This window comes from Marmota marmota, unplaced genomic scaffold (genome assembly GCF_001458135.2).
Source record: "Marmota marmota marmota unplaced genomic scaffold, marMar, whole genome shotgun sequence".
NCBI classification, from domain to species: Eukaryota; Metazoa; Chordata; class Mammalia; order Rodentia; family Sciuridae; genus Marmota; species Marmota marmota.
This window is the reverse complement of record NW_026000082.1, coordinates 16968493-17040581: the sequence shown is the minus strand read 5'-3', so window position 1 is coordinate 17040581 and position 72089 is coordinate 16968493. Positions and strand designations below refer to the sequence as shown.

Here is a 72089-nt window from a genome sequence, read left to right as displayed (position 1 = left end):
TTATTGAGGAACAGGCTTTACCGGGAGCACGTGTATGATTTATCACAATTGTAGTGAGCTAGTTTTGTGACTCTTGAGGTAGATAAACTCTTGGTTAGATGTAAACGTTCCTTGAAGGCATGCCATAGCATCTTTTATGAGAACAAAGTGACAAAAAAGATGCAGAGAGGGTTGTACCTAGAGCAATCCAGGCTGGGGACACCAAGGAGAGAAAGCCCCTTTAGTTGCTGGTGTCCCATATAAGCAACTGGTAGCTGGAACATGCCCGGAGATGATCAGCCAGGTGTGCTACACTCCAGATTTGATCCTGGGTAATTCACATCTGTTGCAGTGGAATATGGAAGGCGGGTAGATGTTTAGGACCTCACCTTAAAAGTGGGATTTTCTGGAAGCCCCTGAGACCCAGATGTTCAGCAAAGATCAGCATCTGCCCAGCAACAGGGGGTTGTGGATCAATCTCAACTACCCACAGACAGAGTCCCCAAAGAGAGGCAAGACTAAACCCTAACTGCTGGAACTTCCAATTTAGAACTCTGCACCAGTCCTGCTATGGGAGGACATTATTTATCAGCATTACCCGGTCCCTCCCATACTATACTGTGAAATGGAAAGCTGAGAGTCACTACAACCAGGTGTGGCTCCTGACCACAATAACTGGCACATCTACGAAGAACAAAGAAGTAGGACTTAAGAACCCCTAGACTTTGACTCACAGTTTACAGATCTCATAAGTAAATGTTTAAAAAAGCACAATAGCATAAGCAATGAACATCCATTCTTGCCAAAAGTTTTGACCACATCAGTGGAAACAAGCCTTTTATTTTTCATTAAGAATTTTTTTTCTATTCCCCCTTTACTTTTTTTCCAATTTTATTTTATTTTATTTATTTATACATGTATTAAAACATCATGATATCCCATGAATAGGTGAAATTTTATGTGTCAACTCCCCCCCATTTTTTTTTTAATTCTAATGCTTTATGTGAATACTCTGTACTCAAGAAGGTGGAGATTGACTTCATACTCTTAACTACAGGCTGCTTGTAACAATTTTTCTGCAAAGTATAGTATGAACAGAGGAAGGAAGAGTAAATTTGCAGTGTAGAAACCTGAAAAACACCATCACAGCCAGCTGATCAAAATTTACATCAACAGTGATATCACAGTGACACTGTAAACCCTTGATAGGATATAATGAGAATGGCACATAACCTTGGTGATTGTTCTAAACACAAACAAACAAACAAGACCCTATTACCCTGGACTAATCATGAGAAAAGAGTTAGTAAAATTTCAACTGAGGGACATACTACAAACTGCCTGACTCGTGCACATGAAGCCTTCCGAAACCTAGGAGAGTCTGATTAATTAAGAGGAGTCAAAATGACAGGAACATTAGATGTACTGTGGATTCTTAAATAAAATCTTGGAACAGAAAAAAAATACATCTTCTGTAAATGTACAGGTATTATAAATGTTTATGAAAAAAATAAATGATCAAGCTTCAACCTATAAAAGAGGAATAAACTACCAACACGTACCATACCATGAATGAACACAAACATTTTGCAAAGTAAAGGAGCCAGATGTAAAAGACTACATATTATCTGATTCCACTTATATAAATTTGTAGAAAAGGAAACCTGTAAGGAGAGAAAGTAAGATAGTTGGTATCAAGGTTGAACATGGTGATGACTTCAAATAGGTGCAAGAGAATTTGGGGATGGGTATAAAATGTTTTAAACTGTATGATTATTTTTATTGCATAAATCTATAGATGTGCTAAATAATTGAAATGTGCCTTTTTAATGGGTATGGAACTTATACCTGAACAGAGATGTAACACACACCACAAAATCAGTGAAGCATAAACATGACAAGAACAACATAACCAGCAAGGGGACAAATGGGAGATTAACTTTCTGAAAAATGTTGTAAAGGCAAAACATCACTTATTTATTACTTTTGCAAAACAAATCAGAACTAAATATAACCATGAAGAGACATGAAACCAACCCATATTGAAAGACATTCTACAACATGAGCAACCTATGCTTCTAAAAACTATGTGAAGAAAGACAAAGGAAAGCTGAGGGACTAACTTACAGATAAAAACAAGATTTAAAAACACCGCCAACAAAATGCAGTGTGTATTCTTAAAGTAAATCTTGAATAAGAGAAATAAATTTGAAACATTTAAAAGACATTATTGGGGCAACTGACAAAACTGAAATGTGAAATAGACACCATAGTATTGGATCAAAGTTTGAAATTCTAAATTTGATAACTGTCTCATGATCAAATACAAGAGAATGTCCTTTTCTTTTAAGAAGTTGGTACTAAAGTATGTAGGGTAAGGAAATACTATGTCTGCAATTTGTCATCAAATGTCATTTAATACTAGCTTTATTGCACATGACAGCAATTGCATTTTTTCAAATTGAAGATTTGTAGCCACTTTATGGGGAGTATGTCTATCAGGGCCATTTTCCCAACAGCTCAGATAATCATTAGCATGTTTTTATCAGCAAAGTATTTTTTACATTGAGGCATGTACATTATTAGACATAATTCTATTGCACACATAATAAATTTCAATATTGTATAAATGTATCTTTTATTTGTACTGAGAAACTATACATTTACTATATACTGGAAACAATAGTATATTTTTATTTTGTTCATTTTGATGAACATTTTTGTTATTATGAAGTATCCTTCTTTATGACTAGTACTGATTGAGAAAACCTACTTTATCTGATATTAATATAGCTACAACAATTTTCTTATGATTATTATAGCAAGCAGAATATTACCCATAGACAAAGATGTTTGTATCTTGGTTCTAAAATCTCTGTTACATTTTATTGTAAAAGGAACTTCGCAGATGGATATATAGAGAGAGAAAGAGTCAAAGAGCATACAGATGCTGTTTGACTTGCAATGGAAAGATATCCTAATAAATCCATCAGTTATTGAAAACATCATAAGTTAAAATATATTTAATATGCTTAAACTACCAAACATGATGGTTTAGCAACACAGCACACTGTGGAGGATCAATTGCTTACTCATGATTACATGGCTGACCTGGGAGTTCCTGCTACTGTTTAGCATCACAAGAGAACATTGACCCATGTGTCACTAGCTCAGGAAAAGGTTAAAATTCAAAATTCAATGCTATAGTCTCTAGCAGATTAAAAGTAAATACGAAAGACATTTATGATGGATATAACAATTGTTTTAGTTTCTTGCTGATGTTGTAACAAAGTACCACAAACTGGGTGGAAAAATAAATGACATGATTTGTTATTTTAGAGTCCTAGATGCCAGAAGTCTGAGGAGGGTCTTTCGGGGCTAAAATCAGGTGGGTCTGTATTTTTTTTCCAGAGGCTCTAGGGGAGACTATACATTGGCATTTCCAAATTCCAGAGGCACTGCTCATGGCTGTATCAATCTTGGCTTCTGTTCTCACTTTTTCTCTGACTTTGACCCTCTTATCACTCTCTTTTTAAGAATCTTTTTTTCCTTTTTCTTTCTTTTTTTTTTTTTCCGGTACTGGGGATTGAGCCCAGAGGTGCATAACAACTGAGCTGCAAACCCAGCTATCCCTTTTTTTCATATTTTATTTAGAGACAGTGCCGCAGTCTATGCTATGGCTCTCAGCAGACAGATTCTTACTAAATTCCTTAGGGCCTGGATAAGACACTGAGCCTAGCTTTGAGCTTGCTATCCTCTTGCCTCGGCCTTCCAAGTCCCTCGAATTAGAGGCATGTGCCACCATGCCCAGCTTTGAGAATCTAGCTGTAATCTCATCTAGATAACCCAGGAAAAGATCCTTGTATCCAATTTCGCAATAAAAAGTAACATTAACAGATTTCAGAGATTAGTATGTAGACATCTCTGCCATGAGCAACATTCTGCCTATCACAGTACTCAAAAAAAATATGTGTCTACATTAATATCAAAATAGACTTTATCACTATATACCACTAGTCATAAAGAAGGATATTTCATGATAATAAAAGGCAATTTCATCAAAAGACATAAAACTCTTGTCTAGCATGGTGGTGCATGCCTCTAATCCCAGCAACTTGGGAGACTGAGGCAGAAGGATCACAAGTTTGAGGCCAGCCTCAGTAACTTAGCAAGGCCCTAAGCAACTTAGTGAGACCCTGTTTCAAAACAAAAATAGAAAGGGCTGGGGACATAGATCAGTGGTAAAGTGCCCCTGGGTTTAATCCCAAGTACTGAAAAAAAAAAAAGACATACCTCTCCTAAGTGCCTAAATGTGTATCAGTGAAATAATAGAACATCAAGTCACATACGAAAAGACTGACAGGGTTCCAAGCAGAAATTGAAGAATTTATTTCCTTAGTTATTATTAGAACAAATAGGTAGATCATGTAAAATACAGAAGATATTACCTACACCAAGGGTTAGCAAACTTTGGAATGTTCTGATAGTAAATATTTCAGGCTTGCAGGCCAGTCACTGTCACAATCACCCAACTCTGGTTCCGTCATGTGAAAACAGGTAGAGATAATACTTAAAAAAAAATTAATGGGCCTGGTGGTCCATGAAAACTTCATTCACATAAAGCAGCTGACCAGCAGGCCCTGGTTTGCTCAGCTCTGAACTTCATTATTAATTAAACTAACCTAATTTTAGAATTCATGTTGTATATTCAACAAGGTAACAATATTCTGGGTCATAGAATGAGTTGATAAATTTCACAGAAGTGAAATCATGCAGAACATGTTGTTGGATCCCAGCAGAATTAAATGCAAAATCAATAAGAAAAACTTGCAGAGAATCCCAGAATGTGTGAAAGTTATGTAAAATATGTTAAAAGTAGCTCATAGATTAAAATTAAAATCTCCAGGGTAATTAGAAAAGATTCGAACTGAATAATAATACAAATGCATCATAAAATATTTGTGAAATGAAACCAAAATAGAGCTAGTGCAGAAATTTATAACTCTAAAGACTTATATTTTAAAATAAAGTGGTGAAGAATATCAAATTATCTAAATCCACAACTTGAAAAGTTAGCGAAGAAGAAAAATTAAAATGAAACATGACAGAAGGATGGAAGCTTAATGTGGGAATTGATGAAATGGAACAAAACATACTGTTAAGGAAAAAAAAAGCCAAAAATCTGTTCTTTAGAAAAATAAGATATATAAACCCAGAAAGAAAAAAAAAATCCCACAACTTACCAGGATTCAGAAAGAAGTATTGGGACTTAGGATGTAGCTCAGTGGTAGAACACTTGCCTAGTATGTGTGAGACCCTAGTATGTGTGAGACCCTCCAGCCCAGCCAAAGGAAAAGAGGAGATATCACTATAGTTCATAAATATTGACAGGATATAATGAGAAATTTAATGCCAAACAATTGACAAATAAATAGTGAAACAAATTCTTTAAAACAAAAATTATGAAAGAAGCAATAATATCTGAAGTATCCTATACTTGTTTTTTTTAAAATTGAATTCAAAACAAAACTTTTGAACAAATAAAATTCTAGCCTTGATGTTTTTAATTTGTGAATTTTATCAGATATTTAAGACAGAAATAGTACCAATCCTTTCAGAAAATGATGGAAAGGTAACATTCTCCAATATAGTCCATGATGACATTTTTAACCCTGACACCAACAAGCTGACACTGACACTACATAAACATAAAAGACCTGCAGGACTAGAGAAATGTCTGAAGAGAGGCGCATAGCTCTCACCTGGCGCTACAAAAAGAAGATGCAGAACAAGAAATAGCTGCACTTTGAGGTGAGTGCCACTGGAACTCCTCAAGGCAGAGATGGGATCCCGGTAAGAGGTGACAACCTGGGATAGTGTAGGCCTGATTCCCCAGAGGAGGGAACTTACCCTTGCAGGGGAAAAGATGAACCAGAGAATCCCAGTGGGATCCACTGCTATAAAGGTCAACAAGCCTAGTGACAGTCTTGTAGCCCAGTTAGGGGAGCGACCTGGAGATTTCCCAGTAGTTATGTTTCAAAGAGGTAAATTGCCTTCTCTCCTTTCCAATGCCCAGAGCCCAGCTGCTACAGGGGGTGACATGGGGAGCAGAGCTATGCTGCCAGCCTGTCATAAGTCCTGCGTGACACTGGGCCTGAGAGCAACATGTTAATGCTGCGCGCTCCCCAGAGCCACCATCTGCCACCATTAGTCCACAGCTGACCCAAGTCACCACTGGACCTGACGGTGACCATTGCATGTGCACACACACACACACACACACACACCACTCTCACTAGTGAGGAAATACTCCATTCTATGACCTCCGAGCCATCACTCCCATTATTAGAACGGCCACCCAGTTGGTGTGCCATCCCTATGGTTGTGTGCACCACACTGACCTCAGCTTCTAGACAAGCCCTCGCCAACATGGCCTCTGCAAGACAGAAGGGCTCTTTGACCCTGCCACAGCACATACTGTGCCCAAAATCTTTAATTAGTTTTGAAGAAGTTATAGGAGCAACTACACTGCAGAACCCAACTGGAACCAAAGATAATGTAACCTAACAAACAGACACCCCAAGACACATCTTGAGGAGAAATCCATGCCCCACAAAAGGGACCTCATAAAATTGGTGGAGACAACTGACACCCCAGATGCATAAATCTCAATGTAGGGACACAAGAAGTATGAAGGAAGGAAACAAAGTACCTTGATGCCTCTAAAGGAGCACATTAACTCTCTAGCAAAGGATACCGATGAAATGCCTGATAAAATATTCAAGAGAACGATCACAGAGAAACTGGGATTCAAAAGAACACAGAAAGATAATTCAGTAAGATTAGGGAGATTATTTGTGCTATGAACTAGAAATGCAGTGAAAAGATTGAGATATTAAAAAAGAATCCAAGAGAAATTTTCAAAAAGAACAAATAAATCAATAAGTTAAAAAAATACAGTTGAAAACCTTAACAACATGCAAGATCAAGCAGGGGAAATAATTTGAACTTGAAGACAGGTCTTTTTGTCTTTTGAAATATAATAACCACAGCATATTATAATCAAACTGTAAAACATGCAAAAATAGCAAGAAAAAATCACCAACTCACATTTAATGAAAATCCCATTAAACTAACAATATTTTTCTCATCAGAGGTCTTACAGGTCAGTAGTAAATGGAGTGATATACTACAAGATCCGAAAGAAAAACACCACCAACCAAGAACAATTTACCCAGCAAAGCATCCTTCAGAAATGAAGAAGTAATGAATATTTTCCAAGATAAACAAAAACTGAACAAATTCATCACTACCAGACTGGCTTTACAAAAGCTGTTTAGTAAGTCTTATATTCAGAAACAGAGAAAGACTAGTACCATCATGAAACAAGTAAATACAAAACTCACCAGAATGGAAGATCCACAAAAGAGAAATAGAAAGAAATCTAACTTCATGAAAACATTAAAAGACCAAACAATAAATATGAACAAGAGGGAGGGAAAAGATAATCAAAGCAAACAGGAGAAGATTGACACAATAACCAGAGCAAATCATAGCTCACCAATAACATTTACTGAAAGTGAATTAATTTACCCAACTAAATGATACAGATTGACTAAAAAAGAGCAACTTGGCACACAGCTGCAATCTCAGCTATTCAGGAACCTGAGGCAGAAGGATCACAAGTTCAAGGCCAGCCTCAGTGATTTAGTGAGACCCAAACTCAAAAAAAAAAAAAAAGAAAAAGAAAAAGAAAAGCTTGAGATGTAGCTCAGTGGTAAGAAACCCTGGGTTCAATACTCAGTTCCACAAAAACAAAGCAAGCAAACAAAAATAAATGAACAAGAAAGACCCAATAGTATGCTGCCTAAAAGGGACTCACTTCATGAGTAAAGGCACACACTGAAAGGATGGGAAAAGAGATTCCCTGTGCCTAATCCCAAGGCATTTGATAAGATTCAGCATCCTTCATGATAAAAAACGCTGAACAAATTAGGCACCACAACGTAACAAAGGTAACATATAATAAATCCAAAGCCAACTTCATACTGAGTGGCAGTGAGCTGAAAACATTTCCTGTAAGCTCTGGAACAAGACAGGATGTCCATTCTCACTGCCCTTATTCAATAGGGTAATGGAAGTTTTAGCCAGAGCAATTAAGCAAGAGGAAAAATAAAAGTCAGGCAAATAAGATGGGAAGAAATCAAATTATTCTTGTTTGCAGATGATAGTATTCTATATAGAAAAAAACCCCAGAATCCAACAAAAGACCATCAAGACTAATGAATGAATGTGGTAAAGTTGTAGTGTCCAAAATAAATATACAAAAATTCACTACCATTTTTATATTCCTATAATGAACTTGCTGAGAAAGAAATCATAAAAGTGATCCCATTCACAATACCTACCAAAAAACAAACTAGGAGTAAATTTAATCAAGGAAGCCCTCTGTGATGAAAATTACAAACAATTGATGAATAAAATTGAAAAAGACACAAAAACAATAGAAATGCCCAGAATTGAAAGAATTAATTTTATTAAGATGTCTGTATTTATGCTTTAGGAGCCTTTTAAGGAAGTAGAGGCCTAATCCAACATGATGAAGATTTGGACCTACTTTTTCTTCTATTAGGTACAGAGTCTCTGGTCTAATTCCTAGGTCCTTGGTCCACTTTGAGTTGAGTTTTGTGCATGGTGTGAGGGAGTGGTTTAATTTCATTTTGCTACATATGGATTTTCGGTTTTCCCAGCACCATTTGTTGAAGAGGCTATCTTTTCTCCAATATATGTCATGGCACCTTTGTCTAGTATGAGATAACTGTATTTAAGTGGGTTTGTCTCTGTGTCCTCTATTCTGTACCTTGGTCTACAAGTCCATTTTGGTGCCAATACCATGTTGTTTTTGTTACTATTGCTCTGTAGTATAGTTTAAAGTCTGGTATTGTGATGCCATCTACTTTACTCTTCTTGCTAAGGGTTGCTTTGGCTATTCTGTATCTCTTATTTTTCCAGATGAAATTCATGATTGCTTTTTCTATTTCTATGAGGAATGTCTTTGGGATTTTGACTGGAATTGCATTAAATCTGTATAGTGCTTTTGGTAGTATGGTCATTTTGACAATATTAATTCTGCCTATCCAAGAACAAGGGAGAGCTTTCCATCTTCTAGGATCTTCTTTAATTTCTTTCTTTAGTGTTCTGTAATTTTCATTACATTGCTGGTGGGACTGCAACTTTGAATAACTAATCTGGAAAGCAGTATGGAGATTCCTTAGAAAACTGGGAATGGAACCACCATTTGACCCAGCCATCTCACTCCTTGGTTTATACCCAAAAGACTTAAAAAAAACAGTATACTACAGTGACACAGCCATATCAATGTTTATAGCAACACAATTCACAATAGCTAAATTATGGAACCAACCTAGATGTCCTTCAATAGATGAATGGATAAAGAAACTGTGGTATATATAAAAAATGGAATATTACTCAGCATTAAAAGAGAATAAAATCATGGAATTTGCAGGTAAATGGATGGAATTGGAGAATATCATACTAAGTGAAGTAAGCCAATCCCCCAAAACCAAAGGCCAAATGTTTTCTCTGATAAGTGGATGCTGATAAATAATGGAGGTAGGAGGGGGAGCATTGGAGGAATGGAGGGACTTTGGATAGGGGAAAGGGGAGGAAGAGGAAGGGAGGGAGAATGGGGACAGGAAAGATGGTGGAATGAGATGGACATCATTACCCTAGGTACATATATGAAGTCACAAATGGTGTGACTCAATACTTTGTGTACAACCAGGGAAATGAAAAATTGTGCTCCATTTGTGTACTATGAACTGAAATGCATTCTGCTGTTATATATAACAAATTAGAACAAATAAATTAATTAATTTTTAAAAAGATGTTCATACTATTCAAAATGACAGATTCCCATCTGTTAGAGTCTGTAAGCAAGTCAAAATAACACCTGGCATTTTGCCAGGGGAATGTTAGAGTTCATAAACAAGTCTGGATGGTGCCTGGCAAAATGCCAGAGGGAGTGGTTTGAGAAGTAACAAAAGCGAGCCATTAAGTGTGGAGATTCCTTATTGGTTGACTGCTGTATCTAGTTTATGCTAATTAGATAAGCTGTGTGGAATGTATAAATACTGCTCCTGTCCTGCAATAAACGGCTCCCTCTCCTGCTGTATCAACGTGCACAAGTTGTTCGTCACCCCCCGGTTATTTTGCTGCAGCTGGACTGCGGCACCCATCAAAGTAACCAGGCCAGTCTTCACAGAAGTAGGAAAAAAAATCTTATGGAAGTACAAAAGACTCCAAATAGCCAAAACAATTTCATGCAAAAAGTTCAAAGCTGTAGGTATCATATTATCTAGCTTCAAAATATAATACAAAGCCATAGTTACCAAAAGATCATGATGATAGCATTAAAACAAACACATAGATAATGAAACAAAATAAAGATCCAAAAGGAACCTACACATCTTCAGCCAGCTGACAAAAATGCCAAAATACATAAATTAAAGGAAAGGTAGCCTCTTCAACAGATGTTGCAGTGAAATCCACAAATCCATAAACAGAAGAGATTAGGTTCCTATCTCTCATCCTGTTCAAAAATCAATTCAAAATACATCAATGACCTGAAGAGAAGAGCTGAAACCATGAAACTGCTAGAAGAAAACATGGAAAACACCTCAAGACACTGGGAGGCAACGATATTCTTAGAAATGACCCCAAAAGTACAAGGAACAAAATAAAAACTAGGCAAATGGGATTATGTTATCCAGTTAAGATGCTTCTGAGTAGCAAAGGAACCAATCAAAAGAGTGAAGAGACAACAGGTGAAACAGGAGAAAATATTTTAAAACTATTTAATCTGACAGGGGATTAATATGCAGAATATATAAGGAACCCAAAAAGTTGAACAAGAAATTATAAACAATCCAACTAAAAGATGAGCAAATAATGCAATTAAATGTTTCTCAAAAGAAGAAATGAAAGTGGCCAAGAAATGTATTGTTTATTATTATTATTATTATTATTATTATTATTATTATTATTATTTTGGTATCAAGGATTGAACTCAGGAGCTAAGTGGCTGAGGCTGGCTTTGAACTCACAATTCTCCTGCCCCAGCCTTGAAAACTGCTGAGATTACAGGCATGTACCACCAACACAGGACAAGAAATGTTTTTAAAACTGTTGAATATCATTAGTCATCTGGCAAATCGAAACCACCATGAAATATAATATCACCTTAGAATGGTATCATTAAAAAATAAATAAAACAAATTAAGGATGTGGATAAAAAGGAACTCATACAATTTTGGTGGGAATGTAAATTAGTAAAACCACTATGGACAAAAACATGGAGGTTACTCAAGAATCTTAAAATAGATCTGCCATATGACCCAGGTATCCCGCTATTTGACATATTCAAAGGAAATCAAATCAGTATAGCAAAGAGATGACTGCACTCCCATGCTTATTGAAGCAGTATCCACATCTACAGCAGCCAATATATACAATCAAATTAGATGCCCATCAATGGATGAATGGAAAAAAAAAGTGTGAGAGATATATATCACAGTGGAATATTATTCAGGCATAAAAAGAATGAAATCTTGTCATTTTCATTAAAATGGATATAAGTGGATTATGTTATATTGTTAAGGAAAGAAAAAGACAAGCCAGGTGTGGTAGCACATGCCTGTAATCCCAGCAGGTCAGGAGGCTGAGACAGGAAGACTGGGAGTTCAAAGCTAGCCTCAGCAAAAACAAGGCACTAAGCAACTCAGTGAGACCCTGTCTCTAAATAAAATACAAAATAAGGCTGGGGATGTGGCTCAGTGGTCCAGGGCCCCTGAGTTCAATCCCCAGTACCCACCTCCAAAAAAGACAAATACCACATGTTTTCTCACTCATGTGAAAGTTTAGAAATAGTCAACGTGAATGTGGATTAAGGATTACTGGAAGTCGGGAATGATGGGGAGGGTTATAGAGGAGATAAGAGGCACCAAAACACGGTTAGATAGGAAGAATAAGTTCTGGTGTCAACAGCACAATTGGTGACTACAGTTCACATTTCACGATAACCTATTATCTATTATATATTACATGAAGAAATATGAGAAAGGAGAGTTAAAAATCAATCACCAAGAAATTTGATAAGGGGCTGGAAGTATGGCTCAGTTGGTAGAGTGCTTGCCTCGCATGCACAAGGTCCTGGGTTCAATCCCCAGCACCAAAAAAAAAAAAAAGACAAAGAAATTTGATAAGATGGATACACTAATTATCCTTATTCAATCAGTACCTGCTCTATTTGTGTCGACATATCACACTGCACCCCACAAATATATACAGTTGATACAAGGCATAAAAGGAAATGTAGAACATGATCTCCCATGAGCACAATCACAATAACTGTTCACAAACTATTAGCAAATCTTATTCAATAAATTTTTTAAAGGGTGATGAAAACATCAAGAGTATATATGGTTTAGTAAAGAAGTGAGAGATTTGTTTAACATTGGAAAAATAATGTATGTTAGAAAAATAAAGGAGAAAAAAATCACAAGATCATTTCAAAAAAACACAGAAAAATATTTGACAAAATTAAAAATGAATTACTAATGGAGCTGGGGTTGTGGTTCAGTGGTAGAGCACTTACCTAGCATGTGTGAGGCACTGGATTTGAGTCTCAGCACTGCATATAAATATAAATAAATAAATAAATATGCATTGACAACTAAAAAAATTTTAAAAATGAATTACAGGGCTGGGGATGTGGTTCAAGTGGTAGCGCTCTCGTCTAGCATGCGTGAGGCACTGGGTTCAATTCTCAGCACCACGTTAAAGAAAAAAAAAGATGTTGTGTCCACCTTAAAAAAAAATAAATATTTAAAAAAAATGAATTGCTAAGAAAAACTCTCAGTAAACCAGAAATAGGAATGAACCTGTTTAATCTGATAAAGGGCAACTCTGATGAATCTATAGATAATATTCTGCTCAGTGATGAAATATTATGCTCTTCTCCTAAAGCTGAGAACAAATCAAGGATGTCACTTCTCACCATTTCTATTCACCTTTGTACTAAAGGATCTAAGGCAACACTAGAAGATAGGAAAAGCAAATAAAAGGAATACAGATTGGAAAGAAAAACTCTGTCATTATTCATGCAGAACATAACTGTATCCACAGGGGGGGAAAAAAGCTTACAGAGTTTATTTTAAAACTACAAGAACTAAAAGAATTTAGCAAAGTCACAGGATAAAAGAGTTAACGCAAGACTTCTTCCATTCCTGGTTCCATTTACATTCCTTTCTATAAAATAGAAAGCAAAGGGCAATGATCATCAAGAGCAGCACAGGCAGAACCACCCCTGGAGTCACTGTGACAGACTCAGTTAGACAGGTGCTAAGAGCCAAGAACCAGAAGACAAGAAAACCAGAAAGTACTCAGTGTGTTTGGGGCATGGAGAAGGGACAGGTGGAAAGCATTACCAGAAAGACAGGAGGTTCTGACCAATGGACTCTACCGCTACACACACTCTGGGGCTAAATCTGGGCATCTGGATCACAGACAGGGAATGGAGCTGGTGCTGATGGAATTACACAAATCTGCATCTGGAGGAGTGTCTCTTAAAACTGAAGAAAGGGGTGGCCGTGGTGTTCTTTCCGGAAGTGACTGAGACTGGAATTTGGGGTTCTCTTGGGAATATTTATTTGTCTCTACACTGACTATTGCCAAAGCCAACTCCTGAGTCATGAGTGAGAAAGATGCACAGGGAAAAGAGCAAAAAATGCTGTCTGAGGAGAATCTTGGTTTTATTCTTGAATTGTTTCAGGAACAACAGTAAAACACCCCAGGCAGGAGTGTGAACTGGTAAGGCTTAGAGCACTCCAGAAACGCCAGGCCTTCAAAGGGGCCTGGAAAGATAAAGTGGTTGAAGATTCAGTAATGCGGCCAAGAGACAGTGTAAGAAAAGATATCTTCCAGATCTTAACTCAAATAACCATTCATGAAGCATTCATACAGTGTCATTAGGTGGCCAGGCACATTCACGCACAGTACTGCCCCACAGAAATGTGAAGTGCCTCACACAGATAAGAGCAAAGTCAATGGGAAAAAAATAAATAAATAAAAATGTTTCTTTAGAAAGGTCAATAAAAGTATTAAATCTGTACTTGGACTGATGAAGAAATGGGGAGTTGGAAAAGCACAAATAAAACCATGAAATGAAAATATCCGTACATCCCTCTGTTCTGTCCAATTGCTCCAGTGCTACTGCAGTGTGACTTAATGAGCCTCTTATGTTCTAGGCCTCAATAGAGATATTTCTAAATGAGAAACACCGTCAAAGCTGCTATCTCTGCTTTTATCTTGGCCCAGTGGGGTGGGAGTTACTTTTCTGAACATCCATATAACACGTGGACTTTATTTAGCAAATCATTCTTTTCTGTAGTGGAATAATATTCCATTGTATGCTTCTACCACATTTGATTTATCACCTTTAATTTTGAAGTATTTTTTCCTCTGGAAATGTAATTCTGGTTGAAAGCTTCTTTTTAAAAATTTTTTAAATAATTTTTTTAAAAATAATGACAGCGGAATGCATTGCAATTCTTATTATATGTATACAGCACAATTTTTTGTATCTCTGGTTGTATATAAAGTATGTTGACACCAGTTCGTGTCTTTATACATGGACTTTGGATGATGATATCTATCACATTCCACCATCCTTGCTAATCCCCAGCCCCCTCCCTTTTTCTCCCTCCCCTCTTTTGCTGTTTAGAAAATGATGTTCTGACTTAGTTTTCAGGGAGAAATCTACATCTATTCTGATCTTTTTCATCTGTATGTAATGTATATTCTTAATCTTTCACTGTGTGGTCCCAGAAAGACTGTAGGATACAAAAATCAATCACTGAATTCTATCTTTGCTATTTCCTGTGAATATGCCTTTATTTAAAAGTTAAAAATTCTTAATGGAAAACTTACTTCTTCTCATAAACCACAAATAACTATAGTCTTGCTCGGGCTTGATAAATAAATGCTCATCATTCATAGAATGACATCAAGAATTGCAACTCTATCCTTTGATATGTATCGATGGGACATAAGCCAAGAATCCACAAAAAAACACCTGAGATATGGAATAATTTAACATTAATTTATACTGTAACACACACACAGGCATAGCCCCACCTCCCAATGAAAATTATTTTTTTAAAGAGAGAGAGAGAGAGAGAGAGAGAGAGAGAGAGAATTTTTTAATATTTATTTTTCAGTTTTCAGTGGACACAACATCTTTATTTTATTATGTGGTGCTGAGGATCGAACCCAGGGCCCCGCGCATGCCAGGTGAGCTCATTACCACTTGAGCCACATCCCCAGCCCATGAAAATTAATCTTAACATTGTGATATATTTTCATCCAGTATTGTGTGTATGCTAAAAATGGATGATTGTAAACCTATAGTCTAGTCTGTATGAGATTACCTGCAGGCCATGCTAAACACAAGTTATAATTCAGTTTCTTCTCCTTTGGAACTAGGTGGAGATCAAGTATTTGCATTTCTAAAAAGGTCCCAGGTTGTTCCCAGGTAGTTTTGACACTACTGACATGGGAACCATGCTTGAAGAATGACTAATAAACACCATAATTTCGTCCTTGTTTGTTAGTACTTCATAATATATTATAAAGTTTTTCCACTACTAGTGTGGAAAAACTTTATAATATACAATGTAATTTTAATAGGTTTATATATTTTCAATGTATCTGGGTTCCATAATTTATTTATTTTACTTCATCCCTTTGAAAATGATAGATGAGACAACAAGTATTCATTGATGAGTTATAATTACACATAATGGGTTCATTGTGATATATTCATACATGTATAATCTGGTCTGTTTAATTTCCTATTCCTTCCCCCTCCACCTCCTCTCCCTCCCCATGACTGGCTTCTTCTACTTTACTTGTCTCCCTTCTATTTTTATGCAATCCCTGTTTTTCCTTTCCTGGTCATTCTGAGACTGGTTGATTTCCACTTCACATGAATTTCCATAATTCATTTTGAAATTTCCGTATCTTGTTTCAGCTCAAAAGGAGCTCTGCCAACTCCCCATTCTCTTTCAGTCAAAATTCTTAATTAATTGATAAAATAAAACTAAGTAGTAAGAAGGAGAACAAAATATTACCTTTGTAAAGAAAAAGCAAAACTGGAAGGTGCACCTAACATCTATGGACAAGTGAGCTTCTGAAGAGTAAATACAGGAATCGGGCAGGAGGAGCCATTCCCTCACCTCAGATCCTACGTAACCAGATCCCCGCCATGAGAACTGGCCAAGGGCATTGAGGGCACATGCTGTTTGCAGGCTGCCCCACTCCCAAGAAAGGGATCTGTGGCTCTGTCCATCAGGACAGGAAGGAAGCAGACTTTCAGGACAGTTCTGTTCCCACCATCATGACGCTGCTTAGCCCCATAGTGCTAAGCACTTAAGTCACTTCTAGTGCTCCTTTGGTATAAACGAGTTATAACAGATATCCAAATACATCATGGTGTGGCTGTACCTCTGATTCTTTGGCTAGAAATACTTCCCACAGGTGGCAATTGTGGGCTAATACCTTAAGGCTGTTCATGCATATTGTCCAGCTGTCCTCAGAAAGGACAGACATTTAACAAAATCAAAGCTAAGCCAATGGGACAAGAGCAGTGTTCAGGGCTGGACCAGCTTTATTTCACCGTAAGCTCAACTGCAGTCCAACGCAGCAGGAGCTGTCGACACTCACAGAGGCAAAAACTGAGGCTTAACCAGGTTAAGGCACTTGCTTGAAGCCACGTGGCTGATGACTAGTTCAGACATTCAAACTGAGGTTTCTCTGGCCTCCTTTGTCATGCTCTGGATCCCAGATGTTTGAAAAAGAGATTTACAGGGATTACATCATGGTTTAAGTCAGATGAAATCAACAGGTAAAGAAGGCAAAGATGTGTCACCCCAAAATGTCATCCCAAATTACGCTCCTCTGGCATGGGATGATTTGGAGCTGAGGCGCATGATTATTTTGAGTGGAGAAACAGCAGATGCGACACCTCCACTTTTACTACCTAGGACTAGGCCAGAAAATTTCCCATGAAAAAAGTATCCTCCCTGTACCGTGAGGAGAGCACCCTCATCACAGAGGCTGGGAAGTGATGCCAAAATGAACCCCTGAGAACTGGTTCTCTCCACCCCCCATAGATTACTTACTAACTGCCCCACAATTTACTGCCCCTGGCCCAAACCCCTTGGTCTTAGCTCTTTGTGAATGCATGATTTCTTTTCTAAAAGGCAAAAAAAAAAAAAAGCTTTCTGCTCTAGTCACTTCTTTGGGTCTTTGTTCTCTTTCTAAAACCCCCCATATGCATGTAAAGACTAATAAGATATAAACGCTGTTCTCCTGTTCACCAATCTTATGGCAGTCATTAGGCCCAGCGGGAGGCCTTAAAAGATCAGAGAGTTTGAAGGAGAATCCTGCTTCTCAAGCTGGAGTCTGGGTTCCTTCATGGCTCTCTGCCTGGAAGTGTTGTCTATTTATCATTTATTTATTAAGATTAAATGCTTGGAACCCAGAGTGGGGCTGGCAAGAAGGAACATAGCCATCGGCAAACAGGTGGCACTCAGGGACAGCCTGGGAAAATCCCTTCCTCCCCGGGTTGTTACCCACCCAAACCTTCCCTCTTCTCCCCACCCACTTAGTGGAGTTTCCCCAGTCCCAAGGACTTCCCAGTTAAGATTTCATCTCACCCACCACAGAAGCTAAGAGGAAAGGACTGTGAAAATGGATACAATGCATTTTCCTAAAAATGAACTCTCATGGACAGTGAGAAAGTCTTGCACTCCTAGAAAGAAAATCCAGTTATTCTTTCAAGGTTGGTGATTTATGACTTGCCTGCCACTGTGCCAGGGATAACACAGGGATCAAGATCAGGCCCGACCCTGCTCTATGGAGTTATTGGAAGAACACAAATCTCTGAGAGCCCGAAGCTAATGGTGGGTGCAGGAGAGAGCTCACTGAACAAAGGCAACAGCATGTGTGAGGGTCCTGTGGTAGGAAAGAGCATGGTGTAGTGTCAGGGAAATACCACCGTGGGTGGGGCCCAGAGAACAAAGAGGAGGGAGATTTGAGGTGAAATGAGGCTGTCAGGGTAGACCCCAAGGGGACTAGAAAACTGCTTTCAGGAGTTTTAGGTTTTCCTTGTACAAGGAAACCTCTGAAAGGTTTTGATCAGAGTGTAGGATCTGGGAGTGACAGGCACAGACAGACTTTTGAGAAGGCCTTTGGTTTTTTTCCAGGAGAAGGATTGGAGACAGGCAGGGCTCAGGGAAGCTGCATCTGGTGAGCAAGCTCCCCAGGGAGGGCAGGGGCAAGGGACACTCGCTCACTCGCAGGCAGCTGGCTGCCTTGCCTTGTCCACTATTGTCCCTGCCCAGTGCTGCCTTGGGGGAGCCCTCACTCTGTCTTCTTTTTATTCCACCAGGGCTGAAGCCTGCTTGAGAAACCCTGGCTTTCTATTGGGGGTCTGCACATGGAGGGAAAAATACACACCACGGCCCTCCTTCCCCAGTTTTAAACTTTTTAACTTAAAAAGTCTAAACCAATGTTTCAAAGAAAAGTTCTCTTTTTTCCAGCAGAAAAGCCAGATGCTCGGTGGGTTTTTCACAGCCAGGCCTCCACCCTTCACACTGTGACTCAAGTCCCTAGGGTGTTGGCCATCTCCACTTAAGGGACAAGTGTAAAAGTCATCCCAGGCCTTGAGGTGAGAGGACGGTAAGACCCCTGAGGGCAGGACTTGATTCTCTGCAGAACCTCCACAGCCAGAGCTGAAAAAAGAAACATACGCTGAGGCTGATGCTTCCAATCAGACATTCCTCCCCTCTTATACATATGGTTTTGCTGAGAGTAAATGCCAAATTTTATAGCATTGTAATTAGATGTGATTTTTCAAACATTTATTTTTTACTGGTACTTGGACACAATACCTTTATTTCATTTACTTTTTTTTTTAATGTGGTGCTGTAGATTGATCCCAGAGCCTCACATGCGCTAGGCAAGCGCTCTACCGCTGAGCCACAACCCCAGCCCTAGATAGGATTTTGATAGAGTCAAATCAATTATAGCAGATAACCTCTTGGGTTTTGATTCTCTGAGGTACAAAATAGTTATCTTTGCCATTAGCCAGAGTTTTTAATCCATCTGTTAAGAACATCTAGCCAAAAATAGAATTAAGTGGTCACATCTCTGGAGACCTGATTCTGGGTTGTCATGGTAACATAAACTAGTACAAGTTCATAAACAAACAACTCCCCATGCTTCCCCAAGAGATTTTAGATAATATATTTTTGAAACACTGATTTGAAAAACTTCATCTACAGGATCTGCAACATAAATACTGATTGATCAATAAATTGTCTTAGTCTGTTGATCAGTTTAAACCTGAAATACGTTTCTCTGACTGCTAGAGATGGTGAGCATTTTTTCATGTACTTGTTGATTGATTGTATGTCCTCCTCTGAGAAGTGTCTGTTCAGGTCCTTGGCCCATTTGTTGATTGGGTTGTTTGTTATCTTATTGTTTAATTTTTTGAGTTCTTTGTATACTCTGGATATTAGGGCTCTCTCTGAAGTGTGAGGAGTAAAGATTTGTTCCCAGGGTGTAGGCTCCCTATTTACCTCTCTTATTGTTTCTCTTGCTGAGAAAAAACTTTTTAGTTTAAGTAAGTCCCATTTGTTGATTCTAGTTATTAACTTTTGTGCTATGGGTGTCCTATTAAGGAATTTGGAACCCGACCCCACAATATGTAGATCGGAGCCAACTTTTTCTTCTATTAGACGCAGAGTCTCTGATTTGATATCAAGCTCCTTGATCCATTTTGAGTTAATTTTTGTGCATGGCGAGAGAAAGGGATTCAGTTTCATTTTGTTGCATATGGATTTCCAGTTTTCCCAGCACCATTTGTTGAAGATGCTATGCTTCCTCCATTGCATGCTTTTAGCCCCTTTATCAAATATAAGATAGTTGTAACTTTGTGGACCATCTCACTCCAGTAAGATTGGCAGCCATTATGAAGTCAAACAACAACAAGTGCTGGCGAGGATGTGGGGAAAAGGGTACTCTTGTACATTGCTGGTGGGACTGCAAATTGGTGCGGCCAATTTAGAAAGCAGTATGGAGATTCCTGGGAAAGCTGGGAATGGAACCACCATTTGACCCAGCTATTGCCCTTCTCGGACTATTCCCTGAAGACCTTAAAAGAGCATACTACAGGGATACTGCCACATCGATGTTCATAGCAGCACAATTCACAATAGCTAGACTGTGGAACCAACCCAGATGCCCTTCAATAGATGAATGGATAAAAAAAATGTGGCATGTATACAAAATGGAGTATTACGCAGCACTAAAAAATGACAAAATCATGGAATTTGCAGGGAAATGGATGGCACTAGAGCAGATTATGCTAAGTGAAGCTAGCCAATCCCTAAAAAACAAATGCCAAATGTCTTTTTTGATATAATGAGAGCAACTAAGAACAGAGCAGGGAGGAAGAGCAGGAGGAAAAGATTAACATTAAACAGAGACATGAGGTGGGAGGGAAAGGTAGAGGAAAGGGAAATTGCTTGGAAATGGAAGGAGACCCTCATTATTATACAAAATTACATATAAGAGGTTGTGAGGGGAATGGGAAAAAAAACAAGGAGAGAAATGAATTACAGTAGATGGGGTAGAGAGAGAAGATGGGAGGGGAGGGGAGGGGGGATAGTAGAGGATAGGAAAGGTAGCAGAATACAACAGTTACTAATATGGCATTATGTAAAAATGTGGATGTGTAACCGATGTGATTCTGCAATCTGTATTTGGGATAAAAATGGGAGTTCATAACCCACTTGAATCTAATGTATGAAATATGATATGTCAAGAGCTTTGTAATGTTTTGAACAACCAATAATAAAACAAAATAAACCTGAAATACAGGCAAAGCTGGAGTCTAACAAACGTGACTTGATGACTTGATCGTAACCCACTGTCTCCTGCCTCTCCCCACTTCTCTCTCCAGGCATTCAAAGCTCAGCCTTTACCAAACTGTGAGTCCCCTTTGACATCTAAGGGTACAGGTGTGTGTGTGTTTGTGTGTGTGTGCACTTCATTTATTTACCTACTTTGAAGGAGCCCCCTCATGCCTGCCCTTCCCCTGAGGCCTGCAGCCCTCCAGCCCCGGTGGGAGCACAGAAGTCTCTCTCCCAGATCAGAGATGGAGAGGATCCTCCTCCATGGTCCAGGCCCAGTCTATTTTTTGTCCAAGTAGATTTCCTCTCCTCAAGAACCAGTCCCCTCTTCTTGGACCTAGCCAAACATGTTATAAAGGTGAGTGATGTTATTCTTGAAATTCTGATTAATTGCAATCTTCACGTGTTGAACAGGTACCCAGCACTTCCTGCACATTGGCTTTGTACTATTCCTCTGCTCAAACCCTGTCTTCTCATATTTTTAAACAAAACCTTACTTGTTCTTCCTGTCCAGCTCAAATCTAACCTTCTTTAGCAAGCTTTCTATTAAGTTCCACTTGATGTGATGTATTCCTCTGAGAAGTCTTGCATCAGTATCTATGGAATGAATGGCCCACCTGCATGAGCATCTGAATTTCCCACACAAATGGCAAGCCATTTGATCCTGCCACGCCTTGATTTCTTCATCTGAAAATTTTCATAGAAACGCCATGAGGATTAGATCACATTAGAAAGTGCTTTGCACCTGGTGTGTGTTCACAAATAAAGAAAGCTATCAGTATTATTTATATCTCTTACTAAAACTAGCTAGGCTCACTTGTCATGTTGTTTATGGATTCTTCTTGCTTCTTCCTTCATTTCCTACCACTCCTCTATTGTGAGAAACTTGGGAGACAAACTGACAATCCATCAACAGAAGCCCAACCTCAAAAAGGGGCTGGGATGAAAAGTGCTAATTTAAAAAATTGGAAGTTTTCTAGAGTTCTAGAATCCAGAAGTTACTTACTGTATGTGGTTATCTATATTTAAAAATAAAATTGAACTAAGTTAAAAACCCAAGTTCCTCAATCATACTAACCACACTTCAAGTGCACACTAGCCACGTGTGGTTAATGGCTAATATTTTGGACAGCACAGGTTTAGAACATTTTCATCTCTGCCGAAAGTCTTATTGCATTAGAGTGGTCTAAATGCAAGATATGATGACATACCATCCAGTGGTGCGCCAGACTTCCAGCTGCCCCCAAACAAAGTGTGGTGCAGGAGGAAGCTGCACCAGAAGTCAGAAGACCAGGGTCAGGACTTCCTGTCACTCACTGCCATCTGACCTGGGACAAGGAACTCAACTCTGAGCCCCAGTTTCCAATCCTGAAACATGGGGAGGAAAAGAGAAACAACTTTTTTCTGATTACCAAGTTTGCGATATTGGTGGTGCCACAATACCACACCAGATTTAAATAGTAGTCTATGTCTTTTTTTTTAAGGTCTTGAACTCAGCCCAAATTCTCTACCCTCATCTCCTGCCCCAGAGGGAATACAGGAGTTGGAAGGAAGTTAAAACTTTACCATGCTCACCTTGACTGTCCCTTGGGATCAGAGAGCTGCCTGTGCTTGCAACTGTAGCACCTGCTCTAAGAGGTTCAAGGATGGGCCACCTCCCCAGACAGACAGTGAGATCCCTGAGAGATGTTAAGTCCTGTTTCTCTCTGAGTTCCCACCATACACACAGTGGGTACCCACTGAATGCTGGTTGAGGGGATTGTGAGGAAGGAGCCCAACCTCCCCCCATCCCCATGAAACTCAGATACAGGATGATGAAGGAAGAGCAGTAACCTTGTAGCAAGGAGCCTTGGTGGTTCTCAGTCCTGCCACAATGTCACCCACTGAGGACCTGGAGAAATTTCTGGCCGGATCTCCTGTTTCTTTGGCTGCACAGTGAAGGTCCTGGCCCTTCTCCTAAGAACCGCACAGATCTCGTGAGTGACATCAGTGAAGGAATGATGTGCTGTTTAGACTATAAACAGTGGCATGGTTGTGGCTCCTGGGATCCCATAGTATCTAATCCTCTCCATTCATGAGGTTTTTTTAAAAAAAATTCAGATTATTGACAAAATACCCAAAATCTTGAAATGAAATAGGACCACACAATTGAGTTCTGAGCAGCAGCTATTAGTGGGAGTGTTATTTGTAGTTTCTAGGAAGTATACACTGGAGTATGGGTAGAAGTGATGGCTGGAGTTGAGCAACCATGTTAAACAGGGAGCTGGGTGAGAGTGCAGCAGCAAGGTAAAAGGAGACCAGTGCCTTAAATATTTGCGAATCAGGAGCTGAGCTTGTGGCTCAGTGGTAGAGCTTGCCTGGCATGTGTGAGGCACTGGGTTTCATTCTCAGCACCACATATAAATAAATAAAATAAAGGACTATCAACAACTAAAAACATTTTACAAAAAAAACTTATGAATCCCCCTACAAGTTCTATTCCATCCATCTCCAGACTTTGACCTGAAAATATTCTTGCTTAATCTACTTTTTAAATTTTATTTATTTATATTGACTCTTTTAATATCATTAGAACACATTTCAACATAATCTCAAAAGCATGGAATATAATTTGCTTTAATTCAGCCCCCAGCACTTCCCCCTCCCCGCTATCCTTTTCCTGTTCCCCTCCCTCTACTTTACTGATATTTTTGCAATTTATTTGTAGTTTTTCTTTTTTTTAATTAGTGTCTTGTGGACATACTTGATGCTGGGATTCAGGGTGCTGTATTCATGTGTGTGCATACAAAAGTTCAGCTAGATTCATTCAACTGGTCTTATCCCTTTACCCAGCTTCCTCCCCCTCTACTACTGATCTTTCCTCTATTTTGATGAAATTCCCCACTACCTTTTTTTTTTCTTTTCTCTCTCTCTTTCTCCCCACTCCACTTGCCCTTGTTTTGGATCAGCCTCCACATATCACAGAAAACATTTGACCTTTGACTTTCTGAATCTGACTTATTTCACTGAGCATGATAGTCCGCAGTTGCACCCATTTACCACCAAATATCATAATTTCGTTCTTCTTTATGGCTGAGAATTACTCCTTTGTGTATAGATACCATATATTCTTTATTCATTCATCTGTTGAAGGGCATTTAGGCTGGTTCCATAGCTTATTCTGAACTGAGCTGCTATTAACATTGATGTGGCTGTGTCACTGTAGTAAGCTGTTGAAGTTACTTATAAAGTGGGCAAGTATTACAGCCAACCTGAATCCCAGCTGATATATGTGGTTTTGCTAATGACAGTTTACTTGGTTTATAGCTTTATACTTATGAAAAGCTTTCAAGGCAATGGTGGGAATCCATGTGATATTCACTCTTTTATATAATAAGAAATAATGAGCAGCACGTCACTGAATGCCAGGCCTGTGCCAGGTACTAGGGACAGAAAGGAATCTGATAAAGCCCCTGCCTTCCAGGAGTCCCCCACTAGCAAGGGAAAGAGACAAGCAGTTACAACACAATAGCACAAAGGAAAGGGGTTGCAATGGGGGAAGCCCAAGCAAGGATAAGTGTCACATGACACAAAATCTGAGCGAGGTCATGGTGGGATGGGAATGGGGGCAGAGCAGGGAGCTCCACATCCCCGTCTCTGCCTCTGGGCGTAACCCCTGCCTCCTTGAACCTCCTTTGCTAATTTCCTCCTGAGAGGCAGCTGGGAACTTGTCCCCTGTTTATTATTTTTAATGGATTTTATTGGTGCATTATAATTATACATAATAGTGAGATTCATGGTGACACATCTGTTCATGAACGTAACATAATTTGGTCACTTTCATTGCACAATACTTACCATTTCCCTGCCTGATCCTCATTCACTCCACTGTTCTCCCTTCTATTTTCATGGATTCCCCTTTTTAAATTTCTTTTAATTTTTACTTTTTTATTATTATTCCTTTTTTCTGCCTACCTTCCACATATGAGAGAAAACATTAGACCTTTAACTTTCTGAATCTGACTTATTTCACTTAGCAGAGTTCTCAAGTTTTATCCATTTGCCAGAAAATGCCATAATTTCATTCTTCCTTAAAGAAAATGTAGTATATGCACACAAGGGAGTTCTACTCAGCTGTGTCCTGTTCGTCCATTGACAGACACCTATTCTGATTCCATAAATTGACTATTGTGAATCGTGCTGCTATAAACATTGGTAAGCATATATTGCTGTAGTATGCTGATTTTAGTTCTTTTAGATAAATACCAGGGAGTGGAATAGCTGGGTCATGTGGGGGTTACATTCTTAGGCTTCTGAGGAATCTCCATACTGATTTCCAAAGTGATTGTATTAATTTGCAGCCCCACCAACATTGTTTACATGTCTATTTTCTTCACAGTGAGGGTTGGATAATCCTTGGAGAGCTCTCCAGAGCCTTGTTGGGGAGGCTGCAGTTTCTGCTTTCCAAAGGGCTGGTGACAAATTTGGGTGGTAGAGACTCAGGCATGAAGCCACCTCCCAACATGAGTTGAGGCCTCTTGGGTCTATGAGATTTATTGGGATTGAGTGGCTTCACTGTGCCAGGGAAAAGTGTGGCACAGAGCTACGTGGAGCTGTCTCACCCACCTAGAGGAGCAAGGAGAAGAGCAGGAGCTCTTGGGTGGGACACTCCTGAGCAACCCCCTGGTCTGCACTGCACACTGTTTATACACCTCTAGGTGACCCTGTCAGGTAGGTCATGCTGTCCTCTCTTCACATACAGAGAAGCTAAGGCTGAGGAGTGAAAGTCAGCAGCGCAGCTCACACCCTGATGCATGCAGGGGCCGGGCATGGGTCCAGGGAAATGGCCTTTAAAGCCCATGGACTTGACCTTTCATGCCGTGTCCTAACTCCTGCATGAGCCTCTGTGCCCAAAGAACAAATGGGGCCTTGGGGATAACTTAGTCTGCTGCATTCTAGACTCCAGGTCAGTAGAAACAGCTGAGAACACTTCATTTCACAGAAGAGGAAATGGGGTCCACAAAGGCACGGAGACTTGTCCAACATCACTAATGTGCCGGTGACAGAAATGAGGCTCAATCCCCACCCCTTGGGATCCTGGGCCAAACCAGTTTTCCCTGCACCTCTGCTGCCTTCTGCCCCCTGGGCTCAGCTGTTCCCACCTGGAATGAGCTCTGCTTTCTCACAGAAATGATGTCTGCAGAGGAGACATCTGATGTCCGGCACTCAGCACCCTTCCATCTCTCCCTGCTCTGTGTCCTCAAAAATTGTGCTGCTATAAACATTGGTAAGCATCCAGCTCAATGGATCTCAGGTCACAGGGACCCAGCAGAGACACTGCTGCCTGGAAGAGCTCAGCATAGGGTGGGGACAGACTGGACCAGTGATGTCAGTGCTGAGAGGGGAGCCCAGGACCCATGAGCAATCAGGTGGCTCACCTCCTGGGCTTCAGGGAGGGCAGCCAACAGCAGCCAGAGGAGGCAGGAAGGACAGAAACCCTCTGCCAGTCAGAGGACACTGGGGTCCTGGGTAGAGAGGATGAGGGAGAGCAAAGGGGGATGCTGGGGCCTTTCATCCCCTTGGCTCAGAGCAGGGGTCCATCTTCAGACTTTGCTCCAGACTCTGCCTGGCCTTCCAGCCTCCATCCTGTGGGAATCAATCCCCCTTTTCAGAATGACCGCAGGCTAGAGCCTCTTCCCCCTATAAATCACTAGGTCGTGGGACACATAAAAAGCTCTGCCATAACCCCTCAAATCTCTTCTCCCTTGACTTGATATGAGGGTGAAAGAGCCCACCTCCTCCCCAGACAGAGCGGGGAAGGGAAGGTTTGCCACCTCGCCCCAACAGCTCTTCCCAAGGCAGCAGCCTCTCTCAGACTCCCAAATGGCCACGTTAAAGGTGAGATGACAGGGATGCCAACAAAACAGCTCCTCTGAGAAGCTGTGACAGAGGATCTCTTGCAGACCTGGGGGAGTGGTTGAAAAATAGCTGGAATGACTGAGGAAATGGAGGGGAGGGGGGAGCACTGGGTAGGAGGAGACTCAGATTCCAGCTCTGTTCTAAGGAAGTCTCAGCCAAGCCAGCCAAGAGTCCTGCAGCCAAGCATGGGTCACATGTCACACATGTCAGTCACTCTCAGTCACTGGCTGGAGCAGCTGGGGAAGGTTTGGCTTCAGAGAGAATGCAGTGTTCAGTCCTGAGGGATGGTGGCCAGGACAGCAGATCACCTGGGTTGGGTGCATCTCCATGGCCACCACGGCACAGGCCCCTCAGGTTCTGTGTTATCTCCAGAATCCGATGAATAGGCACTTCTGATATTATGTTCAACCTTCAGCCCTCAGCCCAAAGCAAGACACTTCAACACCCGTTCCATGCATGTGATCTCACTGCATGTTCCCAACTGATCAAGGTACCTGTTATCATGTCATTTTACAGATGAAGAACTTTGGCTCCATAGATAAATACTCTTCCCAGTCATGTGGGAGTCACGCTCAGTTGCTTCACTGAGCTGCCAGGCCAGGCCGTGCCAGGGGTGTCGTGCTCCATCCCCAAACCCTGCCAGGAGCCCAGGAAGCAGCCTTTCCTCTCAGTGTAAGTGGCATGACCTTTTTTCAGCCACCCTTATGTCATCCTCCGTCATCCTATGAGATAGCTTCCATCTGCATTTTACAGAAGAGAGGAAGTGGAGACAGAAATGTGAAGTGCCCTGTCTCCGTCACCTGCTGGAGAATAAAGGGGCCTCAAGGTGCCTGGGCTTGTCTGACTGTAAACTCTGCACTCACCATTAGGCCACAGCTTCCCCAGACAAGCTCCCAAGACAGACTGCTGCCCTTTCCATGTCTCACACCCAGGTACGTGCAAATACGTGTGTGTGTGTGAGAGAGAGAGAGAGAGAGAGAGCCCATCATGCTTGTGCACAAGCTGTAACCCAGTTCAGCACCAGGTCCCTGATGTGTCAGTAGCTCAGTTCTTCCACAGCCTCTGGATTCTGTAAGTCGAGGCCACACCCCTATCAAGGAAGCCTGCTGGACAGAATTTCACCGTCCTTTTCGTTCATGTGACCCATAACAAGTCTCACACATGTGTCAGGTGGATGTGCACACGTGTGTGTGTGTGCATGCGTGTGTGTATGTGAGCCTATCACATTTGTGCATGAACTGTAGCCCAATGCCAAGCTCTCCTTCCCAATCCCCAAACGTCCTAAGCTTCTGTGTGTCTACCACCAGACACCACCTCCTTCTGTCTTTGTGTGTGTTATTTCATTTTACTTTTTCCCAGCTTCATTAGTACATATTTAATAATGAAAATCAAATACTTTAATATGTGATGATTTGATACACAGATCTTGCACTGTCAAGTGATTACATCAATCAACACGCTATCCCTGCCTCATTACCCTGCTGTGTGTGGTGAGAGCACTCAAGCTCTGCTTTCTTGGCTGATTTCTAGAATACAATATGGCATTATTAAGCACAGTTGCCATTGTACATTAGAGCTCCAGAATTTTTTCATCTTGCAGTTTAACGTCTGTGCCCTCCTCCTGTCTTGAGAAACCTGTTTGCCCGGGTGTATGGGAGTGAGGTTGCCAGTGGCAGCAGGGACAGCACCTCATTCTGAGCCTTGTCTCCTTTCTCATCTGACCCCTGGGGCCTGGGTAACGCTGACCCCAGAGCAAGCTCTCTTTCCTCCAGGACCATACTTTGCAGAGGAATAGACACTGTCCCTCAGAACCCAAGGCCCAGTGGACTGGAGTGAGATTTCAGGGCTTTCCCCTCTCCTCTCACCTGGGGGAGGAGCCACGGCTCATCCGGGCCTTACCTGAGCTGTCAGGGCAGCTGTGGGAGGTCAGGCCAAAGCTGCATAATCCTTGGAGCTGAGACTGAGAGGTTTGGTACAGTTCAGGTTGTGCCGACAGGGATCAGTCAGGTCTGGCAGGGGTAAGTGTTCTGAGAGCAGAGTCTATAAAGCTCCCTTATTTTCTTCTCTTTTTTCCACCCCTGGATCTGGGTTGCCTTCTTTCTCTGTTTTACCCCTTTGCATAATCCTCCTTCCCTCTGGAATCAAGCACCCAGCCTGACTACACAGGGGCTTCTTTGGTCTTGCTTCTCTGTCTAACCCCAGAGAGAGAGCACAGGCACTGCCTTATCAATGCTGGGGTGTCACTGGCATTGTATTCTTGGGGAGTGATGCCCCTGGAGTTGTAGATTGGACAGACACAGTAGAATTTCATGGAGCTGTGTTTGGATTTGAACTGAGCTGAACACAGGTATGTGAAAAGAACAGCGTCCCAGGGCAGAGAAGGAGGGGTGAGTGAGGCTAGGGTGGCAGGACAGGGGCTGGCAAGGTCTCTAGAACTGGGGCCCAGAAACAGGGGGGCTCCTGTCCCCAGCCCAGCCACCTCTGCAACCTGCTCAGAGCTCCCATCTGAAGAGGGAACACAGAGCTGATTCCTACACCACCAGGTGAGACGCCCCTTCCAGACTCTCGCTCCCTAGAGGAAGGCTCAGGACAGTGGTATAGAGAAGCTTTTAGAGTCGGGCAAATTTTAATTCAAAACCCAAACCAACCATGGACACCTGCCAGGGCGGGGGCCAGTCAGAGGTACAGTCAGAGGGACTGCACAAGATTCTTCTTGGGGAGAAGAGCATTGGCAGCACACCGGGGAACATGCAGGCAGCAGCAAGAAAGAGGCCCTTCAGGTCTCTCTGACTCAGGAAAAGGAGATATTGCTGGCCTGCTGTTTTCCATTTACCTCCTCTGCTCTTGTGAAGCCCAACTTCTGACCTCTAGGAGCTGCAGTGTGAGGAGGAGGGAGAGGTTTTAGGGAGCAGGAAAGTTTTGACTGGAGTAGGACTCTTCTGAGAAGACTCTGGCTCATCTGGCTCATGGACTGGAGGAGGGAGAAGGTTGACTCTTTCCTGAGGACACTCCTGGGAGTACCCAGGATCCCTCAGCTGGAGAACTCTCCAGTGTAGCCCAGGCAAAGCACCAAGTCCAGTTCTTCCACAGCCTCTGGAATTCAGTGTTCACTTTCAGATTGTGTAGGCAGAGGCCCTACCCCATCACGGTGGCCTATGGGCAGGATCTAAGAAGATCCCCCAGTCTTTTTCATCCATATAGTCATAACACACACACACACACACACACACACACACACACTCACAATTCTTACACAATCTTTGCCCACCCCAGTTTGCAGTACAATCCCAAACCAGCACCTCCCAGACACACCACAGCTGAAGCTCCTGCCATTTCCATGTCTCAGGTTGGAGTCAGACCCTGGTCCTCACAACTGAGGGGGATGCTCCCAAACTCTTCAAGTTTCCCTGCCACAACTCCTGTGTGCCCAAATCTGCTGGTTTAGAATTGGGCAAAATGTGTGGGGATGGAGGCTCAGCCTCAAGGATCCATGAGGTGGTGGGGGACAGGGGGCATGTAGGCAGCAGTGCAGTCCTTGGGGTCAAGGTGAGCCCTTCCTGGTGAGGAAGGCAGGAGGAAGTGCAGACTCAGCAATCTCCTGCTATTCTCCTCTTCCCTTCTCTTCTCTTCTCTCTTCCTGGGAGCCTTCACTGTGGTACCTTCAGTGACCTGAGCTCAGTCCTGTCTTTCTCCCTTCCCTGATTAACACCCAAGGCCCTTCCAGCCTCGTCTCCCTCTGCTCCTCCACTCAGCTCACCGCCAGGGGCTGTCTGACCAATCCTCTCTGACATCTGGCCCCTCACATTTTCCTGATGTTGCTAACTCTTCTCCTGTCCCCCTTGCTCCTCTCATTTATCTGATAAACTCTTATTCATCATCAGATGTGAAAGACATTTACTCTGCAAACACTTTGAACTACGCTTCTGGCATCTAATGGTTATGAATTCTTCTGACCCTGTCCCAGATATGAAATAACCTAACCTTCTTCCTAGATCAATGCCCCACTTCTTGGAGTACGGTGTGACCTATGCCTAAAGTTCTGGTCGGGGGCTACCTCTCACTTTCCTTATCTCAGAAAAGGAAAGGGCTCCTACACCCAGCCCTGGGATTGTCATGGGATGCTGGGGGTGCCATAGGTTCAGGGCCAGCAGGGATCCTTTACCTGCTCCAACCTGAGCCCCTGGCCTGTGTATGTAGCAGGTGCATATAAGAGGATACTAGACTGAAGTGTCCCAAAATGCAGCTGTTTTGGAAGGACCAGGTAAACGAGCATGCCTCGTGCCAAGGCTATGGCCTCCTTAGTTTCTTCATATTAACCCCAAGAACAGGCAGTAGCTCAGGTTTACAGAGGGTCTCAGAAGCGCATCCTAACCTCATTGGCATTGCAAGCCAGGCAAGGCACAGTCATATTAATGAGGACACCCAGGCTCGGAGACGTTCAGCAATTTGCCCAACGTGATCTGCATTTGGTGAGAGGTGCAGCTGGGACTAAAAGGCGGGCTCCCTGAGTACACAAAGCTGGTCTTCCCTGAGCCCAGGGAATTCTATGTCCTCTTCAGGGAAGACCCACCCATTCCATCTGTCACAGCACAGGAGAAGGGTGTGGACCTGGCATCAGAAGATGTGAACTCTGGTCCTGCCTTGCACAGAAGGTCCTGCTCTGTTCCTTAGAATAACCCTTGTCTCTTCCTAGGGCTCAGTGTCCTATAGAGTAGGAAAGGGAACACGACATCCCCATGGGTTACACGTGGGAGCTCATGAGGTGGTGGCTGCCTTGCAAGGGTCTTGGTGGCAGCTTCTTTTCTCTTCCCTCATTTCCTTCCCAATGGGTGAAGGAAACTCACATCGAATAGATGATTTAGAAAGCTGGATTCCAGTCCCAGCTCTGGCTTTACCTCCCTAGGCCTCAGTTTCCCCTCCACAGAGCGGGAGCTTGAACACCTTGATTTCTGAAGTCCCTTCAAGCTCTTGGGATTTGTGACTCTGCTCCTTTCCCCTCCTGCTCCTGCTCCTGCCCCTCTGAGGGTAGTGAGGGTATATGTGCATGTGTGTGTGTGTGCCTGTGTGTGCATCTGCAGGGGCAACAGGGAAAGGGAGGGGGGGCAGGAGTCCTACAGGGATGAGGGGCAGTTGGGAGTAATTTATGTGCCAGCTTCAGAGCTTTCTCCAAGGCTAATGGAGCCTGGGGCTGATTAATTATTAAAGGAAAGGAATTAATCCAGGAGCGCCTCAAAGTCCAGCCAGCTGGGGACTGATTGTAGCAGCCGAGCAAGAGCTGGCAGCAATGGGGCCCGGAGCTTCAGGGAACCTGCTCAGGATGGAGAGAGCTCCGCGCTCAGCACTGGGCCCTGAAGTTAGTCTGCATGCCTACGACATTGGGGTGGTGGTCACCTACTTTGTCTTCGTCACTGCTGTGGGGATCTGGGTAAGTGGGGCCTGAGGCCAGGGCCTGGGAAGGGAGGTGGGAGCTGGAGGCAGAGGTGGGCAGAAGGAAGGAGATCACAGAGCATAGGAAACTGAGATGGAACTGACTTCAGGAATCGTCCTCCCCCACCTAACCTTCCATAGGAGGGAACTGAGGCCCAGAGAGTACTGTGGCCTGCCAGAGGTCACTCAGTGAGCCAGAGGCTGACCAGGCCTGGAGCCCCTATGTCCATCTCCCTATCTGTATGCATCTGACACTTTTGGTCCCAACATCTCTGACCACTCTGAGCCTCACTCCTGCCTTCTCCAACTCAAAGACGTTCAAGGTGGAGAAAATCTGACTGCCAGCCCTCTCTCAGTCCTGTTAATATCTGGGTCAAAGAGCTGGGGCTCATGTATTCTAAAGGGCACCAAACATATTCCAAGGTCCCTCTGATCTCCATTGATCCCAGGAGTCGTGGCCCTGGACAGGACCTGGCTTTGATGTCAGGAAGCCCTGAGCTCAGGTCCCAACTCTAGCAATCAGAGTCACATGACCCTGGGAATATAGAAGCCTCTGTGATCTTGGGTTGTCTAATGTGAACATGGAAAGTAAGATCAATGCTGTAGAAAGTTGTGATCATTCAGTGACAGGACACATCTAAGCACCTGGCATGGTGCCTGGCTGCTAACGTCACCATAACACTCTGCAGAGAGGCCAGCACCTTAAGACAGCTGCCAGGCAGACTCTGATCCAAGTCCCATTTAATCACTGCCTGGGCTGTATCGAGGTCAGGAACACTTTCTGAGCTTCAGTCCCCTCCCCTGTAAGGGGAGGTGACAGTCCCTGCCTCCCAGAGCTGGTGCAAGAAGAAGTAAGCAGGCAGGTGCTCAGTGGCTTGTGGGAGGTGGCCAGAGGGAGAAGTGCCAATCCTACTATGGGTTGGACAAGCTGTTTCCTGCCCAGCACTGCATTTTCTCATCTGTGAAATGAATTTGTGTCCCTCCTATGGCCTCCAGGAAGATCAGAAGTGAATGTCCAAGCAAAAGCTTAACAAGCACAAGGCCCTCTAGTCACTAATTTCTTTCCCCTTTTCCTTCTTACCTTCAAGGATTTCTCGAATCTCAGACCCAGTCAGAGAACTGCTGCCCTCTGCATTGGAATACATGCTTTGAGTTCACCCTTCTCTGCCCGCTGTATTGGCCTAGGGTCCCCAGAACAGGCTTGCGCTCCTCTCTCCCCTTCATTCTTCAGAGCATGGCCCCAAACAGGCTAGCCTCCTACTGGTTCCCACCATGGTCCCGATGGACTTCAGGCCAGGCCAAGGGAATCCCCCAAACAGAGCCCATCATCCTGACGAAAGCCCAGAATCCCAGTCAGACTGGGTGGAATGGCTGCCCCTCTCTGGTGTGGGAGACCAGGTGGGAGGAGAGGAGAGGCAGTCACTATGCACCAGAGGCTGAGATTCCAAACCATGTCCTAAAGGAAGACACTGGGGGGAGGGAAGGAAGGGGACACTGATTACCAATGGGCACACATGCACAGCATTGGCCATTCATGAAGACCTTGGACACCCTTTACCTCCTTTGCTCTTCACACCAGATCTGGGAGAAGGTGCCAAGGCTCACAGAGAGGAAGCAGCTCTCCCCAAAATGCACAACTTAAAATGGCAAAATCTGCCAGCACTCCGGCAGCTCTGCCCTGCCTCACGTCTCACCCTCCACATCCCCTCAGTGCCTGGGTGGAGGACAGAGGCTGGGAGAAGTGCAGGAAGTCTTTGTCTCTTGCTGTTTCCTTTCCAGTCGTCCATCCGTGCAAGCCGAGGGACCATTGGGGGCTACTTCCTGGCGGGAAGATCCATGAGCTGGTGGCCGGTGAGTGGACCTTTCTCCCTTCCCTCTCCATGTGGAGGCTCAGCTTCCCTCCTTCTCCCACCAACCACAGACTCCTCTCTGCCTCTCTCCCTGGGCCGAGGGAACAGCTTCCCACTCCAATCCATCCAGCAAACAAGTGACCTTGCTACCTAGGACAAGTGTCCCGTGGACACCTCCTAGACTTGGCACCAGGGCTTTTGAGAGCTCAGAGGAAGCCCCTGAGCTGCAGGCAGTGGCATGGACTAGAGGGAGAGGTAGAAAAAAACTGGGGGAGGGGGAGGTGACACATCAGCTTATAGCAAAGAACAGGCAAATGAGGAGAATCAGCAGAAATCCCAGCCACCTCAAGAAATCAATCTCCAAACCGTCACAAAATCCCCAATCTCTCCCATCAACCCACCAGCATTTCCACCTGTCCTCAGAACTAACTTCCTCCTCCAAGAATGGGAAGGAGGGAGGTCAGCCCTGCCCCAGAAATCTAACAGGAGAGTCATCTGCTGGGTGGAAACAGAAGCCGTCTACACACCCAGGCATGTCCCACTCACATTCACACCCTCACACTCACATACTGACAATCACACACTCAGTCACACTCACTCTCACACATGCACTCCTATCCCTGCTCACACATTCACAATCTCCTAATTCTACACTCAGACTCACACGCACAGCCCCAGCCACCTTCCCACCTGTCTCGGTTCTCACCACTTTCCCTGCCCACCACTAAGCACTGAGAGTGGAGGAAACCCAGCGGGGTGCAGGGCTCTCTGGTAGGCGTGGGTATCTGAGGCAGGAAGAATCAGAGGCAGGAACTTCTCAAGCTGTCTAGTATGATAGACTCCCCAGGCGGTGGGGGTATTAGAGGGCCTGGAAGCTCACAGGGACAGGGACAGGTCACTGGAGCTGCCAGCCACATCCACATTAGGAGAAAGGAAAAGCCCTTGGAGTGGTTCTGCTCAGTCAGTGCCCCCTAATCACAGTCCTGGAAAGAATTCAGGCCAAGACGAAAGCAGGACAGCAGGCTCCTCTGACAGGGTCAGGAGAGGACCTAGGAACCCATTTGCTTGCAGAGGGCAGAGCTCTGGGTCCTTCTGTGGACATGAGGAAACCCCAGGCCTCTGAGCAGCAGGGTCCCTGTATGCCCCCCACACTGTGTGGGAACCCATGGAGAAAAGAGGATGTGCTGCCCAGGGCTGTGAATTGTGCCTCCTGCACCAAGACCTGGGTTCAGCTTGGGGATGGGCTCACAACCACCCCTCAGGGCAGGAAGGTCTGTCTCCTACTGCTGGAGCTGTGTGTCTGGCTGTCCATCGGGTCCTGAGACTGTGCTCCAGGAAAGGCAGATGGCTAGAAAGCTAGGAGCTGAAGGAGCAGCAGCCATCCCTCCTCTAGAGACTCAAATGCCCTCCTCCCTTTGCCTTCCCCATGATCTTGCCCAGGTCTCCTGAGTGGGGTGAGGTGGACAAGCCTCACCACTCAAGGGAGACACTCTTCCTCTGAAGCAGGGGGCCCAGTGCTCTCTGCTCTGGTTAGGTGGTCCAGCCCAGCCCTGTCAACACCCCAGGCCACCTGAGAGTGAGAATGAGTGTGTGGGAGTGCATGTGAATGCGCACATAGGTCTATGCATGTGCGTGTGTGCATGTTTGTATGTGTGTGTGAGTGCATGAGTTATGCACATGTGTGTGCATGAGGGTGACTGTGTGAAAATACATGTGAGTACATCATATGTGTCGAAGTGAAGTGTATATGTAAGTGTGCATGTAAGGATGTGGACACATGTCTGTAAGGTGTGTGCATGTGTGAGCCTGAATATATTCATATGTGTGTGTGCTAATGTAAGTTTGTAGTACATATGTATGTGCACATATGTACGTGGGCTTGAGTGTGCGTGTGTGAGCGTATGAATACAAGTGTGTGCACATATGTGTTTGTGCATCTCTGTGTGTGCGTGTGACTGCATGCACACATATTGGGGTGGAGGCAGCACAAGGGCCTCAGCAACATCAGGCCACACGTCTGTCTCCATGCCTTTACCCTGCTCTGCCACCTCATCTCTGAATTTCTCAATCCTTTTCCTTTCCTAGCACCCCTGGGAACAAGTGTTGGGAAGAGGTGAGTGTCCAGATTTTATAGCTGAAGAAGACAAGGTTTTATGAAAGAAAGTAATTTTGTTAAGGTGACATGGGGTATAAACTGGAGCCTAGCTCTTCCCTCCAGCTCCCAGTCCTGTCCCCAGTGTCTCCTCAGGCCTCTTCTCAGGCCTCAGAGGCCCTCCCTCTGCCCCCAGCCCCTCCCAGTCCTGGATCCCATCCAATAATAAGACATAACATCGAACAAAGGTTTATTAGGTGTCAAGCACCATTTGTCTAATGGTTACAGGAGCCAGAAAGCCAGGATTTTAATCTTCATTTGGTCATGTATTATTAGTTCTGGGACTTGAGCAACTTACCTATCTGTGCTTCAGTTCCCTCATCAGTAAAATGGGGGTAATAACTGTGTTAATTAGTTATGTGTTACTGTAACAAATACTGGAAATAAATAACTTATCAAAAAAAAGGTTTATTATTACCCACCTCATGACCAGGGAGCAAAAGAGAAAGAAGAGGACATTAGGGTCTCATAATTCCCTTCAAGGGCATTCCCTTCAATCCCCAATGACCAAAGACCCCTTACTGAGCCAGGCTTCTTAAAGATTCCACCACTGTCAAATAGTGCCACATGCTGGGGACACATTAACCTCTGAGGGATATTTATTTGAACCCTCGTAACAATAGTAAGCATGTTACTGGGTTGTCATGAGGATTAAATGGGTGACTGTATACATAGAAGCACCAACAAGCACCAACTGCTCTGATGATTGGCATCATCGGTATCATTATTGTGGCTTCTGCTGCCTTAGAGGAACTGGCTGTCCTCCTGGAGAAAGAGGAACTCAACCCAGAGGCTGGCCTGGCCTGGGCTCAGTATCTCGGCCCCTCTGTCTGCCTGGCCTGGCCCTAGAGTCAACAGGAGGCCTCCCAACCTCCTGTGGGGGATTCTGTGCCCTTTGCAGCCTCCTTCTCCCTGGACATCCTTAGGCTGGTGGCCCCAGGGCAGAGCGTTGCCCTTCCTGTACGGGCCTACTTCCTTGGCTTCCCTTTTTCCTACTTTGCCACATATTCACTGGGCAACCTGGAGCCAGTAACTTCATTTTTCCTGACTCAGTTCTTTCTTCTGTGAACTGGGAAGATTAAAACCCTCCCTCCAGGTAATTGTGGAGATAACTGTATAGGGACATGAGAGGTGTCCCGTGTGATGCCCAACAAATGTAGCTTTACACCTCCTCCTCTCTGCTCATGGTCCTGATGCCAGATTGTTTTGAATTGGCCCTGACCCTTGAATGCATCTGTGACTTGCAGATCGGAGCATCTCTGATGTCCAGCAATGTGGGAAGCGGCTTGTTCATCGGTCTGGCCGGGACAGGGGCTGCTGGAGGCCTTGCTGTGGGAGGCTTTGAGTGGAATGTAAGAAGCTGACCTGGATGATCCAGGATAATGAGGGTCTGAAACTCCCTCCATCCCTGGCCTTACGGCTGAGAGAAACCTTAGAGGTGCTTAGAAGGTTGCATGGTAAATTGAGAACCCATTTTATAGATGAGGAAATCAAGGCCTGGAAGAGGCCGAGGGACTCATCTGAGGTCTGGAAGGGCTGGGTTTGGGCCCCAGGTCCTCCCCTCCCTGCTCAGGGCTCTCCCACTGCACACGCTGTCTCTGGGTAGGAGGCTGCCCTCCACCTTCCTTCACCATCTGGACCTTCTCCCCACTCTCCCAGGCAACCTGCCTGCTCCTGGCCCTCGGCTGGATCTTTGTCCCCGTGTACATCGCAGCCGGTGTGGTCACGATGCCTCAGTACCTGAAGAAAAGGTTCGGGGGCCAGAGAATCCAGATTTACATGTCTGTCTTGTCTCTCATCCTCTACATCTTCACCAAGATATCGGTGGGTACCACTCAGGAGCCCACCCTGACCCTGAAACTGCTGATTGAGGGACTTCTGAATGCAGTACCGTGGACTTGATGCAGAGAGGGAACCGGCAATCACAGGCTGGATGGAAGGAAGGGAGGGGTGGGAGGAAGAAAGGAAAGAATGACAATGGAGAGACAGAAGGAAGGAAGGACCCAAATAACCTATGTGCTCCCCCAGATAAAGAGATGAATGGCAAAGGTTTGCAGTGAATGGCAGCCCCAACTGTCAAAGAACTCACAGTCTAGAGTTTATCCATTCATTTATCCTTTCATTAACTGATTCTTCATTCAGAAATTAACTCTTCATTAATTGCCTAGAATATGAACTCAGGAAACAAACGCAGACAGGTCAAATGACGAACCCAAGTTAACACAGAAGGCCAGTCATCCTGGAAGTGGAGCTAAAGTTTGATTCCCATGACCCAGTCCAGGTCCTTCTACTCTGCCATGGTGTAGACCTATGATGGGCTCATAAGGCATGGGGTGTAGTCAGCAAGGCTGGACTAATAGCAAATAAATCATTCAGTTGCCAGGTCCAGAGCTGAAACTCCTTAAGGCCCCTCTTCCACCAATCCTGCCAGCTTAGGCACAGCCTGTCCCCCTCAAGTCCTCCAATAAACCCAAACACGTAGGTTTTCCAGAACTCATGACCACCAGCACTAGGGCTCCTGCCACACTGAGTCACATATGGGTTCATCCAGCAGCCACGAGCATCTCTGTTCTATCAGGGAGCATCAGCAACCTGCTAAGTTCCTACTCTCTCCTCCTAAATATCCTCTCCTTCTCCTTCCCTAGCTTCCACCCTCACTTCCTCAATTTCCACTTCATTCCTTACCATTCCCTTCATGGCCAGCAGATCAGTCTACCAGCCAATTAAAATTTTCTTAGTTGCAAGGCTTTACGCAGAACTCCTTTGCTTTAAAATCTCCACAATTCCCAGTATCCACAAGATCAAGCCATACTCCTTGCTGTGAGCTTCAGGCTCACCTTCATTGTGCAGTGAAGGTTGAGGGTGCCTCATGTGCTGAACTGGTAGGTGACATACACACAGTGGCTATAATGAGGGACTCAGGTGGCTTTGACTTGTGGTCCTGGTTCTCTACAGACTGACATCTTCTCTGGAGCCCTCTTCATCCAGATTGCCATGGGTTGGAACCTCTATCTCTCCACGGTGATTCTGCTGGTGGTGACAGCTGTCTACACCATTGCAGGTAGGGCAGAGAGGTCCTATGAGTGTGCAGAGACTGAGAGACACAGAGAGAAAGAGAGGGACAGAGGACATAGAAAATCGATCCTGAGAGAATGAAAAAGAGGAAGAGACAGAGACAAAAAGGGGCTGAGACAGAGATGTGGGATAAGAGGAAAACCCAGAGAAACAGACTGAGTCACACAGTGAAATACAGGAAGAGGGGCTGAAAGGGAAAGAAATAGGGAAACAGAGCCAGGCAGATCGCCCAGGAGAGAAGATAAGACTGAAAAGACCGCCTCTGTCAGGAAGCAGGGTACAGACAAAGGAACTCTTGCTGGACCAGAGTCACCATGATCTGTCCCCCCCTCTCCTGTTTCCCCCAAAGCATCTCACACATGGCTGTGCACCCTGGGACACTGCATAGGACAAACTGACTTATGGCTAAGTTTGCCTTGAAAGACAGGAGGCATTGGGATGGGAGTTGGGAGGGAAAGAAGAATGCATTCCTGGAAGAGCTAACAGCACAATGAGGAATGGAATGGATAGTAACAGCAATAGTAAAGGAAGCTATGGCGTCCTGGCCACAGTCAGACACAACCAGGTGCAGCAAAACTCCACATAAACACATGGGCCTGTGACCAGCCTCCATCCTCCCAGGGTGGGATGGAGGGGAACTTTAGGTGCAGGGAAAGGCAGGTGGCCAGAGTCCACTGTCCACAGGGTCTGTATCTTCTTGGGTCTTCCCAGCATGGCCAAGCACAGGCAAGGCACCTAGAGAAGATCCCCCTGTTGGTACTGACTAATGAGGCTTCTCCTTGGTCCCCAGGGGGCCTCACAGCAGTGATCTACACAGATGCTCTGCAGACAGTGATCATGGTTGGGGGAGCCCTGGCCCTTATGTTTCTGGGTAAGGAAGAGGTCCCAATACATCCTATCTTCATCCTTATATTTTTCTCTGATCTGTCTTTGTCATTAGTACACCTTGCTTAGAACTTTCCAGAGCATGGACCCATGTCCCCTTGCTAATCCCGAGCTCTCAAAAAAGCAGGATTCTCTCTACTCCAAACCAGGGATCTTGAGCCTGAAACCCCATCTCCCTTCCTGCTTCCAATCCTCATGTTAGTTCCAACCCAGGCTCATCTTCATTGTGCAATGAAGGTTGAGGGTGTCCCCGTGTGCTGAACTGGTAGGTGGCATACCCATGGCAGCCTTAACGTATGTTATAGATCTGGGAGCTGTGAGCACAAGCTTAATGGGGGCTCAGGACTATTTCTCTCACTGTGTCTCTCCCCTCAGGTTTTCAGGAGGTGGGCTGGTACCCAGGCCTACAGCAGCGGTACATGGAGGCCATCCCCAATGTCACAGTTCCCAATACCACCTGTCACCTCCCAAGGCCCGATGCCTTCCACATGCTTCGGGACCCTGTGAGTGGAGACATCCCATGGCCAGGTCTCATTTTTGGGCTCACAGTGCTGGCCACCTGGTGTTGGTGCACAGACCAGGTAAGGGTCCCCACAGGGCTCAGCCTGGCCCATCAGGGATTGGGATGGATTCCTGCAGAAAAACCAGGTGCCTGGATGCATAGAGATCTGGACCTCATTCTGGGACTGAGTCAGGGCACAGGCAGTGACCAGTGTCAGGGCTCACCTGTGGCTGAGCTGAGCCCCTCCCCATTGTGAGCAACCCACCCCCATTGCTGCCATTTCAGGTCATTGTGCAGAGGTCTCTATCTGCCAAGAATCTGTCCCATGCCAAGGGAGGCTCCGTGCTGGGGGGCTACCTGAAAATCCTCCCTATGTTCTTCATTGTCATGCCTGGCATGATCAGCCGGGCCCTGTACCCAGGTAAGAGCTAGTGCTGCTTTTGGGGCTTTGGGATGCAATTTGCAAGGGGTTTTCAGAGAAGGTGCTCCTAGGTAAGGTGGGGCCAGAACAAGAATTAGAAAGCATTTTCTACTCAGATTGCAGAGTAAGCATTTTAGGTTTTGTGGGCCAAACATGTAATAAGTACTTCAGCAGATGAAATTTGTATCTGAATGCCATTTTTATATCCTGTTTTCCCTTTATGGGAATGAAAACCAATAAGGCATTCTTGGCCCCTTCCAGGGATATTGCCTTCATCAAGATGTAAGACCTAAAATCCAAAGGATTGCAATGTTGTACCTGGGCAAGAAATTTTCAAGAAACCAGACACCACTTGCCCCTTACCTTCTAGACAAGGTCAGAGTTTCCAGTGAACACTTTCTTATAGTGTCGTAAAGCAAACAGTGGGCTGACCTTGTGAGGCACAAGACCCCACAACTCCAACTGCCATTCCTTCTTCTTCAGATGAGGTGGGCTGCGTGGACCCTGACATCTGCCAAAGAGTCTGTGGGGCCCGAGTCGGATGTTCCAATATCGCCTACCCCAAGCTGGTCATGGGTCTCATGCCCATTGGTGAGTCCTGTCTCCCTGCTCTCCATCCCAACTTGTGTGCCTCCTCCAATCTCTACTGCCCAGGAGGAATTGCCCTTTAAATGGATGGGAAGAGTGAAAAGAAGATCCACCTCTGCACACACACACACACACACACGCACACACACACACTTCCACAAATATCTGTAACACACCTGCCCTGTGCCCTGGTGTTGGAATGAAGAGATAAAAGAAAGGCAGGTCTCTGCTCTCAGGCTTTATGCAGTCTCCAGGTTACTTGGACTCACCAGGGTACAGTACAAGGTCACCAGTGTGGCAACCCAGTGGGACAAAGGGAACCCTAAAGAGCCATAGACCCAGCCTTGGGGGAGTGTCAGGAAGGACTCCCCAGGGAAGAAAATGGAGTTGAACTCCAAGGACTACCTCAGGCAAAGGTGGGGAGATGTGACAAATGTTGTAGGGAGAAGAGATTGCTCATGCAAATGCCCAGCGGGAGGAGAGAGAGCGTGGTCTGAACCAAAAGGAGCCCAGCGTGGACTCACCAGGGAGAATGGCATGGCCAGGTGAGCTCTGCAGCCTGTCCTTTTCTCTGAAGGCAACGGAGGGGACTGTAGACCAGAGTATGGGTGGCTGGATTTGTGCTTTAGAAGGTCCACTCTCTGTGGAGGATTCAGTATGGAGACAGGCTCTGGGGAGGCAGGGAGATGTCAGTGAGGTGTCTTCGGTGATCCAGGTAAGTAGCACCAATTACTTAACCAAAGCAGAGGTTTTGGAGATAGAGAGAAGCCATTTAAAGACATTGGTGAGGTAGAATTGGCAGGACTTGATGTATTTCAGGAAAAAGAAAGACAGAGGAATCAAAGAGGACTCCCAGGTCTTGTCTTTAGAAAGTGGATTAATAATGACAGTGCGACCGAGGACCTGGAGGGCAATCGATGTGTAGTTATTCCCTTCCTCTGGTAAAACGAGAAGTAAAAAAATAGCGGAGGTGGTGGGAGGCCCAGCTAGGTGACAGCAGCCAAGGAGGGACTGATGGATGGAGAGGGAGCAAACGGAGCAGAGGTGTCTCGTGGGAGAACTCTTATTGCCCAAGAGGAAAGCAGAGGCCCAGAGTTTGGAACCTTGAGTCAAAGGCACCTGTGAGTCTTACAGAACGTGATTAAATACATGGACTTTGAGGTAAAGAGTCCTGAGGTGGGACCAGGGCTGGGAATTCATTTCCTCAAGAGATAAGCAGTCCAGAAGCTTATCAGAGGGTCAATAGGTGACCCTCTCTTTGTTCAAGTGGGGAAAAAAAGTAAAGGGCCCCAAAAGAGTCCTAAGAGCATCCATTTAGTTGGTTACTTGTGGAGTCAGGAAACAAACCCAGGCTTCTACTTCCCAGGCTGGGAGTTAGCCCACCACCACAATATGGTCATAGAAAACACTTTTTTAAAAAAGTAAAAACACTATAAACAAACAAATAAACATTCACCTCCCCCACCCCTCTACTCACAGGGACCTGATAACTGTTTACAGCTGTGAAACCCAGACTGAGACATCAAAGCTACAGAGAACCTTAAGGATCACCAAGTCTTACACACACCTTATAAGGAGACCAAGGCTCAGGGAGGGCAGATGAGTCTCCTGCAGAAGCAGAGCCTGGCCAGAACCGGGACTCTGGCATCATGGGCCTCCTGATTCCATATCTGTGCTAGATGGGAACCTCACCAACGGCTTTCCTATCACCTCCCCACCCCAGACTCCTGGCTCTGACACTGCTGCAGCCTCCATGGTCCTGACAGAGCCCTTACCGGCCAGCTGTCCACTCCCGCTCATCTCTCCGCAGGTCTGCGGGGCCTGATGATTGCCGTGATCATGGCGGCCCTCATGAGCTCGCTCACCTCCATCTTCAACAGCAGCAGCACCCTGTTCACCATCGACGTGTGGCAGCGCTTCCGTAGGAAGGCAACTGAGCAGGAGCTGATGGTGGTGGGCAGGTGCGCTGGTCCTTCCTTCCATCCTCCCAGAGCACCCCCTTTCTGTAGGAGATTGTCTGGGTCTGGGCCCTAGACAGGCAGCCAGAGCCCTAGATTCTAGGGCTGACTTTCTATGGGACCTCAGGTAAGTCCCCCTCCATCTCTCGAGACCACTCCTCCCCTTCCAGAATAATGGAGACTTTCGCATTTAGACTTTCTCTTGGAATGGATCAACAGGGTACTTGAGAGAGGATGACAGAGCACTTGCGAAAGGAAAAGCAAACTGTGTAAGTGGGAGGAAGTTCAGCAAGCAGCTCACCCTCTCGGGTCTTTCAGACCAACTCTGGCTCTCATCTCCAGGTAATAGGAATGCTGTGAATCTAATCATCAGTCTCATCCCGAACACCGCCAGGTGTCATATCCACACTAGGATGAGTCATGTGGCTCTGGCTTCAGGGTGCCCACAGTTTAATGAGATGGACAGAAACACAGATAACAGAGTGAGATACCTGCATCAAGGGAAAGTTGTTCATAGGAAAGTTGTCTCCACGTGATGCGGAGCCTTGAATAGCATGCTAGAGAATTTGAACTTATCTTGTTGGAATCCGTTTGTGCTTTTAAAGGCATAACTTGGTGGATGATTTTATCTAGTTCTTAATAGGATGGGGATTTATAGTTTTGTATAGGGTTAAGGGTCCTTTTTTGAAATCTCTGCTTCAAAATTTAAGGTTCCCCAACCAGGACTTCTGGAGTAAAGGGTGTTCCCCCTCTTTGGTGGGTAGGCACATAGGTACTTGAGCTTTGACATCTCGCTCCTGCCTTTGACTCCCTGTTCTTTCCACCTGGATGCCTTCTGCCCAATGGAGTTCTGGCCCTAGCACAGGAAGTAATCATTGCCGGATCTGAGGGTAGGGCAGAGGAAGGGCGTAAGCAACAGGGAGGCCACTCTGGTAGCCATTGCTCTAGTGGGGCCTGAGAGAGGGAAAATGGGAGGAAAAGGAAAGAGGACCATATGTGCTCAGAGACCTTCCACAAGTGTCCCTTTATCTTTTGCCCACCAACTGCCTAGTTTTGCTGAAATTTATTTAATTCATCAGTGGAATATGGGCACCATCTCCTGGTCATATGTATTATTGCATCCAGTACATCCAAAAAAATGTTTTTTCAACTTGTTTGCACATCTACAAAATTATTCATCAAGAACGCTTTGGGGCCAAGCACAGCGGCACACGCCTGTAATCCCAGCTTATCGGGAGGCTGAGGCAGGAGGGTCAAGAGTTCAAAGCCAGCCTCAAAAAAAGCGAGGTGCTAAGCAACTCAGTGAGACCCTGTCTCTAAATAAAATACAAAATAGGGCTGGGGATGTGGCTCAGTGGTTGAGTGTCCCTGAGTTCAATCCTGGTACTGTCCTCCACAAAAAAGAATGCTTTGGGGACTTAGGACTGAGTGAGAATTAGTCAAGGGGGAGTCAGGAGAAAGAGAAAAAGGTGGAGTTCTTGCCTTAATCTTAGTGCCAATGTAAAGGAGAGAGTGAGGTTAGAGTTGAAGAAGTCTGAAGAAGGGAGAAGTTCTTGGAGGCTGAAGCCATCCTGGAGAAGGGAGCTATTCTGCACAGGGGCTGGAATGCAAAGAGCAGGAAAGGTGTGCTAAACAGAGCCCAGAGGCCTTTGACTGGGGTAGGTGGTGGGTAGAAGGCATGAAGTATTCCTTAAACAGTGGGTGAATGACATGACCTGCAAGGCATCAAGCCAGGCACCAATGGCACATGCCTATAGTCCTAATGACTCAGGAGGCTGAGGGAGGAGGATTGCAAGTTCAAGCTCAGCCTCAGCAACTTAGTGAGACCATGTCTCAAAACAAAAATGGCTGGGGATACACCTTAGTGGTAAAGTGCCCCAGGGTTCAATCCCAAGTGTCAAAAATAAATTTAAAAATAAAAGACATCCAATATGCAAGTGCTGAGATTTTTACAAATCTGAGTCTCTTGGATTCTGAAACTCTGATTTAAGGAATTTTCAGTCTAAATTCCTGCCTCTTAGTATTTGAGATTCTGACCTAACCTCCTCTGATCCCCTCTCTTCTCCCGTCCTGGTGTCTGTGCATCACCTTCACCTGCTGCAGGTCACGCCCACATGAGTGTGCCTCACAGCAACCTGTGCTCTCCCTGCAGGCTGTTTGTGGTGTTCCTGGTTGTCATCAGCATCCTCTGGATCCCCATCATCCAGAGCTCCAACAGTGGGCAGCTCTTTGACTACATCCAGGCTGTCACCAGCTACCTGGCTCCACCCATCACTGCTCTCTTCCTGCTGGCCATCTTCTGCAAGAGGGTCACAGAGCCTGTGAGTGCAGTCCTCCTCTCTCTCCCTGTACAGCAGAGGGTCTAGAGTCCCGTCTGTCAATCTGCTAGTTTCTGGGACCTTGGACAAACACATGGGCCTTCTAGGTTTCCATGTCTCTGAACATAGCTCCAGGTCTAGATTCATTTGTCCACTCCACAGTTATCAGTCTGGTTATGACAGTTCCAGAGATGTCTTGGTTTACAAGGTTCACAGAGGTCTGTCCTCACGGGGCCAATTCACAGAGGTTATAGAGATTAATGCTCCCTGCTAGCAATTGTCCACAAAAGGAAGAGATGCCACCACAAACTGCTACTATATAAAGACAAAGCACAGAAGGACCAGAATCCATGGAAGGATCCACACACAGAAGGGGAGGCAGCCTCCACCAGGATCAGGGCAGGGTGCACTGACACCGTCACTGTGAGTTGGACTGAAAGGAGTAGAGATTTTTTGAATGGTCAACAAACAAGTACATGAGAACAGAGAGAACTTTCCAATTAAGAACTCAACTCAAGGTGGACAGGAGGCCAGCTGTAGGATGTATATAAGCAAACATAATAAAGCACAATGACTGTTGGGAGACAGAAGTGCACAAGCTCATAACCAATGGGACTCCTGGGAGGAGGGTAGGGAAGACTTCCTGGAGGAGGTGACAGAGTTGAGAACTGAAGGATGAATGGGAGGGGATGAGCATTCTGGACATGCCTGCACATCACGTGTGTGACTGCACTAAAATCTGACAGTGGTTGAGGGAAGCTAGAGGTATTGGAATTAGAACCTTGAGTACTCCCTGGGGTAGCCTAGAAGAGTCAGGCCCAACTCTGCTGGCTGTGCCATGGGACATCATGGACATGACTCCCCAAGACCAACGTGAGAGCTGAAGTTCACCACGAAGGAGATCATAGAGACCCCTCCCCAGGTGGCCTGTGTAAGCAAGGCGTCTGCTGTCGGCAAAGGTCTCACCTTGCTGACAACTGTGGTGCACAGCAGGACCAGTTGAAATTCTGGGTGTGTCTGTTCATTCCAGAGTTTTCAAGTCAGGATTAATGTCTCATTTTAAAAACATACATCATGTGACTCTTTCATACTTGGAACAGGTACAGGTTAGGGACAAATGGAATTATAATAAATGAGTGGTACCAGAGTTTTTCTTGGAAAAAAAAAGAGAGAAAAGGAGGGAGGAAATCTCTCTTCTGATTTCTGATTTATCATATTGTCAGTTGGGAAGGGGATACTAGTGTTCCTGGCCTATTACAAAAGCGCATCCTATTCTATTTGATGACTGGCCATCTATTACTTAGAACCTACCAATTTCTCTTTTCATAGAGCACAGAGGAACACTCCAAGCCAACAAGGTAGAGGCGTTGGTTCAGAGCCATTCAACATGGAGCCCCAGTTGACATCGTAGTCCAGCTTTGAAGGCCCTAGCCTTTTCCGTACACTGCTCTGCCTGCCTTTTAAGTCAGGACAAAGTCTCAGCATTAATGGGGAACTTGCTAAAATGGACTTGCCCAACACTCTAACAAGCCAGTGGGAGAGAGATTTAGAAACACAGCAGCTTTTAGGTTCCGAGGTCCCCCTGTCTTGCTTCTCCAATGTCACCCCTGCCCATGTCTGCCCTCTCTCCACAGGGAGCCTTCTGGGGCCTCATGTTTGGCCTGGGAATGGGGCTTCTGCGCATGATCCTGGAGTTCTCATATCCAGCCCCAGGCTGTGGTGAGGTGGACAGGAGGCCAGCCGTGCTGAAGGACTTCCACTACCTGTACTTTGCCCTTCTTCTCTGTGGACTCACTGCCATTGTTATTGTCACCATCAGCCTCTGTACAAACCCCATCCCTGAGGAAAAGGTAAGTGTTGTTGTGCTTATACTGAGCCCCCCAGAAATGCTTCCCTATCACCTGGAATGTCCTAATTTTCACCTTGTTAGGTTATGGTCTCCCCTGCTGTCATATAGATGTCCTTGGGAGCGGGGAACTCATAGGGTTGTGAATTTCCAAGAGAAAAGTAACTCGTCCGATTCAAAAATTACTCAGTGAGTACACTCTATGTGCCAGGCACTGTGCTGGGGTTATAGAGATTAATGGTTATGGGCATAAAGAAAAGCCCACAAACTGCTACTATATAAAGACAAAGCACAGAAGGACCAGACTCCATGGGAGGATCCATACACAGAAGGGGAGACAGCCCCCACCAGGATCAGGGCAGGGTGCACTGACACCATCACTGTGAGTTGGACTGAAAGGAGTAGAGATTTTTTGAATGGTCAACAAACAAGTACATGAGAACAGAGAGAACTTTCCAATTAAGAACTCAACTCAAAATCCTCAACTCTTCCAAGCTGACTGATGTGCCAGTCCTGGAACCTGGATGACCAGTCTTTGGGGCCTTTTCCCCCTAGAGTCTGTACTAGTTTGCTAAGGCTATTGTCCCCAATACCACAGACTGGGTGGCTTACACAACAGAATTTTTCCTAGGGTTCTGTAGGGGAAATCTGAGACCAAGATGACAGCAGAGTTGGTTTCTTTTGCAACCCCTTCATGGCTTGTAGATGATGGTCTTTTTCCTTCTTCACATGGTCATCCCTGAGACTGTCTGTGACTTTTCCTCCTCCTTGTTTAAGAACACCAGTCACATATTACCTCATTTTACTTTAATTGCCTCTTTAAAGCCCCTACCTCCAAGTGCAGTTTTTATGGTTGGGATCTGAAGTGTTTCCGAAAAGATAATGTGTTGAAGGCTCGGTCCCCGATGCAGCAGTATTCAGAGGTGGGGCTTGTGGGAAGTGATTGGATCATGAGGGCTCTGACCTCACCAGGGCATCAGTCCAGTGACAGCTGATTGGAGGTGGTAGAAACAGTAGGCAGGTGAGGCATGGTTGGAGGAAGTAGGTCCTTGAGACCATGCCTTGGGGCCAATATCTTATCCCTGGCTCCTTCCCCCACCTGCTGTTCCTCTCTCCTTTCTGGCTGCCGTGAGCTGAGCACTTTCCTCCATTATACACTTCTGCCATGATGTTGTATCATGGATCCAGCCAAGTAAGGATTGAAACCTCTGAAACAATGAGCCCAGATAAATCTTTCCTCCTCCAAACTGTCATTTTTTTTTTTTTTAGGTACTTACCATAGCCATGAAAACTAATAAATTATGTTAGCAGTGGTCATATTATGAAATACTGGGGTTCAGACTTTAACATATGAATTTTCAACCAATGACAGAGCCCATGCCAGAATTTGGTACCTGAGACATTGGGTGGAAATCACAACTGACACAATCACCTGTAAGGTGATTCATTGATTTTTGTGTGTGTGGTATGGGGAATTGACCAGGAATGGTCTACCCCTGCACTACTACATAGGTCAGTTTTAAATTTTATTTTGAGGGTCTTGCTAAGTTTCTCAGGACCTAAGTTACTGAAGCTAGCCTAAAACTTGAGATTCTTCTACCTCAGTCCCTGAGTCACTAAGATTACAGGCATGTGCCACCATACGCCAGGCCTGTATGGTGCTTTAGAGTTTGCATGGCAACTTCACACTGTTGGTTCCTATGAGCCTTACAAACAAGCAGGACTCTCACGGATGAGCCTTAAAGATTGACTCCTCCTGAGCTCCCTCCAGAAGCCACCTGTCACTGAGTCTTCTCCTTTGTTTGCCTTTGTGCTCTTCATGCTCAAGTCCTTCCCCATTGAGAATCTCTCCTGGATCCTACAGGTATTTCTCCCTCCCTCTCTTTCCTCCTGGTTTTTCTTTTCTTTTTTTTTATCCCCTCCCTTCTGATCACTTTTGTACTTCTTCATGGGCTTTTCTTTCTGCCCATAACCATTATTTTTCCTTAGGAACCCATTTGTGGCCTACAATAGTATTTTCACTCAGTGATATCCCTGGGTTATGAAATCAACCACTTTCTACATTTCAGTTCTCTATCTCCAAGCCAAAACCCTTCTCCCAAGGTTCAAACCCCCACACTCAACTGGTTCCTGGTGACATAAAGTGTCTTCATTTACATGCTCCTAGTGACACACAGTGTAAGTAAGATTTATTATGAGATGTGGACAAAGAAGCTGCCCAGGCTCCCATGATCCCATAGAGAGGCACCTGGGGGTCTGGTGCAGCTGGACAGGCAAGGGAAGGAGGAAGCTGGGAGCTCAGCAGGAATAAATGGATCAACAAGCAAACAGTGCTCCCCACAGGGGAAAAGCCTGGTTGGAAAGGAGGTGGTTCTGAACGTAGGGGTCCAACACCACTGGTGTCAGCCAGATAACCTGCTGTGCATGTCTGCTGGGCCACTGAAGAGGGAGAAAAAGGAACACCACCAGGGCCATCCAGGGGACATAAGGGTTTTTTCTCCTCACTGAACTTCTTCTCCTGGAAGTTCTACATATTCTTCAAGCTCAGCTTCATATTCATGTGTGCACTCCCCCTTTCTCTCTCTCCCCCCCACATCTCTCACCAGCATGAAAATTTGATCCTGTCCTGTGTCCTTTATCCCTGAGGAGGAATAAGACCCATTTGATCATCCAAGGCAGGAACCCACAGGCCCAAGGCAGCTCCCTCCTCTCTCCCTCATCTGACTCCTTCAATAGGTCACCACATCCTGAAGAATTTACCTCCCTAACATCCCTTAGGACCACTCCCTCCTATCCAATACCACAGGAAAACAAGATTTCTTGTTTCACTTTTGGAACAGCTTCTAGGTTGGACCCCTTCAATTTACTCCAAGAGATCTTTAAAAATCTCAGAACTTTCACATGCCCTACAAGGAGCTGAGGCTGTTGTTTATTAAATATCAACTCCTCAGCCTGACCTTTGAAGCCTTTTGTAATCAGGCTCCTGCCTCCCTGTCCAGCCTGGTTTCTCTCAGTCTGTGAGTTCCATGAGGCCAGGTCCATGTCTGATTCTGGTCTGTCTGCCTGCACCCAGCACAGACCTGCTGGAGGTCTGTGCTCAGATCGAAAGGGGCAGCCAGGGCTAAACCAGGCTCCTGACCCTCAGTCCTGGCCTTGTTCCTCTGAGGGCCTCCCATGAATGGGGCCTCTTTCTCTGCAGCTGGACTTCCCTCCAAAGGCACTGACTCCTGATGGCATATCCTTTCCCTCCAGCTTGTTCGTCTGACCTGGTGGACAAGGAATTGCACCCGCCCTGAGCTGGAGAAGGAGGCCTGTGAGAATGCAGAGAGCGCACCAGGGCTGGCAGAGGGGGCACCTGGGGAGTGTCCTGCAGGAGGCGGAGCAGCAGGGGACCTGATGGATGAATTGGAGCAGGTTGGAGGTAGGCTGAGGGCATGCTAGGGATGTGCTTCACAGAGGAACAATGGGGACAGATGCCATGTCATGGGCCTCCAAGGCCCCACGTTGGGGTCACTGGGGATGGGGTCTCTGAGGGAGCCCAATAAATATCATCTTCTTCCCTTCCTTTGTGACCATTAAACTATTTGAGAAAGAAGTCAGATTAGTAAGATAGATGGGACCAAACCATTGCCCTCATTACTGACATAGTGTACATGGCAAGATTTGTTTTATATCCACGGGGAGGTGTGCTCCCTGAATTGAACTCCAGCATTAGACTGAGGTGCTCTCTGGTCACCAAGCAGACCTAATCAAATAGCCCAGCCCACCCTGTGAAGGAGAGTTGTACAACCAAGTGTGCCCTCTTATCCTTCCCAAATCTGCCAACAGGAAGGTCCTTTCACCTCCCTGGTTGAAGAAATATATGGCAGAAAATCAAAAAGAGTTCTACATCTACTGAGTTCTCTCCACGAGGAAGGGAATGTCAGCCAGGGCAAAGAAACCCTTCCTGTCCCCACCACCACTTATTTATTTCCCACTGGGTTTAGCACTTCAACCTACAGTCACATGAAGGCATGACTGTCCCTGGTAGGAGGAGAGCAGACACGTGCCCAAATAGTTGTGTCTGTCTGCATGAGTTGCCCCAGAACAATCCCCTCCTGGGGGGGGGGGGTCTCCTTGAAATGGGCTTATAAACTGTGCCTCCCAGAGGTCCTGAAGTGTGCTAGAATATAGAATAGTACATTAATTTCAATTGTTGTAAGACAAAATGCAACTGTCTTAGACAAATTGCAGCTTCCTCCTTCCTGTGGTGAGATTAAATAATATTAAGACATTCTTATGATAGAAGGACATTATTGAGATTCCTCAACTATAATATTCCCAAGGAAGATTTTAAAATCCAAAAAGTTACATCAGTCTGCAAGGTAACATCCAAAAAGCAATCTATCTTGTTCTTATGAATTAAAAATTCAATGAAATTTAAGTCCTAAGTTTATCACCTGCCTCACTCAGAGGACATCCCAGTGCCTGGATGGCGTTGGGGTTCCTTGGCAGCTGCTTTCCATTGGATTTTCATGGTTCTGTCAGGCCTCAGACAATGTCTTAGTTCTATACCAGCCTCAGGGGTGTCCAATTTCCCATAATTCTGGCAAGTTTAAAAGCATAGACATGATTACCAAAGCATCATTTGGTTGGCAGTGCTCTGCCACTGGTTCTTGGGCTTTTGTCAGGTTCAGAGGGCCTTGTGCTGTCCCTGAGGCCCAAGCAAGCTCCTATGTTTCTTGAGGCCTTCAATCTGGAGAAACACCCACTTTCCCAGAATTAATCAAAAGCTCTAGATCCCCACCAAGGTTAAGGTTCAAAGCTTCTTGCCCAAGCCACAGTAGTTAAACGTCAACGGCCCACTATAAAAAGCTGTCTATAAAGCCAGATAATCCTTTACAAACCTCCACCGTCAAAACACACATGGACTCACTTCAGAAAGAACCACCAAAGATCAAAGCCAAGCTTCTTGGTCTTAGTGGTTGACCCAAATACTTCAGGTGTATTTTGCTTGGCAAAATGCAATTCCTTGTCTCTTTTTCAAGTTTGTGGCCAATGCACCAGATGTTGGGGTCTCAAAATCACCTCCCCACATCATTGAAAGGACTAGGTCCTCTCCCCTAAAAGGCTTCTGGTATGGGAAGACCCTTCTGCAAGGAGGACCCCTGCATAGGTGCAGCAGCTCCCAGGAGGAGGAGGAGAAGGGAAGGCGAAGAAGCCATAAAACATCTCCCAGAGAGAGCGAGGAGGAGGCAGCCTGTACTACCTGCAGCTAAAACCCAGACCAGGCAGACCAGACCCTCACACTCCCTGGATGGCCTCCAGGCCCAGGGCAGAGCATCTCTGGAGAGCAGACAGGAATGAATGCCTATGCCCTGTGGATGGCCACTCCAACAGGAGGAAGAGAAGGCTCTGAGTCAGCCACAACATCCAAGGAGAGAAACCCATGCGCCTCCACACAGGCCACTGGGGAAGAGAGAAAGGGCAGGGAAGGTCCTGCTGCTGTGCAATGTGTGCAGTCTACTCCCTGGGAGAGAAACGAACATCAGTAATCAGGAGGAAGCAGCCCCCGCAGAAAGGCCCACGGGCAGGTGTAGGCCAGGCAGCATCATTTTGAGTCAAAAATAGAAATTTAAAGGGCAGTGAGTTGATCTAAAAGAAATATATACATCCCAGGTTGATTTTTGCACACTGTTTAGTAACTACTTAGATGAAGTGGACTTTTTGGGTCTGTGAATTCACACACGAAACCCTGTGTTTCATCTACCTCAGGGACCACAGAGAAAATCAAAGAGAGAGAATATGGGCCAACTGGTAAAAAGCCCAGCACCATCAAAATGTTGAATTCATCTTGTTCTTAGTGTAGCTCTGCAGCTGTGTGACCTTAAACAGGTCTCTTCCCTTTCCTGAGCACTTTTTCACCTTTATACAATGAAGGAGACAGGCCAGATGGCATCCAGGCCCCTGGTGTCTCTGACGCTCTGTGGTTACGATAAACTCTCCAAGTACCCCATCCCAAAGCCATTGGATAATGAAGTGCTCATTCCCAGTGTTCTTTGCCATCTCCATGAAAGCCTTTTTATATTACTTTTATGTGGTATACTTTCAAAAAATTTACTTTCTTTGTTTCTTTTAAACTTAGATTTTTTAAAAAATAAACTGTGCTAGTTTTAGTCTCTGAGTGGGCCCTCTGCACACTGGAGGGGGGCCTTTTGCATTTCCAACATTATATTCCCCAGAGCCTCTTCTCCCTAACCAGCTCTAGTAACTTTTTAAGTGCTGCCAAATCTCCATTTTCATTCCATGCCCAAAACTACTCTTACAAGAACGGGGCATATGTCACTGAGGCATTTGGGGGAGAAAGTACCAGCAGCTCAGAGGACTGGAGTGGACTGTATAGGCCTCACAATCTGCTGAGGCTGAGCTGGCCCTGGAGCCAAGAGTTCCTGGCCTCCAGTGCAGTGCCTGTGTCTGTCTTTCCTCACAGCGGGGGCGGCAGTCTGTCTGGCTCAAATGCTTCCTCCTTCCTTTAGAAGATTATGTTCTTCCTCTGACCTCATTCTGGACTCACACTCTGATTCGGGGTGAACTGTGTTGTTCCCCCACCTTAACACACCACCCCCCTGCAAAAAGATGCTTCAACATCATGAATGGATGTTGTGGCCAAGGCCAGAGCTCAGCTGAGATCCCAACTCAGCATAGCCTGTGGTTTGCACAAAGGGCCCCTCCCCACTTTTAGGGCACCCACCCACTCCTTCAGCTTCTCACCATCTCCCACCCCCACTCTCATCATTTGCTTGCCTCCCTCCACCCTGCTCCCCTTCCCCTCTGGCCTTCTTCTCCCAGCCCCACACAGGTCCTGGGGAAAGCTGCTCTGGAGCTGGTTCTGTGGGCTCTCCAGGGTCCCTGAGCAAGCTCTGAGCCCAGCAGAGAAGGCTGCACTAGAGCAGAAACTGACCAGCATTGAGGAGGAGCCATTGTGGAGAAGCGTCTGCAACATCAACGCCATCCTCCTACTGTCCATCAACATCTTCCTCTGGGGTTATTTTGCATAACTTCACAGACCTGGCTTTGGCCAAGACAGATTCAACACAGAGACAGGCTCTCCTCTCACCTGCTGTCAAACTGGAGGCCATAGAGCTGAAGCCACAGGAACCCCTGAAGAGCATCTAATCCAACCATACTTGGCAAGTGGGAAACAGAGGCCCAGAGAGAACACTGGGTTTGCCCAGGGCCAGATAGGATTCAGGGCATTTCTGGACTCTTGCTCTCTTTCCATTACACCGTCTTACATTTCTACCTCAAAATCAACATTTCCACCCTCTTGTTGAGTCTACTCTGGAATCTTCTGTATGTGAGTCTTGAGGTTAGAAAAGTGGAAAATACAAGTGGTGTACTAGCAACAAATTTGCAAAAAGTCAAGTGTCCCTTCACCGTACTTTTTTCTTTTCCCCGTCTAGAGCCCCTATGTCTCTGTCTATTCTCAACCCCTGGTAATCTATTTGAAACCTGAGTCTACTGAGAAGGGCTTTATATTTCCATTGGTGGCTCCACAGTTGTGGCCATCAGATCCAAAGGAGTGAGGGGTGAGGGTGGAATTTAAACATGACGACAGATGGCTCTGGAACAGGGAGCTCTTGGAGAAGGGACCCGTCTTGGCATTATCACAATTCGTCTCACTCCTACACTCAAACCTAACCCTGCACAGTTTCCATGGCTGCTTCAGAGAACTTAAAGTCCAGTTGGAGGCAGGTGATGTATTGAAAGCAAGGAGAATCAAGAGATGCTGCTCTGCATCTCGAGGTAGCCCTCAGGGGCAGCACACAGCCCGGAAGCCACCATCTGTGAGCCTCTGTCCCTCTCCCTTTGCCTGTCTAGCCTGGAAAATACCTGACTTGCTTAAGTGCCCCTTCTCCAGGAAACTGCCCTAACACCCCAGTCAAGATTGCCCTCCTACTGTCACAACCCCTGGACCTGTTTCTATCTGGGAACTGGTCACACTGATTGGTGATGTCTCCCTCCTTGATGGTGCACTCCAAGGACAGGGGCCAATGGCTATGCCCAAAGTGACTTTGTACCCAGAATAACAGGTGCCAATAAATGCTTATGGACCTAATAAATCCTCCAAGGTCTGGTGGGTTTTGTGCTGTCACTGGCTAGGCAGAGACTTGGGGAGTCAACAGGTTGGGAGGCATCTACTTAAAGAGGAACCCAAACAACCGAGTGTCAGATGGCGAGAATGAGATTGCTGCCCCTGCCACTGACAGTATCCAGATGAGAAGAACCCACCTTCCCCCCGTGCAGGGGCTGCGCCACTCTCCTCTGATCCTCTTCAGTGCTGCCTTTGATCATCACTGCACACCAATCTCTGATCATGCCAGATACAAATACAATCCTGTGTCTCCGAGGTGCAGACATAGCCAAGTCTGTGACTACCTCTTGTAATTACTGCCTCCAAATTTTGGCTCCCAATCTTTGGACCTCTTAGGAGACATGAGGTTTCTTCTCAGATATCTGATCGCTGTTCCTCACTGACCCTGAGAACTCAGCTTTTCCCTGATTTCCCCCAAAACCATTCAAGCAAGTCATTTGTGGACAACAGCTTATACTGAAGGTTTGCGTGGGGAAGGTCTATAGACCACAAAAGCACAATCTAAAATTGAACGTGGACCATCCAATTTTAAACATTCCTTAGCAGCCCCCTAGGATTCCTCAGAGATCTCCTCCACCTCTTCTCCAATCTCCTGCTGCAGGAGGGTTCTCAGTCCTCTCTGTCCCTGTCCCTGCAATTCTCTCATGTCTCCCCCTCCTTCTGTTTCTGGTTCTCCTCCTTTATTATGCAGAGCCTCTGCTGGACTCCAGACCCACCTCATCTGACTCACAGATCCACAGGCATGCTGTTGAATGCACAGAACTGAAGGAAGGACAGCTGTCCCTGTGCCTGGTTAATTCCTACTAGTGCCTCACATTTCAGCTCAAAAGTTACATCCTAAGAGAAGCCACATGTTATGGTATAGATATGAAGCATCCCTCAAAGATGCAGGTGTGGAAGGCTTGGTCTCCAGTGTGGTGTGTTTAGAGCTTTGGGAATTGAATGATCAGATCAATGAGTGGGGAGTGGCTGGTGCAGGGACTGGAAGGTAAGCTGGCGCCAGCTAAACCTTATCATCTCTTCCCTGCTCATTTCAGCACCCCTGGACTTTTACATTTTTTCCTAGTTTTCCTTTTCCAATCCATCCTATCCAGCTAATAAAACCCCACATTTCATGGAAAGGGAAAACTGAAGCCTTCTGGGAGTAATGGGACTTCTTAAGGTCATACAGAGAGTCAGCAACAATTGCCCAGGCCTTTCAAGATGAAAGGTGTTTCACAGGTGGCATGCGAGCCAGGTGTGACATTGGAGAGGCTGGAGAGAGCAGACATTTGAAGCACTTATTCATCACCAGGCCTGGGTTTGGCCTACCATGGCATACAACTCTCGCAACAATTTTTATCTTCATAAATATGTCTATTATGTTCTCACTATTTAGAGGGGCTTCCCAGTTCTTGTCCAGCCTTCCTTCACCTATCCAACATCATTGTTCATGTAGCTCCTTTTCCCTGGAACATTCACACCTGACCTCCTACCCCACACCATCTATCTCCTAGGATAGGAATCATTCTTCCAACAGACCTTTCCTGAGGTCTCCCAGCTATCCAGTTTGCTTTGTGTCCTTCCTCTGAGTCTCACAGGCTCCCCTCTATTTCTTTCCACCATAGTAAGTCTCTTGTTCGTGTTATATTTTTCTCCGTGCCATAGACTGGTGCTCTTCCTAGGGAGTCAGTGTGTTCACCCAGGGACTGCATGATGTGAGGGCATTTAGGAAGTGCTCAGGAAATGTCCAGTGAATGAGTGGATTCATAAATGTTAACTTTACTCCATAATATTTTGACTCTTTTAATTCCTAACCATAACCAAGAATAAATGATGAACAGTATCTCTATAGACTAGAGTTACAAGGCCCTCCTGGGTCTGAGGTCCCATTAAATTCCTATCACTCCTAGAGGAGGTAGGCAAGTGTCTCACCTTTTGTAGAGAGGCCAGTCTCATCCACACCTGACCTGAAGGACAACACAAAGTAAAGAAAAAACAAGGCATCCTCTTCTGCTTTGGAGTTCCAAGCCCTGGGTCTCCACATTAGAATGCCTTTAGAGGGATTTGAGGAGCATCTGGAGGCAATGTCACCCATTTGTGCCTCAGTTGCCCCAATCTCCAATGCAGCACATCAGCCTCATTGACTCTGGTGCTCCCATGGCCCTTTTCCAACACTGCCACCTTTAACACGCTCTCTCTCCTTCCACCGGGGTGCTGTTCTCAGGCTGATGTCTCAGTATCTACCTGCTCAGGGATAAGGGGTCACCTGGCCTGTTCAATGTGCACTTCAGCAGTCCTTGGCCCTCTGTGGTGGTGAGGGCAGTGACTTGATTGCAGGATGATGCCAGTTACCTTACCAAGCCACTTGAAAGGAACTGCCTTTCCATTGGACCAGCTGGCAGTCACCACAGAGTTATATCACCTCTTTTCAACCTTTCAGGGTCCCCACCCCAGTTCACGACCCTGCATGAGGCAGGGACCAAAGACTTGTATTCTAATTTGAATTCTTAATTTTGCTACTACATGCTTTGTAACCCCTTCCCATACCTCAGTTTCTTCAACCTTAATAAAGGGGTGGGATGCAGAGTTTTGACCCTTCTAACATTGACATCATATGCTTTGAATTCAACTCCACATTTGTCTTCTTGGGGCAGTGAGTGGGTGGGTAGGTTGACATGCCAGCTTGAGTGGCAACAGCACAAATAGAAAACACTGAAAAGTCATTTTCTGAGAATTGAAATGGGTTTGCCATGAGCAATAATAACATTAAGAAGCAGCTTTGGACTGTGAAAGGACAGTGTTTAAAAACAAATAGTGTTTTTAAAATACCACGAAGAAATGTATTTTAAAGTGATTTGCAATTGAGTTTGGATCACAAAAGTACTCAATTTAACACATGAGACTTACAACTATGTCCCTGGGTGTGAGAGCTCGCATCAGTCAGAGGCGGGTGGAAACTGCTGGAAGCTCAGGCAAAAGCAATGTCAGTTTTCCATTAACCTAAAACGAGTGTCTCTCTAGAATTCTAGCTGTAAGTAAGATGACTATAATTTCTCTTTTTTCCCCTCCAGGGTGAAAAGTTGGAAGAATTTTAAAGGTTATATATAAATATAAATCCTAGAGACTTAAATTGAGGCAGTTACAGTTTACTTTCATATTTCAAAATCAAATCTCAGCTTTAGCACTGATTCACAAAGTAGAAATGTCAGGCTTTTTACTGTGATCTCATATTGCATCTACAGCTTTCATTTAAAAAAGTTTAAGAAGAAACCAACCTTTATACCTTATCTCCTGAAGAGAATAAAAAAGCTTTGGTCCATCTCTCAGTATGTTTGTATGTAAATTTTAGAAATACAAATGTTCAATATGAGAACAACCCCAGAAGCAGGCTGGTGCAGCCCTCATTTCCTCCTTGGCCCCAGTCAAAACTTTCTCATCAGCCTCTGGCAGGCAGGTTAGTTGGCCCTATGCTTGCACACTGCCTATGATGGGGAACTGACGACCTCCCAAGACAGAGTGCCCATCACTGAACCACAGGAACAACTGAAAAGTTCTTCTTTCCCCAACTAGACACTGCATCCCTGCAGTTTCCAACCACTTATACAAACTGAACAATATGAAGATAACTCAAATGAATCATTTGCTTCAATATTACATTCTCATTATTTGTGATTTCTTCTTAAAGGAATAATTCACAAAGGTGAAAACTCCCTATAGAAGACTAATAAAACTGGTATTTAAAAACAGCCTCACAATTACTGTATAAAGATGTCTCCACATCCATCATCTCATTAGTCCTCAACACCACTCTAGGATGGCAAGTCATTTACAAATGGAGAAACAAACTCACAGAGATGAAGAGCTGTGTCCTAGTCCTGCCACTTAATGGCCAAATTGGTCCTTGAATTCAGACTTCTGATGCCACATTCAGCCTTGCCCCTATTTATGCAGATTTCTTGTGGAATGCTGCTCTTGACTAGACTTATTGAATAAATATTAAAAATAAATCTACAGTTCAAACATAGGTCATATAAAAAGGTAGGCAAGTAAGCAAGATTATTGCAGAGAATTGCAATAAAGAGTGAAATTAAAGGAAGGAACAAACATTTTGGGAAAATAAAGAAAAGAGCAAAGAATTAACTGGGGGGATTGGGGAAGACTTCATGGGAAAAGACATTTATCATGAATTTCAAAATTTAACTCCACCCCCACAAAAGCACTACAAAACAAAAATGTATGAAGCAAAACAAGTAAGCAAAAGAGCATGACATTGGGAGGTCAGTGAGGTAGTTGGTGAGGCAGGTGCATAGGGAACAGGGCAGTATAAAGCAGGCAAGCCTGGGGATGAGGAAGAAGTGATACTGAAGACACTGAATGCCACCATAAACTGGGTGACATGGTGTAGCAAGAATGGGACAGTGTCAGGGAGGGTACAGAGAAGGAATATATACAAGTAGCATCTTATTTGATTTAGTAACATTATTCTGGCAATATAGAGAAAATAAATTATACAATCAGAAACTGCCAAGGGATGAAAATTTATGAGGTTTTTGCAGGATCACTGGAAATAAAGAGAAGAGTATATCAATGCATGAATGGTCAAACAAAATATGGTATATACACACAGTAGTCCTCATACAAATGAGTGAAATTTTGATATATATTGCAACATAGATGCATCTTAAACACATGCTTACTGAAATAATCCAGACACAAAGGGATAAATATCACATGATTCCAATTATATGAGGTACCTACAATAGGTAGATTCAGAGAGACAGAAAGTAGAAGTTACCAGAAGGGGAAGGAAGGTAGGGACAGGGAGAGTTATGGGTATGTTCAGGATGATTAACCCATTAATATATTCAACTTTAATGTGGTTTTTTTTGGTACTGAAGAATGAGGGGCATTCTTAACCAATAAGCCACATTCCCAGCCTCAAGATTTAAATATTTTAGTTAGAGACAGGGTCCTGCAGAGTTGCTTAGAACTTTTATGCTTTTATGTATCCTTAAAAATAAATTAAAATTAAAAATGAAAATTACAAAAAGATAACTAGGGTCTATATTAGGACAACAGTGGTGAAGGATGAGGGAGAACTGAATTTAAAAGGCATTTCTGAAGTAAAATCTGAAGACTTAGGGACTCCAGGAGAAATGAGAGAATCAAGAACAATTCCCAGACTTCAGAACTGGAGTATGGATGCCTTAATACATTCAGAGCAGAAAACAGACTTGGTCTTGAGAGGAAAGAAAAAATGATATTTCATTTTTTAGCATATTTATTTTGAGGTACCTTTTGGATATCCCACTGGCATTGCCAAATAGTTATTAGTACCTCTATAGCCTGGTGGAGTGATCAGGGCTGTAAGCCTTCTTTATAACTCCTGCTTGGAAGAAACAGTACCCATCTTGTAGACTTAGTATAAGATCTATGGTTTTGTGTTGGTTTGGTGATGTAGATAATTGGGGGCTAGTGAGTTACTTTAGACTTTATTTGGGAGAATTGGAGACAGAGTGGGTGTCTGGGTATGCTTCTACAAGTGGGGTTGGATCCCATATGTTATGATAAAATTGGAGGAGAAGCACAGACAGGGTGATGTATCTTCAAGGAAAGATATGTCACCCCAGCTGCTGGCAGTTCAGTGGAGAGGCAACCTCCAATTATAGCCTCATCAGGGCCTGCCTCACTTTGCCAGGAGTCCCATTATCTAGAGAGTGGTCCAATAACTAATAAGTATGAAGGCACTGGCTACTACAGCCTCACATGAGACAACTCTGATGGGCCATTTTAGTGCCAGACCTTACCGCAGGTTTGACCAAGGCCACTGTCAGGCCTGCATCTCAGCTCAACTTCTCCCTCTGCCCAATTTCTAATCCTTCTCTTTCCTCCCACTGGTATGGATCCAAAGGAACTCCCCAGTCAACATCCTGCACAACAAATTCCAGCCCAGACTCTGTGACGGGGTCTAAATGTCTCACACCAAGCTCCTTCAACTTGGCCTATTTGTAATACTTGCTATAATCCCAAGCTAAGCTGATGAGGTCTCTGCATTCAGACTCTAACTGAACCACAGACACCTATATTTTCTCCATGTACTGGGGAGTAGCTATTAGCTCTTTTCTATTTTATCAGATAGAGTAAGTAACAGGCTTCGATTAATCTAGCTGGACAAGTAACAAAAAGACTATCATGGGCTCAGCAAATAACTCCATCCAACCTGCCCCAAAGACCCACATAGCAAAAGCTATTAAGCCTTATGTATTTTATTTTCTTTCTCCTACAACCCTGAAGTGTTTGCTGACATCTGAAGTCTGGTAATAATCATCGTCCTCTAGCCATGTTTCTGAATCTTCAGCCAAATTCATGGCTGTCCCATTTTCCGAGTCAGATGGTCTAATCAACTAACCCATTCTAAATAGCCTTGCTCCTGGATATAAAAGAGGAAGAAAAAATAAACCTCTATAAGCTTCAGGGTCACAAAACTGATGGAAAATATTTCTAATGGAAATGCTGGATGGTCACAGAACAGAGGCCTTAATAAGAGTAAATTTATTTGGGACTCCTATGCAATAGCATTAATCAAAAAAACTAAGTTTGTTGGGGAGGAAGCGTTGTTCATTTAAAAATTTTTAGGGGAATTTAGTTTTTTGTTTTGTTTTTCTTTGATTTGTTTTTGTATATTTCCTGCATATTTCAAAAATAAATTTTGAAGCCCAGAAAATTAAGAAAAATATGTCTTGCTTTCTACTCATTTTAATTTCAGGGACACATAGTTTGTCTTTTTTTTAAAACAAAATAGAAATGCGTAAACTTATAAATAAGAGGAAATGTACACAAATTCATTTTTTACAATTATAGCTTCTTAATGAACAGTAGTTAATTTTCACTGGACATTAATATGTTCCAGTCATTGTGCTAAATATTGTGCACATATTATCTTGTTTAATTCTTCTAGCCTAACTGAATTAGGCAGGACCTTAGTGCACAGGTGGCTCCCACAGTGCATGGCAGCCCTGGCGCTAGGTATTATTTCAGATAAGGAAACAGGTACAGCATAATTCATTTTGCCACCAACTCATACAATTGCTTCATAATACTGATAGGACTCAAATCAGACTGATTTGACCAAGTCCATGACTTTAACTATACGACACTGTACCTCTTACTCTGCCATAAGATAAAGATCTATGATAGATAGCATCATATTGGTAACCTGGTCCCAAAGTCTACTCTACAACATGAGCAGCAAATTTAAGGGGAAAATAAATTCTGAAATAATATGTGCCAATCGTCAGCCAGGAAAAGAAAAACTCCAAGTAAATATTAATGCTAAAAACAAAATCAGATTGAGACAGATTAGTATAAAGGAGGCAATCATTGCAGACACAAATGACTGTACCCTACCTCAATAGCCCTGCGTTGGTTCTAGCAAGATACACTACTGGCATTTGTATTGGTAAGCCAGAATCATCCAATGTGTACATTCATGAATCAAAGCATCACACTGTGTAGCTTAAATAGGCATACTTTTTGTTATTAATTATATATCAATAAAGCTTATAAAACAAATAAAACATATTCAGTATGTTTAAAAAGAACAGAAAATATGTGATAAATTTAGAAGATATTTGACTTATTATACTTAAAAGAATAAATTAAAATATAACTCGAGAGACAATTTCAAAAACTCAGATATCCAGGACTCACTTTTTAAAGATCACATAGGAAAGGTTTTTACCACTTTAGGTGGTAAAAAAATAAAATAAAATAAAATAAACAAACAAAAAAAAACTATTTGTAAAAGGAAGGCAAACTTTCTGATGATATTAGATATTATTGCCTTTTCCAATTCAGATCAACATAAACACTATTACTTTTTAACTAGCTCACCTAAACTAACATGAGATAGAACATAAATGATCTTAAAACCATTTGAATGGTATGGACAATCCTGACCAGAGACTTCCTGGTGAGAACATGGTGGTGTGTTGCTAAAAATAAAGCGACGATCTGATTTATGTTTCTTCCCCCATACCTCCCACTCAGTCTTAGCATTTGGTTTAATAGTCAGTGCTAAAGAATTACGATTTCTATAATGTGTGCTGTTACCAAATAATATCAGCACTATTTTAATTATAATTGTTCACCTCTAAAAAGACTCTGGATGTCATTAGACACATCTTCTCTTCATTCCTCAAAAACATTATAACTTAAAGGTTAATTGCTTCATAACCATGTATAAGATAACATGCCAGAGTATTATTCAGTGTTTCCAGTTTGCTGTTCTACTTTCTGACAAATTTCATAAAAGAGAAGGGAATGAAACTAACTTGAATTACATACAAGATGTTGCCTCCGTAAATGCCAGAAAGAGAAGCAAAATGAACAGTTGGAACATATGGCAGTGAGCTGACAGCATAAAGAAACTAGTTCTGCCTGAACAACAAGGAACATCTTGAAATGTTCAAGACATATGTGTTTTAGGAAGAAGACTGAAGTGTTTCATAATAGAAGCAGGACAAAGTGAACCATGAGTGCTGAATAAAGTTTTAATTAAAAATGGGTTTTTAGCCTTCAATGTGAATATACAATATGCTTCACAGATGGATTTTTATATTTAAGCTTTATCCAAACCAAAATAGTAAGTGAGACAAATAAAGCTTCTGAAAATGGCACTGAGGCTAAAATGTATGTAAACAATGGAAGGTTCTGGTACAAACAAATAAGGATGGAAGAACATCCCTTCTGTCATCCATTTCTGCTTGCACACTGCATCAGTAGATCAGATGACCTACCTCTGGTGTAAGCACATTTCTCCCCAACTTAAACACACACACAATATGGAAAGAAAAAAAAACTAAGAATAGTGGAGTGGTTAAATTGCTTTGTGGTATATCAATATATCAAAGTAATATTAGATAGCCAGTAAGAAATGTTATTTATGTATCATTTTAGAAAACTATGTAGAAAATAGTATGTACATCAACATCTTGTAGGCTACAAAATCTTTCAAAAATGTGTAGAATATTGCAGTAAAATGTATAAAAATATTATCAAGTTGTCTCAATGCTCTTACTTTCATATAACTATTTCTCTGAACCTTTTAATGGTTATGCAGTGCCACTTTTTAAAATCAGAAAATAATATGAAAAGTCCAATTAAACTTAAAATACTTATTTGGAAAAACTTATACAAAACAATAATGATTCTAAGTTTATCATAAACTATTTTTATATTAATCTTTGATGATTAAGAAATGGGGACTCTTTTATCTATATAGTTTCATTCTTGACCCAAGGAAAAGAATTATCCTTGCAAATTGGCATTTGCAGACAATGAATGATGAATATCCACTAAAAACACAGGCATCTAGCAGATGAAGATGTGACAATAGTGCTACTTTTGTGCACACAGGGCCAAAGGCCATATTTCCCATTTTGGGGGAAAATGAAGTTTAAATCAAACATAAAAAGATATCTAAAGCTTTTTCCATTGCATTTAAACAACATGGGTTAAAGCTGGAAAATCTCTGCCAATTAGTGAAAGTTTGAAAGTATCTTACTGCCAGGAAATACTTTCATATTAGCTAATTTTTATTTTTAAAAGTTCAGCTGAGCTTTGAGTTTTTGGGACATCTTTAGGATGGATTAAGTCAATTCAGAAATTCATACTATCTGTGAAAGTTTTATTTCTTTAGAGTCCACGTGTCCTTACTGTCCACACTCCCTCACGGGCCCTGACACTCTAGCTCCAGCCAGCCATCAACTTGTTGCCCCAGCCTTTTTCTAACCCTTGCCTATTTAGGCTGCTGCTCCATCCACCTCTTAAAGTACTTTTCTCTTTTCCTACCTGAACCTGAATCCGACTCATCCTTCAGACTGAACTCTGCCACTCTTCTGTACCCTCAAAGCCTTTTCAGACAAATGACTTTAGTCTCTATCCTTTGATCCCATACTACTCATAACTCCTCAGCAAATAAAGATTCCTTTGATATCTCTTGCTGTATTTTCAAATACTTATCTGATAAAGTAGAATGGAAATCCTGTGAGAATATTTAAGAAGTCATCACTTTTTGGTGTGTTATTTACATTATTCAATGCACAAGTGCTCACTAAATATGCTGACAAATGAAAAATGGCCCCGATAAGCACAGGCCACAAAACTCTTACCCTTGACCTTAAAATGGTATTTTGAATGTCAGATAAATCTGCTTAATGATACTACAAGAATGAAATGGCATTACTTGAATATTCAAGGACTGTTCTAGAAGAGGGAAAAATCTGAATTCTATAATAAGGCATCCAAAGAAGGGCCTTGATGTGACTTGAGCATACATTTCAATGTTATCTTGGACCCAATTTCACTACGTATTTTAATACCTTAACCATACAGCACTTCTTTCAGTTCTCTGAATAAACTGGGATTCCTTGTGCCTCTATGCAAGCTCTAATGCCCTGCCCCTCCTCTTCTAAAAAACATTCCTTAAGATCAAAATGAAAGGCTGATTCCTCTATGGTATGTTCCTTCATTCTTAAGGAAGAGGTTGCTTCCACATTCACACTGCTAAGTGTCCATCTAACATCTCTACCATGCACATTTGTAGTGTGCATATGCATAATACACCTAACATTTTACAATACAATGTCATGTGTTTGTGAGAAGGCAGGATATAGCTTCTTATTTATTTTACATTTGCCCAGTGGTACTCATAATTTCTAGCTCATAGAAGGTACTCATCTTTTGCTTAATGAATGCATAAATGAATGACCTTGTTAATTGCTTAGATGAAGGGGAAGAAATGACAACCCAGGATTTAAAAGTTAGCCATGGATAACGAAAAATAAATATAATTCCCATGGAAATCAAGGACCAACCATTGTTCTTACTGGAGCCCAAGCCATTTTGTTCCTATTTTTCTAAAACACAAAAGACCACTCACATGATGAAGAGGCTACAACAATGAAAATGTTTTAAAAGAAGGAGAAACTAAAAACAGGAAAAAAGTCCCGGACAAGCTGGGCAAGCATTAAAACCATCTAGAGAAATTTCTTAAAATATATTTTTAGATTTTCTGCATCAAGATCTCTAGAGGTTGAGATTTTTAACATGAGTGAGTCTGATCAGTTAGGGGTTGGAACCACTAACCTTGAAAACAAATAACCAAAAGCCACACAGCTTTAGTCCTGGCTGTTATGTAGTCATGTACATTTAACTACGATGAATATCATGTATGTCTCAGATATTCTAGTTCTGAGGCTATTCCTAGGGAAAATCTTTCCAAATTATTATAATTTCCTATTACATATGGTAATAAGATCACTGGATTTTTTTAAGTCCTACAGGCTCTTCTATACTAACCTTTCTAATACAACTAACTGCTGACAAGTTACAAATTGACTATTTTAATGTTCCTCCCTGTTCAATGTAGCAGAGATGGGTTAATAAATAGTAGAACTGACCAAAAGGGAGAGTCAGAAGTACAAAAACAAATGTTCAAAGTTATTCACAAACATAAGATGTTCTAAATAATGGGAAATGAGCCTCCTCCATCATAAAAATGGGTAAATCACTGTGAATCAAATATAAATGCTTAAAATCCCACATTAAATTCAATGCCTAAAGAAAATCAAATAATATAGGGGAAAGCAAATGTATTTGTGATAAAATACTAATATTTGGGTGTAAGCCCCTAGTTCAGCTCCTTATAATCCCACCATGTGACCTATATATATAATACTTGCTTAACCCAAACTTGAGTTTTGCCCCTTGATAAAATGTAAGTTATAATTCCTGCCCTACCTAATTCACAGGATCTAAATCTAGCAGTATGACTGTGAAGGTCATGTACATACATATTATGGAAGGATACAATAAAATAGGTAAAAGTATGTCAAGATGATAACTGACTAATACAACACACGCTATTATTTATTAAACGGTCTAGCAAAAAATAGCCTTTCCAAAGCTTTAAATGTTTGGTAGGTAAAAATTCAATAAAGTCAGATTTTTTTTTCTTTTATGTTCCCAACATAAAATACTTCCTAACTCAAATGCTGGCATCTTTTCCCTCATTTGGCCAAAAAAAAACAATTCCCCACTGGGTTTCCAGTGGAACTGAAATGATTTTGACTGTTTTTGTTTAAGATTATCAACACAAACCTTTCCAAATCATGCAGTGTCTATGCCAAAATGCATTCTTTATGCAGCACAGTGGTAGGAATATATCATATGTGAACCACTGCTGGGCCACAGAGAATGGGATAGCATAATTTTTCCTATATTTTAGGAAAATTCAAAATATTTTTAACATATCCTTGTTGGATAGAGTGGTAATTTCTTTTCAATGTAACTTTTTATTTAGCTACAAGTTTATTTAAAGTAGGGAAGGAAAGGAATACTAAGTAATTGTTTCAGAAAATAAATATTTAGGTGGGTTTAATATATTGTAAATTATATAACAACCACTACCACAAATGTCATTTCTAGAGCTCTTCTGTGCTAAGCCTTGTTTTAAGCACTTGTTTAATTGTGAACTGATTTAATCTTCAAAATAATCCAATGGTATTGAAAATATCTTTGTTTTACAATGATCAAACTAAAACACAAAGACATCAGGTAATTTGTCTAAGGTCATATAGTTAAGTGACTGAAGCAGGATCTGAATCTAGCTGTATGACTATGGATGTCATATATATAATCACTAGGCTACTTTTCTGAGAAGTGAGTAATTCATAACTAATAAGATATAATAGCTAAAATAAAATGCTCACATGTGTACACATACAGCCTTATAACTTAAAAATTCATTAAAAAATTCCTAAAAGTTATAGAAATCTTCATCTAGTTGAGAAGATCCAGGGTCACTTCTGTTAAACTAGGATGATTAATTTCTAACTCTAACATCCTCTAAGAAGAATATGGTTTTTTATAAAACATCTAAATCCAAAACAGATAAAACAAACCTCCTAGAATTAAAATTAGTTTCAGAGGATATAGTCTCAAAACAAATTACTTTTATTTCAAAAATAATATCTTAACTAATGAAAAGTCACACATAAAGTTCAAAGGGACAATATTTTCAGAAACTGAATTCATGTTTAGTTTCAATTGTCAAGGTACATGTTTCTTTTTTAAAAAAGAAATAATGATGGTGGAGGAATTATCTATGCCTGTGTGGATTTGAGTGCAAAACAATGAAACTATTGAGAGGAAAAAGGAACTAATAATTTTTAGGCATCTACTGTTTGTTAGATACAATACTAGTCACTTTGCATTTACTACCTCATATAGTCTTTAAAGTACCCAGCCTTGGTGGATATTATCCCTATTTATAAGTAATAAAATTAAGGTTCAAGATTTCTGATTTCACCACAGTACAAAATTCAAACCCAGGTGTAAACTGTCCTTTACGCTAAATCATACAGCCTACATAAATTAACTAGAAAACTTATAGATCATACAAAACACTGAATAATTTGGTCTTATATCTTTAAAAATTTGTAAATATTTCTCCATATTTATTCACATAGCTCATCTCCACTATTTTCCTCTACTCAGATCCTTAAGATCTTCCAAAATGCTCTCTCCACTGACTTAGACTCTCAGTAGTTGCAGTCACCCTTTACTGAGCCTCATGCATCGCACCACATGCTCCACACATACTGACTCTTCAAAGGATCGGACAACTATATGAAATGGCTTTTATTCTTACAAATGAGAAACATCTTCACAAAAGTTCACTTTAACATAGAGGTGACAGAAAAGGTAACAGTGATTCTGTTCAGCTCTAGAGTCCATAGTTTTGCTTCTAGGCAGTATGGAACACTCTAAGCTGCAGACTTCAGTTTCCCAGATCATTCATAAAAGCAAGGTATTATGATTATATGTCTGGGAATGGTCAAAGATACTTGCCCATTTAATCCTATTACTTCTCTGAAGAATGAAGGGCAATAGTTATTAATATCCTATTTCATAAACAGACAAAAATGAAGTCCAGAAAAGTTGGAAGTACTTTTTCCTACTATGCAACATTGTTTTCAATCCCAGGTAATGGAAATATGAATATATTAGTTGAAAAACCGTACATGCATAAATTTCCTCCACTCTTTGTTTGCAAAACTCACTAATTACACTTAAAAAAACAAAAAAAAACTCAAGTAAATTAGTGAAGAATTAATTACCTTCATTGATAAGCAGAAATCACTACCAGGATGCACTTGTTTTCAATTCAATTATATATGTTCCAAGACATTGTTTTTCACTAAGGGTTTTTCTAATATCTTCTTTCTGAACTATATCATAAACACAGAAATTTCTTTAAACTTTTACTTTAACAGAAATGTAATGAGGCTTGACTCTGTCATTGCTCAACTAAAGAACATGGCTGGGGAAACATACCCAAAGGAAGGATATCTAAAGGAACCATATCCAAAGTCCTGTATGTGGAGCTATCCTATACATTAACTATGGTCTCTATGAGATCTTGGATCAGTTAAAATACATCTTCAGGCAATGTCCTTACATTTTAATGCATTAAGTTTTCATTTGAATCCACTTAGCTTCTTTCTGAAGAGGTATCAGCTCCACCATTTTGAAACAAGAACTATAACAAGTGGAGTTTTTTTAAACTGCTTACCTATTATAGAGGCAGAGTTGTATTTAGATTCAAGTCCAACATTACCATTTACTAGCTGTTATTTACCACTGACCAATTACAGTAGTTTAAAGCTGAGGAGTTTCCTCATCTGTAAAACTGAAATTTCACATAACTTCCCTAGGTCATAGACATGTTGTGAAAATCAAGTCAGATAAGGTATACAAATCACCAAGTACAGATTACAGCCTTGAATGAATATTAGTCTAATTCCCTTGGTTTAAGAACTTCAAAAATATATACTGAAGAGGCATGGGGATTAAAACAAAAACAAGCACTTTCTCACTCCCCCACAAACCTGAAAACATTCAAACACTATACAAATCCAAGCAGAATACATTCTCTTCCATCAGGCTCATGTACATTATTTAACCCAGCTTGAATGCAATATACTAAAATTTAAGATATATAAAAGATTGCATTTCATTGAGACTATTTTACTTCAATATTCACATTATACCTTTTATGAATTAAGAGAGATAAGCACAAGTTCTAGGACGGTTATGTATGAGCGCTAGAAGATACAATCCTTCAGTCAAAAATGAACTGCTTTGTGAATTACAAAAGATAAGACATTGGGAAAAAATGATTTTTAAGGGTCTTCTTGGGAACTAAAAAATTTGCATTTCATAGAAGGGATTTAAATTCCATTGCAATATAAGGTGCCCAGAACAACTGTACGTAATTTCTTCCTTGATCTATTGCCTAACACTATACTTATCATCTCTTGCAGTAGCAGTTTAGGAGGTGGTCCTACTCATATAATAAGCTCTGTGAATCTTGGTTAGACAGACAGACAAAAAAGCAAGCCATTATACTTTTTAAAAAATAATTCAAGAATATACTTTTGAAAAACTATGCTACAGAATCATTAACTAATTGAATTGAGGAACTATGGCTTTCTTCTTGAGCACCATGGGACAAACCATGTTTTTTCTACTATCTTTTCCATTTCTTCTGTCTCATGGCTGCAAGCACTTGCTGATAGTAAAGGGTTATCAGTCAGGACATCTCAATTCTTATATCTGGACAGAGTTAGACTTTGCATTGCTTTTAATGGCCCATCATGAATTTTTTAATGCAGTCATTCAACAAATATTGAACATCTCCCATGAGCCATAGGATACAGAGATAAATGACGTGTGACATCACTGACCAGCAGGAAGAGTTAAGGGAGTCACTGATAATTTGGTTTGCTAAGTGCTATAATAAAGATATGCCTAACTTATGGTGCTGGTGATACAAAGATGAAGAAATGCACCTATAACACAAGAGCTTACACAGAATATGCAAAACTGAGTCAATTCATATATATTAACAGTTTTTTTTAACTTGTCTGTCCTACCATCAATATTCAGG

At 43.2% G+C, this 72089-nt stretch overlaps 2 protein-coding genes across 3 annotated transcripts in view; one reads left to right on the top strand and one right to left on the bottom strand.

The window, feature by feature from the left end:
- Window positions 1–28878: 28878 nt before the first annotated feature.
- Window positions 28879–58658, top strand: Slc5a9 (solute carrier family 5 member 9). Of its 2 annotated transcripts, none has more exons than XM_015484837.2 (15): window positions 28879–28954; window positions 32142–32361; window positions 34143–34214; window positions 37613–37717; window positions 38025–38189; window positions 39321–39426; window positions 40231–40311; window positions 40701–40906; window positions 41113–41248; window positions 41732–41839; window positions 43647–43797; window positions 45947–46115; window positions 47747–47962; window positions 51211–51379; window positions 54787–58658. In XM_015484837.2, exons 2-15 carry the CDS (start codon window positions 32221–32223, stop codon window positions 54993–54995), a joined length of 2034 nt encoding a protein of 677 aa, XP_015340323.1. In that variant the 5' UTR covers window positions 28879–28954; window positions 32142–32220; the 3' UTR covers window positions 54996–58658. The 2 variants fall into 2 exon arrangements, with proteins under 2 accessions (XP_015340323.1, XP_048671383.1); XM_048815426.1 differs by lacking the exon at window positions 28879–28954 and adding an exon at window positions 36299–36326 and having other exon boundaries at window positions 32332–32361.
- Window positions 58659–69763: 11105 nt separating this feature from the next.
- The window catches only part of Spata6 (spermatogenesis associated 6), a 126387-nt gene continuing 124061 nt past the window's right edge, over window positions 69764–72089 (bottom strand). The window contains exon 11 of the mRNA XM_048816309.1: window positions 69764–72089. This exon is cut by the window's right edge and continues 9461 nt beyond it. The gene's annotated coding sequence lies outside the window, so the exon portion shown is untranslated.

Excerpts from the sequence above, each read along its gene's own strand:
- Slc5a9 (XM_015484837.2), top strand. The coding sequence starts at position 32,221 with ATGGGGCCCGGAGCTTCAGGGAACCTGCTCAGGATGGAGAGAGCTCCG. Across the intron at positions 38,190-39,320 it reads ACATCTTCACCAAGATATCG|ACTGACATCTTCTCTGGAGC; the intron begins GTGGGTACCACT and ends GGTTCTCTACAG. Across the intron at positions 40,312-40,700 it reads CCTGGCCCTTATGTTTCTGG|GTTTTCAGGAGGTGGGCTGG; the intron begins GTAAGGAAGAGG and ends CTCTCCCCTCAG.